The sequence below is a fragment of the Canis lupus genome, chromosome 24 (genome assembly GCF_048164855.1).
Source record: "Canis lupus baileyi chromosome 24, mCanLup2.hap1, whole genome shotgun sequence".
NCBI lineage: Eukaryota > Metazoa > Chordata > Mammalia > Carnivora > Canidae > Canis > Canis lupus.
Genome location: NC_132861.1, coordinates 13,519,199 through 13,584,065, shown reverse-complemented (window position 1 = coordinate 13,584,065; position 64,867 = coordinate 13,519,199). Strand labels below are relative to the sequence as shown.

Sequence of the window (64,867 nt, the reverse complement as noted above, 5' to 3'; positions counted from 1 at the left end):
GGAGTTGAAACTCAAAGGTCAAGTAGCTTTCTAAGGCCACATAGCAAAGAATGGCATGGAACCAGATCCGTGTGATTCCAAAGCCCACATTCTGAGGGGAATTTTGTGTAAGCTCCTCCCAATCACCAGGTCTGTGAATCTGCAGATGCGGCTGAGCATGTGGTACAAAAGCACAAGCACTCATTAGGGGTTATTGTTGTAGGATAAGAGATATTTTCCTGAGGCTAGCTTTTAAAATAGAATAAAAATACATCTCTGGGGGAAAGAGGTAAATAGTAGAAGTCATGAAGGTAGCCCAAGAAAGTGAACTGTTAACCCCATGCTCGCCCTCACAGAAATCACACCCGTGCCTCATGCCCCTTCTTCATGCTATCCCCAGAGAACGTTCCCTACGACTGGACAAAAGGGACTGGATGAGCCAAGAGGGGCATGATCATGGCCTCCATCCTGTTCCCTCACTCTGCCTGTTTAGCTCTGCTTACCTGAGAACTGTAGTCTCTTAATCCCCTCTTAGGACAAAAACCATATTGATACTTAACATCTCTGGAAAGTTACTGCCTGCCTTTATATTTTTCCCACAGATCCTATTTTTTCTTGAACAGTTTTGAGTTTTTCGTAGAATGAAGCTTAGAGAACACTGAGTCTTAGTTTATTGTTCTCCAGGGCAGTCTTAGGACCTTGTGCTTAAAAAAGGCAGTTTCTTCTCTTCCTGCAGCTGAAGGAAAACACAGAGAATCTCTGGATTTGTTGGCACCCTTTCTTGTTAATTGTTAATTCAAAAAACTCAGGGCTAGGACTATCTGGGACTATCTCCTCCTCAGGTTCAGAGGGGCCAGGCTACTGCCCTTGTCTGCCCCAAAGCAAGACCAGCCCAGTAGGCCTGGAGGATGCAGCATGGAGCCATACAGGATAGTTCTTGAGCCTTAAAATCTAATGGAGTTCACCCTGCTAGGTTTTGGGCTTACTTGGGAATGATGGCCTCTTTCTTTTTTCTGATGTTTCTCATTTGGAAAAGAAATATCCATCTCATGCCTATCCCCTACTGCATTGTGGAAGCAGGGAACTTATTGTCTGGTTTCACAGGTTCACAGATAGAAGGAATTTTACCTCGGAATGAATCATATTTCCAGGCTCACTCACACCTGATTTAGATGATACTGAGGTGAGATTTTGGACTTAGAGTTAATGCTGGAATGGGCTGACTTTTGAGATTGTCAGGACAGAGTGGACGTATCTTGCATATGAGAAAGACGGGAGTTTGGAGGGACTAGAGGGCGGAGTGTTCTAGACTAAATTGTGTCCCTCCCCCCAAACTCATATGTCAAAGTCTTAACCCCTAGTACTACAGAATATCACTGTATTTCAGATACAGGATCTTTTAAAAGATGATTTAGCTAAAATGAGGTCATTAGGATGGGCCCTAATCCAATATTATGGGTTTCCTTATAAGAAGGGGAAACTTGGACACAAACAGAAAAAATCATGTGAAGACACAGAGAGAAGATGGCCATCTACAAGTCAGGGAGAGGCACCAGAAGAGAACAACTCTGCCAAAACCTTGATCTCAGGCTTCCAGCCTCCATGACTGTGGGAAAATAAGTGTCGTTGTTTAAGCCACCCTGTCTGTGGCACTTTGTTATGGCTGCCCCAACAAACTAACACACTATATGGTTCCAACGTTGCAGGCCAATGTTAGCTTGTTTTGGTTTTATTGTTTTTGGCTGCCATAAAACACTGCAGACTCCCACTGAGAACCTGAAAACCCTAAGAACTTTTTACATAATGCATTTATACTGTAGTATAGAGAATTTGGTCTTTAACCCTGGTTCCTAGGAGATAGCCTCTAAATCTTAGAATTTCTTCAGTGACAGAAGTATCTTGTTCACGGTGGGCCCTCAACCGCACTTGAGTTGATGCTGATGAGGTGAGTCAGGATGGGACTGCTGCTGCCAGAAAGATCAGTCATATGACTAGAGGGTTACGATCTTGAGCCACCTGTGCCTCCTGGGGGAAGGAGCCTAGAGACTGAATTCATTTTGTAGTCAATGAGTCCATCAATCATGCCTCACATAATGAAATCCCAATGAAAACTGTGAACATTATAAAATCACTGGGCACTGCAACCTGGGTGAGTTTTTGTGGTTGGTGAACATCAGTGTGCTAGGAGGGTGATGTATGGTAATTCCACAGGGAAAGTACATGGAGGCTCTGTGTTCAGAACCCTCTAAGACTTCACTGTATTTAACTCTTCCTTTAACTGGACCTGACTTGTGTCTTTTATAAGAAAACTCTAATTGTAGGGCACTTGAGTGGCTCAGTGGTTGACCGTCTGCTTTTGGCTTAGGTCGTGATCCTGAGATCCAGCCCTGCATTGGGCTTCCTGCAGGAAATCCTCTTCTTCCTCTGCCTATTTTGCTGCCTCTTTCTGTGTCTCTCATGAATAAATAAATAAAATATTAAAAAAAAAACAAAAACTGTAATTGTAAGCATAGGACTTTCCTAAGTTCTGGGAGTTGTTTTTCTAGAGAATTTTCAAACCCGAGGAGATTGTGAGAAGCCCCAAATTGAAAGCCAGTTGTGGTCAGAAGTGTGGTTGGCCTGGGGACCTCCAAACTTGCAACTGGCATCTGAAACAAGGGTAGTCTTGTTGATGAACCCTTGAGTCTGCACTAACTCTCGGTGGTTAATGTTAGAATTACATTATAGTACTATAGCCTAAAAGGCAGGATATCCCCAACCAGTATTTATGCCGTTAATTTTTTTTAAATGTTGATAATTTATGGAATGCCTGGGTAGCTCAGCAATTGAGTGTCTGCATTTGGCTCAGGGCATGATCCCACAGTTCCAGGATCAGGTCCTACATCAGGCTCCCTGCATGGAGCCTGCTTCTCCCTCTGCCTATGGGTCTGCCTTTCTTTCTCTGTGTGTCTCTCATGAATAAATAAATAAATTAAAAATCTTAAAGAAAATATTAATAATTTACTCTGATCATAAAGTTATACATACTTTTTGCAGAAAATATTTTTAACATAGGAAAATATTTCAGAGAAAATAAAAATTGGCTATAATCAGGACGCCTGGGTGGCTCAGTGGTTGAGCGTCTGCCTTCGGCCCAGGGCCTGATCCTGGGGACCTGGAATCGAGTCCCGTATCGGGCTCCCTGTGGGGAGCCTGATCCTCCCTCTTCCTATGTCTCCGTCCCTCTCTCTCCCCATCTCTCATGAATAAATAAATAAAAATTTTAAAAAATTAGCTATAATCCCAGAACACTGAGCCACTGTTAAACTTCACTCTGAGTCCTCTCATCTATCTACCTACCTAACAAATAGGAATCATACCATAACTTGGATTTGTAAAGTGTCACTTTTCACTCAGCATTTTATTATAATGTTTTTCCACTTTGTTAAAAATTCAATAGAAACATCTTTCACGTAATCTCAAAACATTCTACAAAAAGGCAGATATTATTCATCTGGATGGACAAAGGAGCAGCCACTTGCTTATTTCCCTATAGTTTGTTAATGAGATATCATACGCAGGTTCCACTTCTGTGATCTGTTCCTCACTATGCTTATGTAGATTTACTGGATAAGTCACTGGGAGCTTTCAGATAGTTAGGAACAAGTTAACCCATTGTCAAGAGGAGAAAGGGAGAGGAAAAAGCCAGGGTTGCTCTCAGGGTGGTGGGCTGGGGGTTGGGGTGTCCTTAATGTCAAAGCCAGCTAGAATAAGCTTTCTATTCTTTATGGCCACAAGTACCCTAGTTAATAGCAAAACCTCATTCCGGAAGCTGCATGGCCCCTATCAGCTGATCCTTAGCTATGAACCTCTCTTAAAGTCTGGGAGGGGCACCCAGCTGGCTCACTCAGTACAGCATGCAACTCTTAATCTTGGGGTTATAAATTTGAGCCCCATGTTGGGTATAGAAATTACTTTAAAAAAATCTTATCTTCTGGGAGACTCCAGAGGTGATGTAAATGTGCTTGGGGCCACTTTTCTCCTTTTTCATCTTCCTGAAGGATGACTGTTTACTCATAAATCTTCAGAGGGAGTCATCCGCATGACCACCGTTGCTGGTGTCTTCAGCGACAAGGGGACCTCTGCCAAAGCCACTATGTTCTCAATGTATCCATTGCAAGACATGGCAATGGTCCCCTTCACTGTGAGCGATGCCAGGGCATGCATTTCATGCAGAAAGGGAGAGCATGTCTTCTTCCATATTCCCTGTTGTCAGCCTCTGGCCCAGACACCAAAGCACTCAATCTCTCAAGAATTACTACCCCTCCCCACCACATCAACTTGTACAAACTATATATGGGGAAAGATCAGGACACCAACTATAGCTAGATGTTCAGCAGAATCCCAGAATCTAAGCCACAATTTAGGATTATTTGGAACAGCCTTCTACATAAGTGAAAATTTTGTTTGCATCTCTGATTACCAGTTTTGCTGAAGACAGACTCCTAGAAATTAAATTAATAATACTCTTGGGGGGATCCCTGGGTAACTCAGCTGTTTAGCACTTGCCTTTGACCCAGGGTGTGATCCTGGAGTCCCAGGATCGAGTCCCACGTCGGGCTCCCTGCACGGAGCCTGCTTCTCCCTCTGCCTGTGTCTCTGCCTCTTTCTCTCTGTGTCTGTCGTGAATAAATTAATAAAATCTTTATGAATAAATAAATAAATAATAATTAAAACTAAAAATTCCAGTGTAACTAACCTATTCTGCTACCTTGGCCTCAAGTGTACAATATAGTGATCCAACAATTCTATACATTACTTAGCACTCATCACACTAAGTGTACTTTTAATCCTCTTTATCTATTTCACCCATCCCCCTACTCACTTTCTTTTTTATAAATAACATGATCATGCCTGCCACCTTAGGTGCATTATTTTATTAACTTTGATAGTTTTCAGTTCCTGCATTTGCTAAGTAGAAATTATACTATCTACATATAATAATTTTCCTTCTCCTTTCCAATAGTAGTTTTGTTTCCAAGGCTGCCATGAACAGGCACAATTACACAATTCCAAGAACGCCATTCACATAGACCAATACGAATAATTTTCCTTGGAGTTGTGTAATGTAGCATGTTGGCAGTTTCCAATTTTCCAACGTTGTTGGCCAGAAATTTCAAAACAGAGTTAAATAATAATAATATGCCTTTGCTTGTTATTCTTGGTTTTGATGGGAATGTCTCCAGTGTTTATCCAGTAAGGATACTGTTGATGGGGAGTTTGAGAGAACATGGAATAACTGACATTAATCTAGGGCTTTTCCATATGTCATGGCTTATATATCTTCCACTACTCAACCCAGTCATTCATGTCATTAGGTCTCCCTTCAGCTTTGGGTCATGTCCTATTTTCTTTTTTTTTTTTTTAAGATTGTATTTATTTATTCATGAGAGACACACAGAGAAAGGCAAAGACATAGGCAGAGGGAGAAGCACGCTCACTGCGGGGAGCCTGATGCAGGACTTGATCCCAGGACCCCAGAATCATTCTTTGTCCAGGGTGGATCCTGGAATATTAAAGCCATTATGTTTTATGTTGGGAACTTCAAAGGTTTCTGGCTACAAGACAGAATAAAACAAGTTGAGGGAGAAAGAGTAGAAACCAGCAGTGATTTGAAGAGGAAGTACAATTAATTAATATTATGAAGCTCAATAAATATTTATAGAAGGAAGAGTGAAAAAGAGGGAATAAGGCAAGAAAGATGGCTATATGGCAGATAGGCAGACAAAAAGAACTGAATGAAGAAAACATATATATTGAGGTTCAGGTCTGACGTTGAAACCAGTGCTTTCTGCTACACCATTCTGCTTCTTTTTTTTCCTATCTTTTTTGTTAAAGCTTCAAAACAATACACCCATAAGGTCATGCAACCTTATTTTATACATGAGAAAATGAAGGCCTGGACCAAAGAGTTAAGAGATATATTTAGGATGGGTTCCAATGGGTTCTAAGTCTTCAGCTTATCAGTATAAATTAAGAGGACCAATGGCCCCCACTACAGACCCCTATGAGAGGCCTTAGTCCCTTCAAGCTTCTATAGCAAAAATATCATAGACAAGGTGGCTCATAAACCACAGAGATTTATTTCTCATAGCTCTGGAGGCTTGAAGTCTAAGATCAGGGTGCCAACAAGGTAGGAATCTGGTGAAAGCTCTCTTCCCAGTTGCAGACCATCAATGTCTCATTATACCCTCACATGGCAGTGAACAGAAAGGAAGCAAGCTCTCTCGTAATTCCCATTCATGAGATCTCCACCCTGATGACCCCACCTAACACTAATTATGTCCCAAAGGCTTTACCTCCTAATACCATCCCACTTAGGGGGGTAGAGCTTCAACATATGAATTTGGAGGAGGACACAAGCATTCAGTCCACAGGAAAGCCCCAACTTAACAGATTATTTTTATTTGTTAAATAGTATGGAAAAAATTCAACAATGATTGGTAACAGGAAAAAAATGCCTTGTTTTGGGAGGAATGATAGATATAACACATATTGAATGCTAACAGAAAATTTGAGCAATTAAAAATATATCTCTTATTATCTTTTCTAGATATGATTATTCCCTCCTGAGATCCTTCATGATTTATGTTCTTCGTGGAGCAGAATGACAGACCCATCAGCATTACCAGCTGTCTGGAAGAGACTTGACACCAGCTCCATCCAGTTGGCCTAGGACTTAAAGCATATCTGCTGCTCATCTAGTATCTTGGCAAAGGTACACAAGAACCCCTAGTTCACTCTGGGCTCTAAATACCACCTCCACGACACTGAAATGCACCCACCACCTGGTATACGTGTGATAGCCTTCCTAGCTGATAAAACAAGCAAGCAAAACTTGACTTCTTTCTTTTATCCCTACCAAATATTCCTACCAATACTCAGTGTTATAACTGGAGAAGCATAAGGATAAAGAAACTCGAGGATGATGCCATCAACAAATATGACATCCCACTCATGTGAAGAAAACACTTTTGCCATAGTCAATGAGCTCTCCTTCAAACTTTATTCTGCTTCTCAGATACTGAGGATCCTATAAATAAAATTAGGGCTCAGGCAGTGGAGTTCCCTGGAGTAAAGCCCTGGAAGAGAGAAGTGGGCTGGAGTGTGTTTGCTTCTCTGTCTCTAGGCCCATCAAATGGGGATCCCAGTGAACTACCTGATTCTAGACAGCCTCCTAACAGCCATAAAGGGACAGAACCTGTAAGAGACAAGGTCAGTTCTTGCAAAGGCCACCACCTCCATTGTTTCTGCTAGATCAGGATACTTCTCATCTATCACTTACATGGTCTTCTTAAGGAATTTTATCAGCAACAGCACCTAACTTGCTTACTGTAGAACCACGTAAAACATCTGTGCTCCAGGGGGCTGGCCTTTCCAGGTCTTCAATTTACTAATAGAACAAATGATAACAACAAAAAAACTTGATTGCACTTTAGTGACCTAGTTCTCATATATTTTATGACCACAAAGCATGTCATCCTTCTACATCAATCACCACATTGGTCTGGTGCCCTTACTGCTCCTGGGGAAGAGAATCAGTTTGCCCATCTAAGTGGAGTTGATTTCTACAAGGATAAAGTGGCTCATGTTAAAGCCCTAGGGTCAAAAAAAAAAAAAAAAAAAAAAGCCTATTTAAAGGGACACCTGGGTGGCTCAGTAGTTGAGCATCTGCCTTCTGCCCAAGGCATGATCCTGGAGTCCTGGGATTGGGTCCCACATCAGGCTCCCTGCATGGATCCTGCTTCTCCCTCTGCCTATGTCTCTGCCTCTCTCTGTGTGTCTCTCATGAATAAATAAATAAATAAAAAATAAAAAAATAAAGCCCTAGGGTCATTTCCCATCTTTTCTTCTGCAAACTCTTGGCTTTTTGGGATTTGTGCTTCCTTGGAGACTCAGCCCATCTTCTGGCACACAGCAAAACACTGGACAAGCATGCTCTGCTGGCCCCTGCAGCTTTGGCAGAGAGGCACTGTTTGGCAGTTGGGACCCGGGGAATTCCCAATCTCTTAAGGGCAGCAGATGTTGCCTCAGTGCAGTAGCATCTGCCACCAAAGCCAGATGTGGGGATCTAATTGCTAAGTCATCAGCCTTGCATTTTTCTACAAGCTTGTAGAAATCTGTCTCCTTTTTCTTTACCTCCTTTTTCTCCTCCTCCTAGTCCTTCTCCAAAATTGGCATTAGTAACAGAAAGAGTTCAAGAGGTCTCCCTGTTTCTCATGTGGTCTGAGCCCCCCAACAGCTTTTCAATATAAATGATGTGCTGTTATTTGCTGCACCTGAGCCTATTTTGCCAGACTCACTGCTTTAAGCATCTTCTTCCCCTGACCTCAGCAGCTTCTTAACCCCAACATGCCTGTGGGTGTTTGGGTGCATTTTCATAACTATAATATGAAAGTCTCTGCTTCTCTCTGCATTGCCAAGGACCTTTTTGGAGTTGCTGGTCACTGGTGACTTTAAAGCACAGATGACTTGGAACTTTGTAAAGTTCACCAATGCAGAGACATGTTTTAGCCACAATTCAAATCCTCCTCTCTGGAGTTGTCCTCGCACTGGTTTCCACAAGAGCTGGGGACCTCTGCTGAGTAGTTGGACCTTTGCTCCCTTGTTCCAAAGGCCTCTGCCAGAGATGTGGGAGCTGGCTGCATCTGTCAGCAAACATTGTCAGTCTGAGTAGACCTTCTCTTCTTATTTGAAGAAAAATCCCACTTTCTTTAGAAATGTGTTATGTGAAGATGCATACAAAGTTGTATGGAGTATCTTTTAAAACTTCTAACATCTTCTTTGGGATGTTTCCACAATCTACCACTTGAAAAACATACACCACTCTTGTTCATACATGCTGGACTTTGTGTCTGATGCAACAAGAAATGAAAAATGGCTTCTGTCAGTGGTTCTAAAAGTAATTCCAACATTCTTTTCTACTTCAGGGTTGTGCTCCAGCCACATCACCTGCAGCCTGCCTAGGAAGTATCCTTTTTAAAAAGATTTATTTATTCATTCATTCATTCATTCATTCATGAGCAACACAGAGAAAGAGGCAGAGACATAGGCAGAGGGAGAAGCAGGCTCCCCGTGGAGAGCCCAATGCAGAACTCAATCCCAAGACCCCAGGATCACAACCTGAGCCAAAGGCAGAGACACTCAACCACTGAGCCACCCAGATGCTCCTCACTAGGAAGTATCTAGACCCCACTTAAGATACCATCTAGGTGGCTCACTAGGTAAGTGCAGGGCCAATGCAAAGTGAAGCACAGCGGAGCTCTAGGAAGGTACCTCAAATTTCCTTGGAAGAAGAGAGACACAGAGGAGATTGTAAAGTGCTACCAATGGTCCCTTCTTACTGTTATCTGGATATCTGGATGAGTCCTATCTCACCAGGATGCCTTCACTGATCAGCCTCAATGTCGAACCCAACTGGGACAATTTGATCCTTTGGAAGGCAGTGACTAAGTCTTCTTACCACTCCCCCATTTCTTGTTTTGTAGGCCAACAAGGAAAAGAATGTATCTCCAGCATCTCTTTCTCAAACTCTAGTTAGTTCCATCTTCTATACTCAGTCTCAGCACCCAATTCCAGCTGCTCCACCTGCCATTGCTTCCCGAAGGAAACCCCACTGCAGATTCGAGCAGAGGTAGAGGTTCCCTGTGGTGAACACACTGCCGTGCATTATGTCATTTACTCTTCACAAGAGCCCTGTGTGATAGTATTACTATCACTTTCATTTTATAGAAAACTGATGCTCACACAGGGTAAATTAATTTGCCCAAGGTCACTAACTATTTAATGAAAGTGGGATATAAAATCCAAATGACTGCCTACAAGTTCTGTATGCTTTTAACAACATGGCCACCACATTGGCCAACCCCTCAGCCAATGCTAACTTCACCATCTTTGTCAGCATCCTTTGTCAACACTACCACCAGGCACCTCTACGACTGAAAGCTGACAATCTTTCAAGTGTAAGAAAGACTTTCCCTACTTCAGGGTTCCTCAACCTTAGGATTACTCACATTTGGCCCAGATAATTTTTTGTTGTGGGAGCATGTCCTGGGCACTGCAGGATGTTTGGTAGCATCCCTGGCCTCCACACACTAGATCAGTAGCATTCCCCATCCCAGTGTGACATACAAAAAATATCGCCAGACATTGCCAAAGGCTCCTGCAGGGCTGTGAGGATGGGGAGGCAGGCAAAATCACTCCTGGTAGAGAGCAAATGCCTTAGGGTTCCCATTCTGTCAGCTTCCTCCTTGCTTTTGAGCTACAGTTCCTGAGGCATTAAAGTCTCTAATGCAAAACCTGTCTTTACCAAGACACTTTGAAATATTACTCTCTTTGAAACAAGTGCCTGCCCAGGCTCCCTCCAACCTACACTGTCCTCTGTGCTCTGTGGTATAAAGCTCATTCTTGGGGAACTCAGATGGCCCAAGGGAATTAGCTCAATCATTGGCCAGGTACCCTTTCAAGAGAGTAAGCACCTGAATTCCCCACCCCCTCCCCCCACCTCACCCTCCCTCCCCCAATCCAAGCTTTCCAGGAGGGAAATTCCTCCATCCCTTATAGGACAGCTCACTCTGCCTTTCCGATCTAGAATTCTAGGTTACTTATAGAACACATCCTCAGGAGGCAGGGAAGAGTAATTTTGGGGTATTTTTTCTTTTCTCCATTGACATTCAGTGGGTACCACTGCCCCACTAACTGTCTAAAGGAAGCTGGTTCCCAGTCTCTAAGGTCTGCCTGGACCCTTTCTCTGCGCCATTCTTGATAAATGAGAGTGAGGAGCAACATTTTCTCTTCTAGATTCTTTACAATCAATTGAGCCTCTATTTTCAACTAGTTATGATGCTCATTGTCTGCTAAGTAAAGGCTACCTTACAAATATTAACTCATTAACTCTGACAGCCATTTGACCTCATCCCTTCCCTAGATGGGGAGGTGAGTGCTTGCCCCAAAAGAGCTATTCAAGGTTCCCTTCCCTTGAATTTGGAATTAGAATCAAGAGATTGGGGTTCTTTCTGGGTATCTGGATCTGTAACATATCAACTTGGCATCCCTGTAGGCCATGTTCCACCCTGGACTCAAAACAACAGAAGAAGCCAGTGTGCAGAGTACAAGAGAAGAATGAAGAAATACCTAGGGAAGAGCAGTTGTGAGTGACAGAGAGAGGCCTCAAGTTCAAGTTCCAACTCCCAGCACATCCCCAAGAGCAGGATGCATCTTAGTCTCTGGGATGCCTGCCCACTCTGGGATCTTCACAAGAAACTCTCATAATTTACGTAAGATAGTTTAAGTTGGTTTATGTTTGAAAGACAATGGGATAATATTTGTTACTTAAAGCCAATCTACAGACATTCTTTTTAGTGAAGAGAGTGCCATTTATTGGCACTCGGGTAGAATAAATGTTTCTCATTGCCACTATACAGAAACCCTTATATTTACACCTAAGATAAAGATTTATACATAAATCAGGATGCGTTCCATGAGAGCTGAGGCCTGGTATTCTTTCTTGCCCTTTTAGGTAAGAGCAGAAGCAAAAAACTATGGAGTAAAGGTGACAAGCAAACCAGGCTTACCCTCTGCGGGAGACCAGGACTGGGGTCTTGCTATAAGCCTGGGAGTGAAGGTAGGGTGGAGGTGAAAAAGCAGGTGACCATGGAGGTCAGAGAAAGGTGAGAATCAGAGGGAAGGTGGTGAACCTAAAAGCCACCGAGCATATGGCTCTCAGTTCCCAGGAAAGAGCACCCAGGGCAGACAGTCCAAAATATAGAGTCAGTGAAACAAATGCCAGCACTGGCCATCAGACACTCTATTTCAGTTCATGCATTCAATATCCTCAAAGACACGACCTGTTAATTTATGTATCCTTTCTCTACTTGCTTTCAGGTCACAAGACCAGATCAGAACATGGGTAAGCCTTAGTTGATTCATTTGAGCTGAGGACTAAGGTAGCCATTCTTTGGAGAGAATTCCTGTGATTTGAGGGGAGTTTTGATACAGACTGATTCAAGGCGGGGCCAGAACTGGTAGGTGGATTCTGAAGGCATGGCTCCATGAAACAAATCCTTGGTTCCTTCCCTCTTCCCTGTTGTGTAATCCAAAGCATGTGCTTATTCTTTGACACTTGATGTTTCATGCATTTATTCAAGCAACATTTACTGGTTATCTGCTATGTACCAGGTGTCTATAGCCACCAAAATAAAATGGGGAGGGTATCATCTTTTATATCAACCCGTTTTGCATCTATCCAGGAGATATTTTTACTTAAAGACCTGAAGACAATGTCCATGTAACATAGACACTGAGAGCTGCCACTTATTCGGCTAGATTTACGTTCGTGGCCCTGGGCTAAGCACTTTCCATGCCTTACATTCATTTCAGTGCACAAGAACCCTATAGGGAGCTATTATTATCTCCATCTGACATCTGACAAAGCCCAGCTTTGGACACAGACAGCCTGATCCAACAGCCTGTACTCCCAAATCCCACATTTTCACAGAGCCATGAGGTATGAGTCTCACCTGATGGGAAGGAACCCCCCACCCCCACCCCTTTGGAAGGGACTTGGTGGAGACAAGTCCCTGCCAGAAGTCCCAACCTTCAAGACTCAGGCAAATACCCACGGAAATGCCAAGCAGGGCACCTCTATGGTCAATTGTTTGGGCTCTTTGCAGAAGATGAACTGCGTGGGCAATCCATCACAGGGAGACTGTGGCGCCAGCCGCTGGCTCCCTGGGCCTATGCTTGTCTCCATTAACATCATTTAGATTTTAGACTTTCCCTAATTAAGAAAGGTTCCCACCAGCAACAGCAAAAATCCTCACCACCTCTTTCATTATCTTGGCTTTTCTTCCTCTTAATTACTATTGAGCTCCTGGCTGATTAAATTAGTTATTGAGGTCCTTTCTGAAATCTTGGGGAAATTATCTAAAAATCATGAAATCAATTCCCTTACGCTGTTTTAATCTTTTATGCCCTAGGCTCAAAAAAGGATGGGCAGACAAGTGCAGGCCCTCTGAGAAGTGTGCAGCCCCACACTGCTTGCCAGCCTTCTAGAGTCTTTGTGGACCATCTGGGTCAATTTCCTTCCAAGTAAATGAAATGCAAATAAAAATTCCAGCAGTTTTTCAGCTGCCGGCTGCCCAGCTGATTAGCATGACAGAAGCTGGGAGATGAGGCCTGACCCGGTGCACTTCCCCTCATCTCATTAAGTTGTAACTCCACCACGGCTGCATTCATGGTGTTTATTGACGCTGAAAGGCGTCTTTATCCAAAACTAGCTAAATTCACATTCAGAGTTTTTACTTGGAAGTCTTGCCTGCTCCAGCATCCACATGAAAGTGAACCTATTGTGGCTGGCTCATGTGTCCCGCTGATTTTGAAACAATTTGGAGGTTGCCCAAAAATGTTTATTTCACAAGTGTGTATCCCTCCATCCTCCTCCCCCAGCCTCCAAATGCACAGGGGCACCCAGTGCAGGAAGAGGTAGGGGTGAGCGTGGGAGGAATTCCTAAAGTCAAGTTCTGCAGATGCTGGGAAGTAGGGTCTATGAGAAGGCTACTGGTCTGGAAGATTCCCAGATCTGGAGGTACCGTGTACCCTGCCACAGCTCACAAGGTCGGTGCAAAGCTTGCTCATCTGGGCACAGGCTTTGCACAGACCGCTGGCCTGGCGCACGGTTTCCCGATCTCACCTCCTCCTTTTTCAAAGCATTTGAAGTTCAGTGTCCCTCCTCTATCTGTATCCGTTAATCACATGTGAAAACATATGACAGTAGCCTTCATGTAACTGTGGGGTCTTCATGGGGCCGAATGATCTGCTCACTGTCAAGCTGGGAGGACTCAAGACTGTGTGACCCTCCTCCTTTATCATTTGAGAAAATGTCTGCAGAAGATATACCCTGCTTCACTGCAGATAAGGGGCATGGATCTTTGGAAATTGAGAATGAGGGAAGAGGAGATGAAATTCAAGAGGAGGGAAGAAGTCATTTTTTATTTGTGATTCTCTGGTTGCCCACCCGCCCCGGCCCCATGAAAAATCATGGTCAAAACCCTACCTCTTTGACCCTGTTGGGATTATAGCCAGGGAGAGGGCTTTGAAATCAAGCATAATAAATAATCAGGGTGATGAGTGATGTTTTTATATGAATGAAAAGGCTGAAGCTCTTTTTCCTTTTTTTTAAGATTCTGGTTAACATTTAGCCAGTGTACCGGTGTGCAAGGATTTCTATGTGGTAAATGGGTTGGTGTCCTTCAGTGCATGCTGGAGACCACTAGCACTCCAGAAAACATCTTCTAAACCAGTAAACAACGTTGGACCTGTTGCAGTGCTTTACCAGTCTACGAAACTAACTTAATTTTTTGCTCACAGTCTCTATGCTAAGTGTTCTAATATTCAATAATTTTCATTAAAATCTTTTCCTACATTCTGTTTTCTTTTAGGGCTAGGTTGGTTACTTTGTAGGTTGGCTTAGATTTCCCTGGTTGTTAATGAAAACGTTTTGTTTCCTCTTCTGCTGGCCAACAGGAGGGTATGGGTGGAACAGGGTTGAGTGACCATCCTTAAGGACTGTGCACAATGGCTGTCAGATCTGCTCAGCTTGCTATAGATGTAGATGTTCCTGACTCCCGTAAGGCTTGTAACTGTACAGGAGCAAGGAGACTTCAACAAGCCAGAAAGGGCTAGCCGGGCCCAAGCCACCTTCCTGTGGCCACAATATAGGACTGTTAGGTGTGAGAGCCAAGACAGTGTCTGATGAGTGACTGCAGATTATGATGGGATGGAAAACCCAAGTGAGCTTGCCTATCTCTCTGAGTGCATGCTGCCTTCCAGAAACTAGCCAGAACCCGTAACATTAAAGGTGCTATCTTAGGGGCACCTGGGTGGTAGGGTCAGTTAAGCATCACACTCTTGGTCTCGGCTCAGGTTGTGGTTTCAGGGTCATGAGATCAAGACCCCTGTAGGGCTCTGTGCTCAATGGAGAGTCTGCTTACGGCTCTCTCTCCCTCTCCCCCCACACCAGCATTCTCTCTCTCTCTCTCTAAAATAAATAAATAAATAAATCTTTTAAAAAAATAGTTTAGGGCAGCCTGGGTGGCTCAGTGGTTTAGCGCCGCCTTCCACCCAGGTGTGATCCTGGAGTCCCAGGATCGAGTCCCACGTCAGGCTCCCAGCATGGAGCCTGCTTCTCCCTCTGCCTGTGTCTCTGCCTCTCTCTCTCTCTCTCGCTCTCTCTCTCTGTCTCTCATGAATAAATAAATAAAATATTTAAAAATAAAAAATAAATTAAAAAATAGTTTAAAGGTGCCATTTTATTAAGGTGCCATCTAACAACACATCATCTCCTTGATTCCTCACAACAACCCTGCTAGTTATGTGTGGGCAGCCCCATTTCACAGATCAGAAAACTGAGGCTCAGATAATCACTGTGAGGTCTGTAGCCATGCAGGTATTCACTACCACAACACTGAGCCTGGAAGCAGCTTCTCACCGACCCTAGAGTCCATATTCCTTCCGATGCACTTTCCTATCTTCTCCATAACACATAGGCCACACCTTTCCTCTTTCTGGTTCAAATGTGGGGCAGTGATGTCCCTCAAAGAAGTAAAACCCGTGGGAGCTACACACAAGACATTTAGCAACCTTGTGGGCTTATCTCTTTGATGCCACCTGCCACAGCCTGTGCTGCCTCACATAATGTCCACCCCAGCAAAAAAGGAGAAGGTAAGTTGGCTAGAAGAAAGAATAAAGGCCTGTTAATGTTTTCTCCATTTCCACTGTGCCCTCAGTGGGGACATGGTCTCCCATGGTCTCATGGTATGAGACTTCAGAATTACATATCAGCTTCTCTGAGCTTCTCTGCAAGCCAGGCCATCCCAGGGACCCACCCAGCAGGCCAGGCCATAGCTCTGTTACTGTCATATACCTGACTGCCTCTCACCAGCAAGCCTGTGGAGGATGACCACGGCTGACTCTGAAGTGACCTGTCTCCCCACAGTAGCTCTGTGAGTGCCATCAATGATCACGTCCTCAATGGTGAGAATCGACTGTTGTCCCAGCTTGCATCATAGGAAATAAAACTATACTATATCAAGGATATATTTTCCCATTTATCCAAAGATGATAGACTGACCAAATGCCAGGCACTATATTAAATACTGTACAACTGTCCTATATACTGAACAAGTAGAGGATACACGTACTGGGTCTAGCACCAGTTGGTCCAATCACCTAGAAGCTTGTTAGAAAAGTAGAATCTTGTGCCCACCCCAATCCTACTAAATCTAAATCTGCATTTTAACAAGATTCAAATGTGCACTGTAGGATTTATCTCAAGCCATGAGATAGGCCACAGCCATCCTGTGAAGTGGGAATTTTTTTTGCTTTCTCTATTACAAGTTAAAGACAAACAAACAAAAAACAAACTAGGACTGAAGAAAACTAGACTCAGAGGCACTCAGTAGTAGTAGCAGATCTGAAATTCAAACCCATACATCCAAGGAAATGACAATTTATTCTTTCATAAATCACTTAAAGACCCTGATTTCACCATTTTGCTTAAATTCCAAGTTAGAAAGGTTCCCCATCTCTCTATTCCCTTTTTCCTAGTCACCTGATGCGCATGTCCTCTCCAGGTCCCAATACTTAGCTGGTGCTTCCAGGGAACAAAATATGCTCTTCCTCTTTCTCCTCATCCCATCTAAACTCCTGTTCAGCAGCAATGCGAATCTCAGTTAAATGTTGAAGAAAAATCAGGCTCACTAAAATAATTCAGTCTAAGATGTGAATGATTGATAGCCCCTAAGCCTCCCATAGTTATCTGCATTTTAAAGGATCTTAAGCATGCAACTAAATCTCTGTTTACATGCATTTGGAACTAGGGAAGCAGAGATTTTTTTATATTTTGTTTTTCTTTACCACATGATCGACTTGGAACCTGTCCTATAAAAGGTCAGGTCTTGTCATTTATAATCACTTCTTTGGATTAGTTAAAACCACTGGACTCACATTATTATTCTTATGGTCACATGCTTAATGCTATGCTGGGCCCTGCTTTGGGCAAAGCAACCTGTTGAGACGAAAAAGTCCTCATGCTTGACCCTGGCAAATCTAGATCTAGGTCCATTCTGCCTTGCTCCATCCTTGCCTGAACCAGAAGAGAAAATCTCCAAATAACTAGTTGGGCTACACGAGGCCGCTTTTTTGGTGGCATTTAGCAAAATGGGTAAGGAGATGAATTCTTGACTTTTATGACAGTCTTCCTGCTCCCTGCCCTCCCATTCCTCATAGATTCTGGAATGGCCCCATAACCCTCTGAACTGTGGATTCAGTTCCACTTCCACTTTTTAGGAAATAGAAGGAATCCCTGATGAGTTGCACTTTGAAGAACAATGCTCATTTGGAGTGTTTTATCATTGCTCTCATCCATTTACTGAGCATTTCCCAGTTGATGAGCACTATGTTAAGTATTTAATCTTTAAATCAAAACTACTGAGAAAGTATCATTTCCTCCCTTTTAATATGGTGAAAAATGAGACTCAGAGAAGTTAGGCAACATACCTGAGGCTCTACAGCCAGTATAGTATGGAGCCACAGTACAAATCTACATCTAACTCCCCAAGTCCCAGCCCTTAGGTGTGACCTCCAGTATGTGTAGTAAAAGGAATCTCATGTCTTAGAGTCCCTTCGTGGGCAGGGCCAACTTCTCCATTGGGCACAGCAGGTATAGTGTCTGGGAACACAGTAGTTTTAGGGACCCATGAAAATATTTTAATTGCTTTTAACATCAGAAGAAAAAATTAACTTCACAGTTGAAAAAAATATTTTACTATGTGTTAATATATTCACCTTTATAACAATACAGTCATAAAAATATAATTAAAATTTTTTTTCATGAAGGAAGAGGCCCACAAAAGTAAAAGTATCAAAGGCCGGTGAAAATCATAGTCTTGCTCAGAGGTGACCTCGCCAGCAGTTTCTGCTGCTCTGCTGCCCGTATCATTGGCCACAATGCCTCAGAAAGGATGGCATTATTATCTCTAGTGTCAGAGAGGAACAGATGACCAGAGAAGATAAGTAATTCTCTTCAAGTCCTGGGGTTGGAGGAGATAGGCTGGCCTATGTGGCAGACCATGATCCATGACCTTGCAGGTGGCTGGAGCAAGTAAGTCTTAGGGCTATCAGATTGATCTGCACATTATTCCTCTTGGGTGGAAGTTAGAAGAAGACCAGCACTTTTCACTCCTTCCTCATCCACCCACCCCAGACCAATAAGTTTTGCATTGTTCCATGATCACCCAGGCTGGCGGGGAGGAGGTCTCATTGTCCTGTGCCATCGAATTATAGACAATGGGACGTGTAGATGGCTCTTTGCCAGCACATCTGACCCAGTTGCAAGTCAGAAATGTTTCTGGCCCCTTCAAGATGCTGGTACAAGCAATGGTTTGTCATCCAAGCCAGATTCTCATCTGCTTGTCCCCTGGTGCCCAACCAAAGAGGCATCTCTTTAGGAATTCCACATGCTTTGGCCTTCTTCAGGGAATAAGTCCTTTGATGGTGCCAGCAGCCTGGCAGTTGCCTTTGAGAACTCTTGGCCAACATGAAGGGATTTTCATGTAAACAATAAACTTTGGCCTGGAAAAAGCCAACTTGAGCCCAAACCATTCATCTTGTATTCCTTTCTCTCTTCCTTTAACCTACAGAATGCTACTCAAAGTTAAAATGGCAATTTTCAGTGTTGTATAAGAAGAGAAGCTGAAATCAGGGTTATGTGGCCACACTGGTTCACTAACACTAACAGTGGCATAAAATATTTATGTGAGTACATCCCACTTCCCATGAACTTCACTTTAGATATCCTCAGGTGATTATGTCAAGGTTTTATAAATTGAATAATATGTTAGGTATATCAGTGGGTTGGTTTTTTACCAGAATTCATAGATGATTCCTTTTGCAAGTTCAGGACCTTTCAAGGTGCTCATAACCCTGTCTATAGGGTTTTTATAAACTTGTATTTTAGAATATCGAATTGATTGAACAAAGCTCTGAATTGAATACGAACTATTTGTTAGTTTCTTGAGTTCAAATCTGGACTGTAACCCAAGACATCAATATAAAGTACTAGGATGAGGTTCATGAAAATTAAAAAAAAAACAAAAAAAAGACAAAACTGTTTCAGGGAGAGAAACTGAAGCCTTTGAGGAGAAGATAATAGAATTCTGTTAAGTAACAAAGACAGACAAAAACAAAAACAAAAGCCAAAGCTAGCATCCTGTACTTGGGAAGGATAACAATGTTCTGGAATGTTCCCTGGAAGCTATCTTGTCCTTAAGTTGTTTGTCCATATGTGGCACAGATTCTTTTTTTTTTTAAGATTTTATTTATTTATTTATGACACAGAGAGAGAGAGAGAGAGAGAGACAGGCAGAGGTTGAGAAGCAGGCTCCTTGCAGGGAGCCCAACATGGGACTTGATCTGGGGTCTCCAGGATCACACCCTGGGCCAAAGGCGGCGCTAAACTGCTGAGCCACCTCGGCTGCCCTGTGGCACAGATTCAATGGAGAGCAGCCTGTGCTGTGGTAATGAAAACATTATTAATTGAAGAATAGAATCCCCTGTCAGATTGCCTGATTCATTGATTCATTCAACAAATTTTATTGGTTATCCATGAACTGTCAGGCACTCTGGAGGAAGACAGACTAGTTCCTGCCCTTCTGGAGATTACATTCTAGTGGGGGACAGAAGCAGATATAGCCAGGATAGTCACTGAGACAGTACCTCACACGCTTGGCCTACGTTAGCCATTAACTAGACAGATGCAAAAATCCATTCGCACAGGCTCTGGGCTGGCAAGAAGGGTGATGGACATATGGCCCTACCTGCAGACAGGGAAACAAAGTCTGTTCTCTACTTTGTAATATTTTCTGCCTGGCTCATAGTATGTGCTAGTGTTATAACTCTTTGAAACAACCATCATCCACGTGTTTTTATCAAGACAAAATGGAGACTTGATGGTATCAAGTTTGTGAAAAAGTCACACAGCTAGCATTGTGGAGCCAAATTCAAGTTCAGGTATGACTGACCTTAAAGGCTTGTGTTTATTTTTTTTCCTGTTAGCTTTAAATTTTTTCCACTTTTTATCAAAGTTATATATAGACACCATTTATTGAATCAATATATTTCTTCGAGGCTGAAGGCATATCCTATACCCCTCTGCCCCTTTCCCCTTCCATGTAACTATTTTAAATTATTTTAACTGATTTATCTTATACGTATATTTGTATCACTAAAAAAACATGTTCATAGTGCTACTTTAAAATTTTTCAGCTTTAGGCATTATCATTTGAACCTTAATTTGAAAATATAAAGATTTCAATCTCTTTTCTTCTACCCTCCCAATATAATGTCTTAGACGCTTTGGCTACAGAACTCAGTGTTTGTATTGTTATGACAAGGCCGAATGGTAGAGTAGGGAGTTTGGCAAGCCCTCTTCTCAACCAGCAGTGACAAAACTCAGCAAAAGAGCCAAAAGCATTTTCAGGATGCTGGAAATCAACCCAAGGCATATAAAACTTGAGAAATATTTCTTCAAGAAAGACTACCGAAACTCAGGTAAGAACCATGGACCGCTGTCATTTTAGCCTGGGATTAATCCCCGTTACCATCTGCCTGTGCTCTGTCCCCTGGCTCTAGTCTGGTAGTTCCACCAAGGCAGAGCAGGCCACAAAAACCCAGCAGCTTCACCAGACAAGGCTGACTTGATGAGGAGCAGAAGCAGAAAAACCTCATACCCTGGGCATTGTCAGAAATGGTAGCAATTGGGCAGTCCAGGTGGCTCAGTGGTTTAGCGCTGCCTTCAGCCCAGGGCGTGATCCTAGAGTCCCGGGATCGAGTCCCACGTCAGACTCCCTGCATGGAGCCTGTTTCTCCCTCTGCCTGTGTCTCTGCCTCTGTGTTTTTGTGTGTGTGTCATAAATAAATAAAATCTTAAAAAAAAAAAAAAAGAAAAAAAAAGAAATGGTAGCAATTGTAGTTACAAACAAATAGGAAAGACCAACATTGCAGCTAACCTCATATTGGGCCAAATAACAGAAATGTAGCAGGAAGACCCATGGAAGGAGATAGCCATAATGGTCTCAGTCATTTCTCACATGTCCCTGGCAGTCTGGAAAGCTACACACATTTCCAAGGCTATGTGCATGTACAGGAGAGATTAGAGTGTGGTCTAGCTATCCATCTGTCCCTGGCTGAATACAGGCCTTGCATGCACACAGAGAGACACACAGGGAGCTGGTGAAAAGCAAAATCCAAGGAAGACTTGTAAATGACCTGAACTTTGAGCGTGTTCCCCAACCCCATAGAGATCTATCAGCCAAGGTTGGAAATTCTTACTATCTTAAGTGTTTGAGCACAATCTTTGATCACTAAATCACACTGAGATAGAGATGATCTCTAGGAAACCAGTATTAAAAAATCAAAATGACACTTTAAATAAAATGGACAGGGGACATCAGGAGCTGTACACTGTAAGAGAAACAGAGCTCTTGAAATTAGTCTAGGCAAGTCACCAAAGAAACAGTCAGCAACAGCAATAACTTCCAAAAGGCCTACGTAGGGAGTGGAATCTCAGGCTAGAGTTGCTGTAATATATTATCCAGTTTCTAACAAAAACTTTAAAGATTTGGGTCAGTGGGAGCAAAGCAGTCAATAGACACTGTCTCTGAGGGGGTTCAGATGCTGAACTTTTCACAAAGATCTCAAAGCATTTATTATAAATATGTTCAAACAACTAAAGAAAATCAGGTTTAAAGAACTGAAGAAAAGTATAATGACAATGACTCATCAAAGATAGAATATCAACCTGGAGCTAGAACTCATAAAAAAAAAAAAAAGAGAGAGAAAAAGAAACAAGTGGAAAATCTTGGCATGAAAAGTAAGATAACTAAAACTGGAAAATGAAGGCCTCAACAGAAAATATAAGGGAGCAGAAGAAGGAATCAGTGAATTTGAAAATAAGATGACAGGGGATCCCTGCGTGGCTCAGCGGTTTAGCGCAAAATAAGATGACAGGGGATCCCTGGGTGGCTCAGTGGTTTAGCGCCTGCCTTTGGCCCAGGGCACGATCCTGGAGTCCCAGGATCGAGTCCCACGTCAGGCTCCCGGCATGGAGCCTGCTTCTCCCTCCTCCTGTCTCTGCCCCCCTCTCTCTCTCTATGTCTATCATAAATAAATAAATAAATCTTTAAAAAAAAAGAAAAGAAAAGAAAGAAGAAAAGAAAAGAAAGAAAAGAAAAAAAGAAAAGAAAAGAAAAGAAAAGAAAGAAAAGAAAAGAGAAAAGAAAAGAGGATGACAGAAATTATCCTATCTGGAAAACAGAAAGAATAAAGAAAATTGAACAGAGCCTTGGAGACCTGTGGGAAACCATCAAGCATAACTTGCACAGAATTCCAGAAGGAGGGGCACCTGAGTGGTTCAGTTGGTTAAGCGTTCAAATCTTGATTTCAGCTCAGGTCATGATCTTGGGGGTCATGAGATCAAGCCCCATGTGGGTCTCCATGCTCATCGGAGAGTCTGCTTGAGATTCTCTCTCCCTCTCTCATTGACCCTCCCCCCCTTGTTCTCACTCTCATAAACAAACAAACAAACAAACAAACAAACAAAAAAGAGTTCCAAAAGGAAAGAAAGGGGGAAAATGCTTTTGAATAAAGGATGGCTAAAATTTCCTAACTGAGGAAAAACATGAATCTACCCATCCAAGAAGCTTAAAAAACATTTTTATATCACGAAAGATCTACTCACATATATTTAAATGTATATGCTTAACATTTAAAGAAGCTGAAAAGCCCATTAGAACCTTTCAACATAAGATTGAGGGTTGTACAGTCTAAGTCTTCTTTGCTAGACTGTTTTGTTTGCAGGGCCACTAACATCAGTATCTTTATGTCTGTGTGTGTGTTGGAGTCCCTAGAAAAAATTTTTCAAATATCCTGCTAGAGGACCAAATCTTGGCTGCAAGTGCTCTGGCATCTCATCTCATGACTATCGGTCAAATTGCTGCCTCCAGTCCATACATGCTTCAGATAATAAGACTCCTATCTCCTCCAGGACTAGGGAGGAGAAGTCCTCTGGCTCATCAAGTGACAAGAGGTCCCTCAAGTGCTCTCCAAACATCAGCAAATCCTTATTTGTTTGTTTCCCTCATCATTTATTTAGACTTTTAAAAATTGTGTAGAATTGGTAATATATTTTCCTTAACTGCTTGCTAGAATTTACCAGTGAAGCCATCTGGGCCTAGAGTTTTCTTTGAGGGAAAATTTTAACTACAAACTTAATTGCTTTCATAGATATATTCAGGTAATCTGTTTCTTGTTGAGTGAGTTTTGGCAATTTGTACTTTCCAGAAACTGAACAATACTTAATCCGTCAAATTTATGGTAATACTGTTGTTCATAATATTCTCTTATTATCTTTTCTAATATTTGTAGACTCTGTAGTGGTGTCACCTATCTCATTTTTTAGAGTGGTAATTTGTGTATTTTCTTTTTTCTCTACCAATATGGTAGAAGTTTATCAATTTTATTGATTTCCCCACATACACACCAAATTAAATAAACCAATATAAAATTGATTTTCCTCTAGCAAATAAAATAAAACCAACTTCCGGTTTAATGAGTTTTCTCTATTGTTATTTTGTTTTCTGTTCCATTAATTTCCATTCTGATCCTTATTATTTCCTTTCTTCTGCTTACTTTAAGTTTAATTGGCTCATCCTTTTTTCATTTCCTAAGGTGAAAACTGAAGTTATTGATTTGAGACTTTTCTTTTTTCTAATATAGGTGTTTCATGTTACAAATTTCCCCAAGTACTGCTTTAACAATTATCTCACAAATTCTTTCGTGTTGCATTTTCTTTTTTTTTTTTACATTTTCATTTTTATTCATCTCAAAAGTACATTCAAATTTATCTGACTCATGTTTTTTAGAAGTGTAGTTTTTAGTTTCCAAGTATTTGGAAATTCTCCTGATATCTTCCTATAATTGATTTCTCATTTAATTCTATTGCAGTTCAAGAACATACTTTGTTTTACTTGAATGCTTTAAATTTTTTGACACTTGTTTATTGCTTCATAATATGATCTGTCTTGGTCATTATTTTACATGTACTTTAAAAGAATGTTTAATCTGCCTTTGTTTTATGAGTGTCCTATAAGCGTCAGTGAGATCAATCTGGGTGATAGTGGTGGTTAAGTCTTCTATAGTCTTTTTTTTTAAAAATAAGTTTATTTAAGTAATCTCTTCAGCCAACAAAGGCCTCAAACTCACAACTCCAAGATCAAGAGCTGCATACTCTACTGATTGAGCCTGCCAGGTGCCCCAAGGCTTCAATATTCTTACTGATTTTCTGTGTATTTGTTTCTATCTACAAACATAATTATAGATTTTTCTATTTCCCCTTGCACTCTATAATTTTTTGCACCATGTATTTTCAAGGTCTGCTATCAGATGCATTCATTTAGATTTGTGGATGAATGGATGAATCAGTTTCTATATGATTAGGTAGTTACTGTGTTTATCCTAGTACTATTCTTTGTTCTAAAATATACTGGGCATCCCTGGGTGGCTCAGCGATTTGGTGCCTGCCTTCAGCCCAGGCTGTGGTCCTGAGGTTTTGGGATTGAGTCCCACATCGGGCTCCCTGCATGGAGTCTGCTTCTCCTTCTGCCTGTCTCTGCCTCTCTCTCTCTCTCATTCTTTCTCTCTCTCTGTGTTTGTCTCTCATGAATAAATAAATAAAATCTTAAAAAAATAAAGAAACAATAGTATACTTCCATTTCTCCCCTCTCAGTCTTTTTTTTTTTAAGATTTTATTTATTTATTTGGGAGAGAGAGCATGCACATGAGCACAAGTAGGGGTGGAGGAGAGGTGAGAAGCAGAGGGAAAGGGAGAAGCAGACTCTCCACTGAACAGGGAGCCTAACATGGGGCCCCATAACCTGGACCTGAGACCCATGACCTGAGCTGAAAGCAGACACCTAACTAACTGAGCCACCCAGGTGCCCTACACATTTTATTTCTACCTATGTTATAAACCCCACAGCATGTTATTATTATTTGTTGAAAATGGTGGATTATTTTAAAGAGAGATTTAAATAAGAAGAAAGAGTTTTTATTTATTTATGTAGTTATCTTTTCCGGTTCTTTTTTTTAAGACTTTATTTATTCATCATAGACATAAAGAGAGAGAGAGAGGCAGAGACACAGGCAGAGGGAGAAGCAGGCTCCATGCAGGGAGCCCGATGTGGGACTTGATCCCGGGTCTCCAGGATCAGGCCCTGGGATGAAGGCGGTGCTAAACCGCTGAGCCACCCGGGCTGCCCAACTAATAGTTTATAATCAGGAGAATAATGACACCCAAACCAGAGTTAGGGACATGTGTGAAAACCAGGTGATGAGAAAGAATAAGTAGGTGTTCTGGAGATTGCAAGCAGATCAATTGGCTGGCACATAGTGGGCCAGGAGGCTGGGAGATGGTGGTGATATATGGGGCACAGCATATCATCAACAGAGGAAGAACCCTAATGGTGCTTCCTCAGAGGACAAAAATAGGCTGTGACAGCTACTGGGCTCATCTGTTTTATAATCTCAGTGTGTCAAGTTAGGAAATCTATTTCTTAAAATAAAACAGAAAGCACTCAGACTGTGTCCTCTCCCTCTTACTGCCCCAAAGGAGGAGAAAAACAATCATCAATGGCAAAAGGCGGTTGCAGAAACAATACCTAGGGCCAGCTTCATGCTCAGGAAAGAACATGGTGTCTCCTTCTCATGGTTTTGGGTACTTGACATGATTAGAGAAACATTCTCTAGTAACAAATTATAGAAATGATCCCTAAAAGTATAGTCTTAAGTCAGGGAATATTTTAACTGAGTCATTGCTAGTTTCACTCTAGTCTAGCAGTATCCATTTGTCTTCCTAGCAAACTCTTGGACATTCTTCAGTGTCCATCCTAAAACTAGAATAAAACCTACAGATGAATAATTCTGTGATCTTGCTAATGGAGAAAGCATGTCTAAGTGGAATAGCAAAGGTAAAAAATGTTAAATGAGAGGAGTGGCAGTTGATTTCACAAATGTTTAAAACTTCTGTATATGAAAAGTGCCTGAACCAGAATTAAAAAGTAAAAAGCCTAAAACAAATTTTTAGAAGAAATCTTGGAGTTTTTTAAAGATTGTATTTATTTATTTATTTATTTATTTATTCATTTATTCATTTATTCATTTATTCATTTATTCATTTATTTGAGAAAGAGGGCATGTGTAAGCTGCAGGAGGGGCAGAGGAAGAGGGATTCCAAGGGCAACTCCACTCGGAGCACAGAGCCCAAGCAGGGCTCAATCCCATGACGCTGAGATCATGACCTGAGCTAAAACCAAGAGTCAGATGCTTAACTGACTGAGCCACCCAGGTATTTTCTATTATAGTTTAAAATGTGTGACTCAGAGGCACCTGGGTGCCTCAGTCAGTTAAGTGTCTGTCTTCGGCTCAGGTCATGATCCCCAGGTCCTGAGAACAAGTCCCATGTCAGCTCTGTGCTCAGCAGGGAGTCTGTTTCTCTGGCTACCTCTGCCCCTCCTCTTCCTCCTCCTCTCTCTCTCTCTCTCAAATAAATAAATAAAATCTTTTTTTAAAATGTGTGACTCAGCAGTTGAACTTCTATTATTCTACAGAAATACACAAACTAGTGCACACGATACATGTATGAGGATTAGCAATAGGACTATTTGTGGTGGTAAAGAAAATTAAAACAACCTAAAAATTCTTCTGGAGAGAATTAGCTGAATAAAGTATGTTCCATTTAGATATTAGAATACCACACTGTTTATTGTTTTTAAGTTAGATAAATTTATATGCACAGACATAGAAAGATGTCATAGATGTAGATATAGATACATAGAGAGCTATAGATATCGATACATAAACATACACACAAATAGACCACATCTAAGATACACACATATACACACTCATATTTAGTAATATATGTAGAAGGAAAAAAAAATACAACCAATCTGCTTGAATAAATGTCTACCATTCTATTAGTTTCCTTTCACTGCTATAACAAATTACCACAAATTTAGTGGCTTATGATGACACAGATTTACTCTTTTAGTTCTGGAGATCAGAAGTCTGAACTCTCACTGGGGCTAACATCAAGGTGTTGGCAGGGCTGGTTCCTTCAGGAGATTCTAGGGGAAAAACCATTTCCTTATTTTTTCCAGTTTGTGGTGGCCACCTGCATTCCTGCATTCCTTCCATCTGTCACTCTAACTCCTTGCTTCCACTTTCACTTCTACTACTAACTCAGATTCTTGTCTCTCTCTTATAAGGACACTTGCAATCATATTGGGCTCACCTGTATAATCTAGAATAGTCTCTCCCCTCAAGATCTGTAATCAATCTGCAAAATTTCTTTTTGCCATACAAGGTACTAGGATGTGGATGTCTTTGTGGTGACATTAGTAAGCCTACCACAACCATTAATGGCACTTTTCTCTAGGAAGTGGCATTGAGATTATACCTGCTTTGTTTGGTAGGGCACAAAGTCAAGAGCTATCAGAAAGAAAACAACGTTGCTGTCAAACCAGTCTTGGCAGACATGGCATACAGAGGATGATGCAAACACATCTTTCTGTTTTCCTTCAGTCCATATGGAATTTATCTCAGTTGGACGTTTGACAGTCCCTCCTTCCTTTGTACTCTTGATCTCTGAACTCTTCCACACAACCTCCCCTTGATCCTTTCTACTTCTCCACCCATCCCAATTCTGGTAACTCAAGATTGGTCTTGTCTTCCTTCTGGATTTGCTAAAATTGACCACTTCTCAAAGCATAACTGTGATATGGTATATACCAAAATTACTGTGACCTTCACAGTAATGACCAAATGGGGGAAAAGAGGTGAAAAGGACACAACAACTCCATCCTTCCATATAGGGGATTTGCACTATCTATATTCTACATTTCTGTCTTTTTCTAATAATTTTTTTATTTTATTAAGTACTTTAGTGCAAATCAAAGTAGTAAAGATTTCCTGTAACAAATGGTTAAAGTTTTCAGTACCTAAAGGATGAATATCTATAATGAGTAAAGAAGAAAAATAATTATCAGTAAACACACAAAAGTATTCAATCACTATAGTAATCAAAGAAATCCAAAATCCATATAAATATCAGTATAGAATGAGGGAGAGAGCAAATAGGCATGCATACAGAGCTGGCAGAAATATACGCTGTTATGAGCTTTCTGGAAAGGAATATATATCAAATGTGCTAAAACGTAAGTATTCTTTTATCTAGAAACTCCATTTCTAGGCAGCCCCGGTGGCACAGTGGTTTAGTGCAGCCTGCAGCCTGGGGTGTGATCCTGGAGACCAGGGATCAAGTCCCACCCACATCGGTCTCCCTGCATGGAGCCTGCTTCTCCCTCTGCCTGTGTCTCTGCCTCTCTCTCTCTTTCTCTCTCTCTGTGTCTCTATGAATAAATAAATAAAATCTTAAAAAAAAAATAAAGAAAGAAAGAAACTCCATTTCTGTGAATGATATTCTTAAGAAAAATGATATCATTATAAGCTCAAAGAGTTAGAGCCAAGATGTTTCATTGCAGCTGTGTTTGTAATAGCAAACATATTGTCAACAATCTACATGATACCCAATAGGGTAAATCAGTGAATCATTTATGGTGTAGTATATAATGAAATATTTCTCAGACATGAAATGTTGTAAAAGTATATTCATTTATATGGAATGGGGTCTAAAAAAAAGAAGATTGTGAGTGTGTGTGTATGTGTGCAAAAGGGCTGGAGGAATACAAATACAATTTTTAACAGTGATTTTCTCTGAGACTGAAACCAGGGGTAGCAAAGTTAACTGCAACTTTATCTGTATTTTCTGAACTTCTCTAACAAAAATGCATTCAAGAATCTATTATTAAAATTATTAAGTTGGGACGCCTGGGTGGCTCAGTGGTTGAGCACCTGCCTTTGGCCCAGGGCGTGATCCTGGAGTCCCGGGATCAAGTCCCATACCAGGCTCCCTGCATGGAGCCTGCTTCTGCCTCTGCCTGTGTCTCTGCCTCTCTCTGTGTGTCTCTCATGAATAAATAAATAAAATATTTTTTAAAAACTATTAAGTCAATTAAAGAAAACAAAAATCAATACAGCATGATCCTACTTCTGTTTGAAAATATTTTGAAGAAAAAGAATATGAATAATGCACGTCTTTTTAAAATTTTTAATATTCTAGCCATAGAATAATATTTTCTATTATATTTATTACTTCCAGCAATTTAAAAATATTTTTGAAGGACTCAATCTGTCATCTCCCTTGTGAAGCACCAAGTACATATATATTTGAGCATGGATCACGTTCTATCGGAATGATGTCTAAAGGATGTGCTCCTTAAGGCCAGAGGCAGTCTTTCTTACTCCTCTTTGAATCCCCACAGCTTGGGACTGTTTCTGACATCCAGTAGGTACACGATGCTTATTTTTGAAGGGGAAAGCAAGAAGAATGAAAGTGGAGAGGGTAGACAGAAAGGAGTCTGTGTCCTGTTCTCCTTCTGGCAGTATTTTCTTGAAAGGAAACTGAGGACAGAGGGGAAAATCAGGAGGTCTTAGTTCAGTGATGAAAAAAAATCTCTGGATCTCAATTTCCTTACCTGTGAAGTGGGAAACAATGCTAACCACAGCACTGTTGTGAAGATTGCAGGAGCCCCGCACACGGTGGACACCCATTGGGCACCACAATTGCTGTTGTTCTCGGTGATGCTGACATAGGTCTGGAAGGGAGTGGAATATTGATCTGGCAGTGAGGTCGGGGAGAGGGTGATGGCTCCTTCCCACCTCTTCTGAAGGCCAGGTGTGGGAAATGTGGTTTCTTGGGTAACAGTGAATGACTCTATTGATAAAGCAGTTGGAAAAATAATTATGACTGAATCATTTTCGGGGTCTTGCTTCAGAAGTAACTGGAAGTTGAAACTCCACTGTTTTCTGGAATTTCTGACTAGTCATGATCTTAGGACCTGCCTGGCATCCTGGCTTGATGATGAGTTAACTTTTAATAATTTTTTAAAAACTACTTTCAGCCATGCTCTTGACTCTATTGGCTGGAGATGGGAGTCGGGGTGAGGCAGGAAAGCCCTGCCTGAACTCTCTTCCAATGCTATCTGCCACCTCTTGGGCAACTGATGTCAAAAACAGGTTCTCTGAAATTCATGGTCTAAAACAGGTGAGGCAGGGTGCTTTCCAACCAGAAGCCATCTCTCGATTCTCCTCACTGTGTGACACTGAGTGGGGCACGGGTGGAGAGGCCAGCAAGCTCTGAATTCACAGATGGACTTCCACCATGATACGGACAGACAAGGCAGCCTTTGGGTACCAAGCTCTCTAGATCACAGCCATCTTTCCCTGACCTGGGGGGTCCCCACAGGAAGTCTGATCAGGCAGAGGAGTGGGACATAACAGAGGGCTAGGGTGGCTGAGCGCTCTTTTTCTTCATCTCATAGATCCTGAAAATCCCAAAGTTGCATCTTTCTCCAGCCGTGTTGGTTCTCAGGCTAAAGGCCATTTGAGGACACGGTGGGGACTTGCGCCATGTGGGGGTATGGCACTGGGTAGAATTAACCCCAAGGCAAGCAGCTGCCATTTATTTTATCTTGGGAACTCCTTTTTTAAAAAAAGATTTTATTTAAATAAAAAAAATATTTATTTAAATAAATAAACCTCTCAGAGAGAGAGCACAAGCAGGGGGGAAGGGCAGAGGGAGAGGGAGAAGTAGACTCCCCACTGAGCAGGTAGTCCGACATGGGGCTCCACCCCAGGACCCTAGGATCATGGCCTGCGCCGAAGGCAGACGCTTAACCAGTTGAAGCCACCCAGGCATCCCTATCTTGGGAGCTCTTCTGTGTGGATTCCATGCATGTCAGTGCCTAGAGGACATGAAGCCTCATCAAGACATGAAATGGCTGTTTCACAGATGCTCCTAGGGCCATCTGTGCAGCATTAAGAGAAGAACATATGCTTCTATCCTTTAGCCATGAAAACAAAACAATGTGGACTCCATTTCTGGCTTCCTCTGTGAGGGAGTAAATTCAGACGCTGCATGGGAAAAATGAGTCAAGGCACACGCCCCTTCCATGGACCCTTGTGCTCCTCCAAGGGGAGGTGCGAAAGAGGACATCATCCCTGGGTGGGTGTGGGTTCCTGACCAGACATACTTTAAACAAGCTATCATAATTTCAAATTGCCTCTGGTTGTGTACATTGGAGTTTTGCACTATGGCCACATGGCCAGGGACCAGGAAATGTTCACTCTCCTTTCTTTTTTTTTTTTGTAATTATTTTATTGGAGTTTGATTTGCCAACATATAGCATAATACCCAGTGCTCATCCCATCAAATGCCCCCCTCAGTGCCTGTTACCCAGTCACCCCTACCCCCTGCCCACCTCCCTTTCCACCACCCCTTACCCCTTGTTCGTTTCCCAGAGTTAGGAGTCTCTCATGTTCTGTCTCCCTCACTGGTATTTCCCACTCATTTTCTCTCCTTTCCCCTTTATTCCCTTTCACTATTTTTTATATTCCCCAAATGAATGAGACCATATAAGGATTGTCCGTCTCTGACTGACTTACTTCACTCAGCACAATACCCTCCAGTTCCATCCACGTTGAAGCAAATGGTGGGTATTTGTCGTTTCTAATGGCTGAGTAATATTCCATTGTGTACATACACCACAGCTTCTTTATCCATTCATCTTTCGATGGACACCATCACTCTCCTCTCAATGGCTATGCCTGGAAGCTCAGGTGGCCCATTGTGGCTGGGCCCTGAGCTCTGAAGTCCCACACATGACAATGTTAATACTGCTTATTATTGTTGAATATTTACCCTAAGCGTCACTCACTGTCTAAGAGCCTCACAAGCATCACCTCACTTTATCAGTCAACAAAGATTGGTTGAGAGTTTCCTTAGGCCAGGAACTGGCACTTAATCCTCACGACAAAGGGATGAGGTAAAAATGAATACTCCCCGGAGAGGAAGCGGAGGTGTAGAGGTTAACTGATTTGCACAATGTCCCACAGCCAGCAGGTGGCAGAGCGGGGATTCAAACCACATCTCTCTCTAAAGTCAGTGCTTGTAACCACTTACCCTGGCACAGAATCTTTGACACAGTGATGTGGGTAACAGTGGCAAGTGGTCTTTCAAAGTCTGGGAAAGGCAACACAGGCCTGTCCCCAAAGCAAGCTGCTAGGGGGTGAGACTCAGGCAGAGAGAAGATCACCAGGAGGTCGCTATCTCACTGTGACCTGGCAAATAGATTTCTAAAAGACATCAGAGAACATTTACTTGGCCCATGAGGTTAACATTAGTTCTCCCTACATTTGCCAACATGACCCTCTTTCCAAACCTTTTTTGCTAGTCTTGGTGCCGTGCAGCTGAGTGTATCAGGCTCTCAGAGACCATAGGCAGGGCCCACCTCTTCCAGTCCCTGAACCAACCCAACCCAGTCCCCAACAGCATGGGGCACAGGCTTTGTGGCTCTCTCTGTAACTGGTGAGCCCTGGGGGGAAGACAGGAGAGCCAAGACCCTGCTGTCTGTCTTCTCCTCTCACTACCTGCCTCGGCCTGCTCAGGCTTCAGGACCAGGTTTCTGCCTTGCTTTCCTGGGTGAGTCATGTGGCTCTGCTGTACTGGAGGTCTGACCCATCTATTGGCCTGACCACCACCCTCATAATCAATTAGCTCTTTTCAGTGGCTAAGCCCTGAGCCCAGTGTCCACCAGCTGCAGGTGGGCATCTCACTCCAAGTTGGACAGACCTCCTGGAATCATTATACTCCACCCTCCAACCCCAGCCTGGTCTCCACCTGCCTCTCTTTTCAAAACATTTGGAAATAAGGAATAAGACTGCTCTGTAGAGGTAAACTGTGCAATTGACACAAAGTGGAGGCAGGCAGAGACCTGGAAAATCAATGGATCCTGGGCCCACAGGTCCCACTCTAACCTAACTGGATGTGAACCTTAGCTTAAAAAAAAAAAAAAAAAGGAAATGCCAATGAAAAGACAGATGGGTTGATAATGGAAGGTTAGAAAAAGTACAGTCCCAAGACCAATGCTGGCAGTGCCCGTCTGATGTCTGGAAATTGAGCAGTTTGACCAAGAACTTGACCCTGCCTTATTCCCTTGACTGGGCTATCTTGTAGCAAAAAGAACACATCTGTTCTAATATTATTACTGAATTCATCTAAGCAACTCCCTTTGCTCCATTTCCAAGCTGATCTGGTGATCTGATATGAATACTGTTAATTCTGACAATTCTGCTTTTTACATAGCCCATCTAATAGGAAACCATGAGTTGACCTGGTCAACTGGACCAGTATGTTTTCACTGTAACCCAGTACATGGGTATTCTAGCCTCATGCCTTAGCCTATTGTGAGCTTGGGAAGGTGAGTCTGAACTACTAAGTGTAATTAACTCTGAAGGAAAATATAAGTCCTGCAAGGCAGAGGACCAGCTCCTGGTCATTGGTAGGCCCACCCTGGGTGACAATCACCTCATGGGAGTTGGGTTGGTCAGCTTTCCCATCTTGACCTTGTACCACTTGCACTCACCAGCCTGCAGCCCTCTGGAGACCACTGACAGTTGGATGAAGTCCAAGTTGTCCAGACTCCTTGACTGTAGTGACCTGGATTTGCCTGAGGTCTCAAGAGGCTTGATATTGATGCATGGGCCATCAACCAGGGACAGGTGTGCCGCATGACCCAGATACAGTGCTCTGGGCACCGGCGTACCCATGGGGAGCCCCTACCAGGGCACAGCCCTCATGTGACATTCTCACAATCACCTCAGACTTCCTCCTCAGGGGTCCTGCGGGGCATTTTGAAAAGTCCCTCACAGAACAGATAATAATAATAGTACCACACATTGGCCCAGAGGTTTTGTTTACTAAGCACTTTTCACATCCTCTCATTTGTGTCTTACACCAGAAAAGCAACTAAGTATTTTTAGCTTTGTTTTGTCATTGAGAACACTCAGACTTAGGGAAGGTAAATGACTTGCTCAAGTTCACACTGTTCATAGTCCTGGAACATGCACCTGACCCTGACCCAAAGGACTGCAAGCTCTAGGTTTCTTCACACACAGAACTGCTGTTCAACCAGATGGGCTCTCAGAAATGTGTCCAAGTATCAGTAGGTCAGCCTGGAGGGTGTGACTACCCCTTAGAACAGACTGCAGATGCCCGTATGGGCTGAGGATGCACTAGGGACCCAGCTCTGCAAAGGGCTCCATGTTGCAGCTCCAGCTGAGGCAGATTTACAATTTGCTTCCTGCCTACGCTCACGCTCACGGGCACTTATGTAAATAGACCATCTCCAAGACTTCTCCGGACAGGATTTTGTATTCAGGAAGTTTCCTTGGTCTCTCATTTACCTTCAGTGTCTGGGGCACTCGTGTAGCACCAAGACCTGATTCGAACAATGCTTCCAACAAGCATGGTAATGATTGCTGATTCTACCCAACCCAAGGAGAGAACAAAGGAAGATGACCACACACATACCAAAGCAGCTTTCTGATCATCCAGAACATACTAACACCCACAAATATGCAAGTGTATTTACCATTCCAACACTTGGCTCTCTCCTTGAGACCTGCAGCCTCTCCAGCCTCTTCTAACCAGCCCCTCCCCCCCCCCCGCCCCCACACACACACACACACCCTGTAGCACTACCAACCCTGCTGAGACAAGACACCATCCTCTGGATGTCCTTGCGAGACAGAACAAGTCCTGAGTCATTTTCTCTGGTGATATGCAATTAACAAGGAGCTTTCATAGGCCTGACTTTATGAACATCACAATCGCCCTAGAGGAGGCAGCTATAATTATGCATGCTTGCAGAGAAGACTGAGGCTCACATATGCTGAGAAGCAGAGTCGGAAGCCTGGATTCTGGAAACAGGGAGAAAGGGCAGAGAGACTACTGGGAAAGGAAGAGAAAGAGAAGTAAAGAAAAGGAAAGATAGGGGAAGGGAAGAGAGGGGAAGAGTATTCCCTCTTATGGAGTGCCTACAAACAAGTGCCTAATGGCTGCACACTGGTCCCTTTCGTACCTCTCAGCCACCATTCACTAACTAAAAGGAGAAGGGGCAGCAAGGTTGCTGGACATGCATGGGAGCCTGTGGCAGAATGAGATGGCCCCAAATGCTCACTGGGTGGCAGCCATCTGTGGCTCTGTTCCAGGCTATTTTCCTATATTATTTTTCCATGTGCTTCTCCAAATAGACCTGTCAGGTGAGCTATCATGTCCATCTTGGAGATAAGGAAGGCAAGGCTCAAAGAAGGTGCACAGAACAAAGCCTAAGTGGCTAGGAAAACGCAGCTCCACATGTCCTGAGATTCTGGGATCTTTCTGTGCCCTAAGGAGAGGTGGGGTTGCACTGCCAACCTCCTGCCTGCCCACACTGGCTCCCACCTCGGAGCCCTTACCTGCAGCCCCAGGTACCCGAAGCCAGAAAGCCTCTGCCTGGACTAGGGGGACGGGGAGTTCTGCTATCCCAACACCAGAAAGTTTCTGCATGGAAAACAAAAAAAACACGTGGTTAAATCAGCCACATTTATTACAAGAAATGTTGCTTTGTAATGCTACTATTAGGTGCATTTCCCAAGAAATACGTGCATGTTCAACTTTTCCTCTTTTTCACACATACACACGTTTTTGCACGGTGTTCTATTTTGGGGCATTTCCTTTTGCCTGGTCTATTGCAGTTCTGTCCCAATTGGTTCTCCTTCCCACTCTAGCCAGAGATCTTTCTAGAACATAAAAGTAACCACGCTATTCTCTTCTTCAATGACCCCCCTCTTTGCTTGCTCTCAGGACAACATCCACTCCCCAGGCTACCCAATAGGCCCTTCACACAGATGAGCACCGTTCAGTACCGGCATCACTAGCCATGCGTGACTATGAAACTCTTACAATGCGGGTGAGTGTGAAATACCCACCAGATTCTGAGGATTTAGAAAAATAATATAAAATATCTCGTTAATATTAATTTTATACTGATTACATGTTAAAATGATAATATATATATATTATTAAAATGATTTTCACTTGTTTTTTTCCTTACTTTTTAAATATGGCTATAATGAAATTTAAAATCACATATGTGGCCCACGTAATATTTCAATGGGGCAGCACTGATCTAAACCCCATTTATCACTATGGTCTCACCTTTCCTCCAGCTTTAGCCCTGTACTCCAGTCCTATAAAACTCCCTGCGTCTCTCCCAGAGGCCAGGTTGTTTCTGCTCTGTGCCTTCACTCACATGCACCCTCTGCCTGAGACATATTTCCTCATTGTCCACCTGAACACCACCTTCTCATTGCTCAAACCTCAGCTCAAGAATCACCCACCCTGACAAATTCCCCATGTCCTCCCTGGGCCCCCACTGTTCTGTGTAGTGATGTCCCACCCTTCTTTCATATGTGCAGGTCTCCACGGCAGCACAGATGGTGTCTTAGACATGTCTATGTGACCTCAATTTCTAGCAGGTGCCTGTGACTGCCCTGCAGGACCCCTGAGGAAGAAGCCTGAGTGATTGTGAGAATGTCATATGAGGCCTGTGCCCTGGTAGGAGCTCCCCATGGGAGAATGAATGACCAACACAAGGGCATATGGATCTCAGCTTCCAGCCCCAGCTGCCATTCTGGTTCCACAATCTCCCCTGTTCCCTCTCTTTCCAAAGGGTCTCAAGCACCTGCACCCACATCCTTTGGGAGAGGCCTCTGGCTCCTGGGACTAAAAGACATCTCCCCTTCATCCCCCTCTCCAAATGACTACAATCTTGGATGATGCAGACATAGGTGATTTAGCCTAGAGGCGAGTCCCTCAGCTGAAGCTAGGGCTGTACAGCAAGACATGGAAGCGACAGCATTCAAGGTTGTACTTCAAACTACTCAAGATAAGTCCCAGCTGTCTTGGGGGAACCCATCCCAAAGGGAAGCAGCTTTACGTCCCCTCTTCATTTCAGAGCTCTACCAAATCCCTGATGGCTTGATTTTGAACATCCTCCAACTGCCTGGCTCTCCAAATTCAGTATGCTCGGACGTGGGGGTCTGTGTTCACCCAACACGCTATCAGCAGCAGCTCCCAGCTCAGCCTGTCATAGAAACAGCACAGGGTTTGACAGCCAACTGTGGCTGTTGAGAAAACTCGGCCCCCAACAGGCACAGCAGGAGTGTCTCATTCATGGCTGCTCAGACCTTCAAACTAGAACTCCATCCATCACTGCCTCCGGCCATGAGAGAGCCCAAACCTGAGCTCCAGGACTGGCATTTCCCGGAGTCACATGGACTACAATCAGCAGGTCCCTTTGTCCTCAGGCCTTTGCAGGAAATGTGCCTCATTCTAACATTCATTTTCAAATATGAGTCTAGACTAGGGGGAAAAAAACCTAAATCTCCATTGATTGTGCCTAATGGAGGGAGGTTAATTTAATTTGTGGTCTTTGCCCTTAGCTATTACTAAAGAAACTAGAATAGGTTCATTTTCGTATTTGTGATGGGGCAAAAAATTTTTTTAAAACATACAAAAAAAACCAACTTCAGCTTTTTTTCTCTCACTATTTTTTAAATAAATATGATTGTTGGGTCTTAGGAAATGAATGACCATAAAGTCCATTAAAATGGGTGATACTAATTAGTGCTCAGTTATGTATTTAGTTCACAATAAAAACAACAGTCGGGACACCTGAGTGGCTCAGTGGTTGAGCATCTGCCTTCAGCTCAGGGCATGATTTTAAAGTTCTGAAATTCAGTCCCACATCGGGCTCCTTGCACGGGGCCTGCTTCTCCTCCATCTGCCTGTGTCTCTGCCTCTTTCCGTCTCTCATGAATAAATAAAATCTTAAATAAAAAAAAAAAAGTTAAAAAAAACTTGATAAAAAAAGAAAACTTTGGGGCACCTGGGTGGCTCAGTTGGTTAAGTGTCCAACTCTTGATTTCAGCTCTGATCATGATCTCAGAGTCATGAGATCAAGTCTTATGTGGAGGTCCACATTGGGGTGTCGAGCCAGCTAAAGATTCTCTCTCTCTCCCTCTGGCCCTCCCCCCTCTATAAAAAAAAAAAAAAAAAGGAAAAGAAAAGAAAAATGTATCTCAAGGTGACAACATTGTTCTGAAAAGGCTTGAAAATTAGATTAAAAATGAAAAAAAGGTAAATCATCCTTCAGAAATCATTCTTTAAAAATGCAGACTCACCATTTTGAGAAAAATTTTTTCCTAAATACTGTTTAATTTCTTAGGCAAAAAGTTGATTAAAGTAAACACCAGCCAACTGAAATGAATGAAAGATATTTGCATACTCCTAGTTTTTTGATGAGTTGAAAAGAGAACATCACAAGCATGCAAGAGCCCAATGGTGCCATTGGAGAATAAAGGAGGAAGGATGGAGTTCAGCATGAGAGTCATTCTGCAGGGAGAAGGGGAGGGCTTCAGTGGAAGCAGTATGCAGGGATCCCCAGAAACTTTGGCAGGCACTGGCCTTCCCAGGGTTCCTGGGAGGGGATGGGCAGACAAGCTATTTCAATCAAATATGAAATGAAAAGGTGAGCCTGGCAGGTGGCAAAGTGTCAGGACCCTGAGGTGTCAAGTCTTGAGTCAATCTCACTTAAAAACCTACCCTACATGGGGCATCTAGGTGGCTTACTTAATTAAGTGTTCAACTCTTGGTTTCAGCTCAAATCATGATCTCAGGGTTGTAAGATTGAGCCCCACGTTGGGCTCCCCACTCATTGAGGAGTATGCTTGAGATTTTCCCACTCTCCCCCTCCCTTTTACCCTGCCCCTGCCACTCTCTCTCTCTAAAAATAAATAAATAAATCTTAAAAAAAAAAAAAAAAAAACCTGTCCCTCAATTCCCATCATCCCTTTCTGGACTGAATGTTTATGTCCCTCATCCCTCAAATTCATATGTTGGTTAGGATCCCTAACCTCTAAGGTGATAGTAATAGGAGGCGGGGCTTTGAGAGGTAATCAAGTCATGAGGGTGAGGCCCTCATGGTCAGATTTGTGCCCTTAAAAGAAAAGACAGGAGAGAGCTTGCTCTTTTTCCCTCTCTCTCCACTCAAGGGAGAGACATGCCATGTGAAGACATGTGAAGATACCCAGGAAGGGAGCACTTGCCAAGAACCCAACTTTGTTGGCACCCTGATCTTGGACTTCCAGCCTCCAGAACTGTGAGAAAATAAATGTGTATTGCTTAAGCTCCCCAGTGTATGGTGGTTGTTATAGCACCCCAAGCTGATCAAGACATCCCTGATCACAGTTTCCATGCCAGAGGTGCCCTCTAATTCTCTTTTGTGCGGTCATTGCTACTGGTACTTGTAGACACCATTGATTGGCTGACCTAATTCTCACCCTCTCCCCTTTTCCATGGCTCCCTTCCTTCCACTAGGGTGGCATGTAGCAGAAATTGACAGGGTTGGAGCTCCCAGGAAGCTGTGGTTCCTGATGAACAGGTAGTGGCCCACAACTTTGTCCATCTCTCTTCTACTGTTCCTGCCTGGAACATGGGAAGTTTGGAACATAGCAGCCTTCTATCTACCATGGAGGGACAAACAGAAAGACAAAAGACAATAGACTAGGGATGCCAGAGAGGAAAGATAAGAGAAGCCGGGGTCTCCTAGGAGTTTTGCTGCATAGCTGTTTGTTTTGTTGATTTTTTTTAAAAGTTTTGTAGGGGACGCCTGAGTGGCTCAATCGTTGAGCATCTGCCTTCAGCTCAGGTCATGATCCCGGGGCCTGGGATCGAGTTCCACATCGGACTCCCTGCATGGAGCCTGCTTCTCCCTCTGCTGTGTCTCTGCCTCTCTCTGTGTGTCTCTCATGAATAAATAAAATCTTTAAAAAAAATTTTTTTTAGGAAAGAAATCATGTCCTATGTATTTAAAGAACTGTTAGTCAAATGTTCTGTCATTTGCAGCTGGGAGAATTCCTAAGAGATACAGTGCCACCTTCTAAGAGCACTGGACAACATTCCTTAATTTATCAAATTCTTTTGATTCTTTCATGGATGAAAACCCAAAGGAAGACGGTCTTGCTCACTACAGTCTGTTTAATCTCTATAGGGACAGAGTGGGGCTGGCAGAGACCATGAATTGTGCTTTGATGCCCAGGTATAGATTCCAAAAAATAGAGTCTTAGGGCCTTAAGAGTGCCTCCTATATTTTACTTTAAGGTTCATGAGACCATTATGGTATCTGAGTCTTTGGGAATGGGAATGACGAAATCAGCTACAGTTGCTCTATATAGAGCCCAAAGCCAGACTTCTCTTCCCTTAGAGAGTTTGGAGACTGATGGAGACACATACTGACTTCCAGGGAGACTTGTACCTGAGAGTACCTTTTGCATCATCACGCCATTGGTGTGGGTAGAAATTGCACAATTGCTACGTAAATAGGACTCCTCTCAGACACACACTTCCATAAGGTCTGCCTGAGCAGGCAAAAGAGAATTCCAAGTGGAAATGCCAGGAGCCTGCTTGGGGCTGGGCTTCACAGACAAGAGGAAGGGACGTTGAGATCAATGGTGAGTAAATATAATCTGCCAAACCCAACCCTGCCTCGTTATCTGGGAAGAGGAAAGTGGAGGGGGGCCTGAAGACATGAGGTTCTTTACTTCCTGGGGACCACGTTAAATTCAGACCTAGTGCAGATCTTAGCAGGCCCAAATTTAAGCCTATTCTTTGAGAACTGGTTTCCAGTAGATAATTTTTAAAATGTTTCAGAATGGAGAGAAAAAGACTAGTATGTAGTCTCTAAAGCTGTTCAAAGAATCTTAGGCAAAGCGATTTCGTACTCGTCTCTCATGTTATACTCTAAAAAAGGATAAGGAGAAGTAGCCCTCCCCCACCTCGCCCCCGCAAACCTCCATTAAACCACAGCACATTTCAATCTATGCATCGATGACGAGGACGAATGCATTTTCAGCCACCTCGACGTAGTTAAATTTCTAGCTCTTATTTTTAACCCAGCACCATTTCAGAATCAATTTCTATGGAGAGAGAATACCTGGACATTTAAATCCATGAAAAAGGAGTAAATGAGCATTTCAGATACATCTATCAAGAAGAAATGCCCCTTCTCCCCATCATTGTGGGGCTTTGTCAGTCGCCTGTCAGATGAATGTCCGTGTAAGTGTTTATTAATCACTCTTGCGCTCGCTGATGGGCCTGAACACTTTGCTCCTCGACGTCTCTGACATGTACAAGGAATGCGGTAGGTTTCTTCTATCTGTCTCTGGAGCACGGTTGCTTACTTTGTTAAAGTTAATTTCCACTCATTTCTGGCTTTGATGGGAAGATTCCTTTATCAATTCAATTCATGTGTGTTGTCTGCAATCAAAGCAATATTGTCTGCTAATGTGAGCTACATTCCATGCTCTCTCTCCATTTTATGCTAACGCCTTCCTTCTGCTGGTCCTGCACTGGAGAATTTGGGCAAGAGGCTGCCTCCCTGGCCTTGGAGACAGCCGCAGTGGTGGCTGAACCGGCAGCCATTTTCCCTCCCAGAATTGCCGGGCTTAGGGAAATGGGGAGCTGCTCTCTGTCCCAGGAATCATCGGGGTTGAAAGACAAGTCGGTGGCAAAAAGAAGGTAATGGGAGACATGTAATGGCAATTTGGTATTTCTACCACTATCTGTAGGGATTAAGTCTTATTCTAAAACTCACTAGCCTTTATACCAGACCTTTACACTAGCCCTCTATCCCCCGCCCCCGAGATTCATTATCTTCCCGACGTGGACTTTTGTGCATTGTCCAATGCCCCCTTCCCAGCTTCTCTCTCTTCCTCATCTTATCCACCCATTTGCACCCCATTAACTTAGATCCTACACTTCCTGAAAGACCACATGAGCCTCCCCTCCTTCTCCCTGCCCCAGGTTAGTGAGAGCTCTTCTCTGAATGCTTCTGGAACAAAACTTTCACCAAGACTGCACCGGTACTTACCATCTGTGCTAGCTGGGCAGTGGAGTCAGGCAGACCCAAGTCTGAATCTGACTCAGACACTTAGAACTGTATGGTCCTGCACATCTCTGAATCCCTGTGGAAGTTTCTCCACAGAGAAAAGGAGTAAAATAATATCCATCTCGTAGAGCTGATGTGAGGATTCACAATAACTTTTGTAACTCACCCCCCACCACAGCTCCCAGATGATGTGGGAACCCAGTAAATGGTAGCTATTATTATAAATCCCAACTAGATGACAAGGCCCTAGAGAGAAGTGTGGTCCACATGGTGCTTTTCTGTGCTACAGAGTATGGAAAGTTAAACCCACATGATTCAGACTCCCTTGCAGCCAAGGTTCAGGTTATATATAAGGTTCCTGAGATTAAATGTACTTCTTTAATATTTGGAAGACAGAAGTGAGGGGAGACTTGTCAAGAAATCTGTGGGGTCTGAGAGTCTACTCTACATGCAAGCTAGTAAGTTAGTGCACCACAGTATCATAGATGCTGGGAGAAGGCAGGAGACTCCTGGGTCTGAGACAAAGGACTTATAATGACAGCGTAGCAGTAGCCAGAATGTCAGCATTTTCTTGTGCTGATTCCTTAAGACCCAGTTCCCCCAGGGCAATGTGAAGAGGGCCAGGTGACCCCCACAGACACAGGAGAACCCAAATCTCTTACAGCGGGTAGTAGACATGCCTGCACTTTGCTTTGGAAGAGGATGCTACCTCTATCTCCAAAGCTATTTTCTATGCAAGCAGCCTTGAAAAGACAGTCTAGAACAAAGCAGACAGTATATCTATAAGGTGTGCAGACACAAGAGACTCATGGAAAATTGTGTCCCCACAGCCCACCTCCCTCCTGCCAGCTGCTGCTCCTAGCAAGGATGGTCGTGGAGATTTGGGAGTTTTCTACACTAGCTTTCCAGTGTCTGATCACTAGCTTCATTGTCTCAAAAGGAAATTATAGAAACAGCAAGTCACTGACCCCAGACCACAGCTATGACTGTGACGTACATTGGTGCCCACTGTTCCTGTGGCAGCATCTTGGCTCTCTTCTTGATTGTGGCAGGCTAATTAGGCAATTTTTAACTTCCTAAAGGCCTAGCCTAGAATCTACTGCTCATCCCTTCTGTAAACATGTGCTAAATTCTCCCTAGACTTCATAAAATAGTTGGAGTGGTTTCTGCTTCATGCACTGATGAATATAAGTCTTGACTAAACCTCATTATTTTCTAAAGCTTCAATGCCTTCCACTAGAAACTTCTGATGATGGTAAAAATGATAATGATCACGATGATGGTGATGATGACAATTAGGGAAAGGAGAAGGGGGAGGTTGGGGAAAGGAGGAGTAAAGCAGGAAAAAAGAGAAGAAAAAGGGGAAAAAAATCTTCATTATTTTTCTCCTTCTTTCCCTGTGCATATTAGCCAAAGAGAAAGCAACCTCCTTGAGTCTATCTACTACAAATATTGAAAGAAGCATATATACTCATTACTGCAACCCTAGTATCACCAATTACAGCTCTTGTTTTGGTTTGGTTTTTTTAAATGTACACCCTCCTCTAATTTTTCCATGACACAGAGGAGTTTCTCACCTGCTCTCACAGGGGCTGCTCATATCCTTGGTTGGATCAGAGAGAAGCCAGATCTCAATGGAAGATTCCCCAGTCACAAAGCTGTTCTCATACCTGCCCCAGCATCTCACAGAGGATGGAAAGGAAAGGAAAATCTGTGTCTTTGGCCTAAATCATGGTCTAGGGTTTCTTCTTGGAATGGGAGTCCTGGCTGGCTGACTCTCTCTCAACAAGCTTTTGTTCAGTGTCTGGGGCCCTCTACTCTGTTCTGCCTCCTGGTGCTGATCCAGAATGCTCATCCTCAGTCCTGTGAAGTAACTTCTGGCAGGGCATCTCTCAGAACTGCCTTCTAACTTGTCCAGTCCTCTGGGTCTGGCACAGGCCTTTGCCTTTCCTATGCAGTACAGGTGGCTGGGCTCTGTTATTTCCATAAATCACCTGTATGATACATGCATATGATAATAACTAACATTTACTGAGTACTTACTATGTGACAGACACAGTGCCACCTGATCTGGAGGTCTTTTCATTCATTTCAGTTCCCCACAGTTCTACAAAGCAGGCACTGTTATGAGTCCTAATTCATAGAAATGGCAACGGGGGCTCAGAGAATTAAGCAACTTGCCCCAAATCATAGCCAGAATGTCTTCAAGAGGCCCCTCTCCTAACAACTGTGTTACCCTGCTCAAAGCAGAAACTCCGTGAACATTTGTTCAGTAGATAGAACAAGAGTCGCAGAAAATTGCTGGTTTCACCTATTCCCCACTCTTCCCTTCATCTTAGAAATAACCACCACTACCATCCAAGATTTTAGCTGAGGCCCTGCTTACTTGGCCAGTTACTTTATGCCTCAGTTTCCATATCTGTGAATTAGAAATAATAATAGTACTTATCTCAAGTATAGGAACTCCCAGTCATGCAGACTACTAACCAAAACCTGTCCCCATCTATAGTATCTGACCAGTAAAATACACATTTTAAATTCCTAACTTAAAATTCATGTTAATGACTGTGAGGCTTAAATAAGTTAGTACATGTGCTTAGCATATAAGTAGTAAATTCTGGCCAATTGATCTCATTAAACTGAATATCATTCTGTAAGTCTGTCTCAACAAAGAATTGAGGAACTCCAAAGAAATCTCCACCTTTTAGACTCTGTCCTAAAACAGAATTATAATATATGTTAACAATAAAATGATGCACTTGTCAGGAATATAAAATCTGTATTTTATTAGTCCCATGTTGTAGTCTGATATAATTTTGGTTACAAAGGTACTTGGCTTGGTTTTAAAAATCTTTTAGAAATTAACCTCTCATAAACCAAATGCCACCTAAAGGTGACATCTGTTTCCACCATTGTCTACCTGAAGTCCTTTGTGAAACAAATCAACAGGCCAGCTGGATGAAACTACTGCCCACAGAGCTTAGCCCTATTAGTGCTAAGTGTAGTACATATTTTTTGCACCCATCACAGGATCAAGAAATAAAGAAAAAGACACCTGAAAGTTGAGATAGATCATCTTAGAACCTGCCCCTTTAACGATGTCTTAGGTTGAGCTAGGAATGAATAAGGCAGTGTCTATACTCCACATGGGGACCACTTGCACTATGAATTGGAGGCACTGCCAGAGTACAGTCATGAGGAGTGAAGTTTCTGCAGGGTCAGGAGGCTTATCAAGGGGTCCTAAGACAAGATAATAAGTTGGAGAGACTCTCAGGTTGTTTCCAATTTGTGTTTTGATCTTTAATCAGTAACAAAGGCTTAGGGAAGTATTTGTGTCTGGGATACAAACTAGACAAGACAGAGGTAATATCTTCTTGCTGTCCTAGATTAGAGCCAGCTAAGACTAACTCTAAGACTTTAGCTGATATGAACTGCCCCATGGTATTAGCCTTTATTTAATGGCCTGGGAAGTAAAAGAAAGTGACTTTTTTTTTTAGGGATTCGGTTTATTCACTAATTCTACTTTGTTAGATGGAAATAGGACCTCTCTTTGACATACAAGGTCTACTCAGGGAATATTCACTATTAAACAATTCCCTATGGATTCTAAATTATTTTCTTTCCTTTTTACAGGGCCTCCTATACTGGAGACATTCACCTGGTACTCCCAAAAGACACAGAGATCTATACAGTTACACTTACTCAAGTAATTGATGACAGACACAATGTTCTTTGTGGGAATTAAGGTTCTCTGTGGGAATTAAGGTTCTTGAGGATGAAGAGTATCAAATGATGGACATTAACTTTTAGAATCATACATGACCTCAAGACATGGTGGTCCATTGGCGGCTCTATGCCTCTATCGTGTTCTCTCTCTCTTTTTTAAGATTTTATTTGTTTGACAAAGAGAGGAAGAGCACAAGCAAGGAGAGTAGCAGGCAGAGGGAGAGGGAGAAGCAGGTTCCTCGCAGAGCAGGGAGCCCAGTGTGGGGCTTGATCCCGGGACCCCCGGGGATCATGACCTGAGCGGAAGGCAGCTGCTTAAACATCTGAGCCACCCAGGTGCCCCTATCCTTCTCAATGTCAGAGTAGAAATGCTCAGCCTCCTGCCAGGGTTAAGGGTATCACTAAGACAATCTTAGAGCAGCTCCTACAAGAATTGAGGTATCTTGACAGGAGCTTCTCTGAGAACCCCTCCCTTCCTCTTGTTCCTTCCTATTATTCAAAGTATAACAAAGACACAGCCATTATCAATCACCTGCTTACTGTGGCTCTGTGAAATTGCTACCTCAAGTACTTTGCTGAACCAAACTGGGGTTGTGTTAGGGGTGGTGGAAGTGGGAGTGATGGCCACAGGAATCCACAGGGCTTTTTAAACCAATCTGCTCTGATCTCTATGACATACCACAGATTTTCAGCCCTAAACAAATTATCTACTCTTTCTCTTCTAGAAGCTTGTTTTTGCTTTGGGTGGGGGAGTGTTTTTGAGCCAAAGGCTTTCAGAGAATGGAAGGTTGGAAGCAAGGATATGTCCTGGGTTTGCTCTGGTAACAGTGGAGAAAGAGGAATGTGTGGAGAGAGAATGGAGTAGCCACAGAGGTCACTCGGGTCTGTGGGTTTTATTGCTTTATGCTGCCACCTGGCCGATCATTGAGCGGTAGTCTCTTCCTGCAGAGAAAGACAACATGGAACATTCACACTGAAAGATCTTGAAACCAAATTTCCTGATAGGAATCTTGCCCAAGGCCACATATTATCCAGTCCAGCCTCATGTCTCAAGAGTGTTTGTCATCCATAAGGGGGAAACAGGTACTAATTCTGAAGGCCAGGCTTAAAGGTCACATGTTCACTCATCAGTGGAAAACTCTTTAGGTAAGACTGGTTCTATTTCAAACCCACCACCTTTTCTTTTTAGATCTATAAAAACTTCCTACTGGAATTCTCAGTAAGATGTTCCACATTCATCTTCCTGGTCCCTGAGTTAGAGAATGCCCTCATCCTTGCAGAAATTATCTTTGCTTCCAGCAATGTCAAGGTCAAATAAAAGGAAAGGGTTTGTGGTGAATGACTTAGGCTGGACAATCCATGCTGAAAGAAGGCATCACCAACATTCCTGTAACCCATCACCCAGGAAAGAATACACACAGCTCACATTTACTGAGGGCATGCTCTGTCTTGAATAGCATGCTTAGGGCTTTAGCAATACATAGGGAATGAACAGTGTTCCCTGGAACAAGATGTGGATGGAAGCAGTAGATCTATCCTAGGCTGAGCACATGGATTAAGGAGAAAACTCTCTAGAGAGGAAGCACACGGTGGGTGGGTACCAACTAACAGACTGGCCTATGGCTTATGGCTAAGGCATGTGAGCCCACTTCCAGAAAACCTGATAGAAAGTGGGGCATCCTAAAAGTGAGGTCAGGTCCTGCAAAGTTCAACTAGAAGCTCTAGGCTATTGATATTAATTGCCTTCACCTATACCCACTAACCAGAAAACCATAACATTCAGGTTACATATACATCATCTTTAATTCTTTCAAAGGAGGTGAGTGATTATTCCACTTTGACTATAGAAAGCTAAAGTACTGAAAGCTTATGAAATTTTGTGATGCTCATCAATATGCAGCTATGATGTGGTCAATAGGTACAAAGAAAGGACAGCTTTCTTTACTTATTGCCATTAGTAGTAACATTAAACATTGATTAAACATACACAATGTACCAAAAATTCTAAGAAAGGTTGGTGACACCAATATAAATAAGTCTTTATCCCTGGGTTTGTAATATAGTTGGGAAGGAACAAGAGGATGTCCAAGAGGCTATGACATGATTACCATTGATTCCTTCATTTGATTTGATTCTTATCATCTGGATGGATCAGAAGTGGGGACCATGCTAGTTATGATGAGATATAGCTGCATGTAATAGTAAATTCAAATAATAATTAAAAGTGATAAATATTGGGCAGCCCCGGTGGCCCAGCGGTTTAGCGCCGCCTTCAGACCGGGGCGTGATCCTGGGGACCCGGGATCGAGTCCCACATGGGTCTCCCTGCATGGAGCCTGCTTCTCCCTCTGCCTGTGTCTGCCTCTCTCTCTGTGTCTCCCATGAATAAATAAAAAAAAATCTTAAAAAAAAAATTATAAAAAAAAAAGTGATAAATATTTATCTTTCACTCATAAAATAGGAGGCAGCTCCTTGACCTTCTGGCTCCTCCCATCTTTCTGCTCTCCTATTCCCAGCATGAAGCTTCTATCTTAAAGACCATCTAATGGTCTAAGACAGATGCTGAAAATGCTTCTCTGACTTGCAAGGAGACTTCCCTCTACCTGCCACTTTAAATATGGATGATTCCAGGGATATATCTATAATTCTAGTTTTTCCCTACACTCCACAGCCACAAGCTCATCCATCCTAAGTTTAAAGCTACCATGTTGAATATTACTCAGCCATTAGAAATGACAAATACCCGCCATTTGCTTCAACGTGGATGGAACTGGAGGGTATTATGCTGAGTGAAGTAAGTCAGTCGGAGAAGGACAAACATTATATGTTCTCATTCATTTGGGGAATATAAATAATAGTGAAAGGGAATAGAAGGGAAGGGAGAAGAAATAGGTAGGAAATACCAGAAAGGGAGACAGAACATAAAGACTCCTAACTCTGGGAAACGAACTAGGGGTGGTGGAAGAGGAGGAGGGCGGGGGGTGGGGGAGAATCGGTGATGGGCACTGAGGGGGGCACTTGATAGGATGAGCACTGAGTGTTATTCTGTATGTTGGCAAATTGAACACCAATAAAAAATAAATTTATTATTAAAAAATAAAAAAAAATAAAAATAAAGCTACCATGTTTGCATACTTAAGCTCCAAATCTCTCTCTCCATCTTTAATCTCTCTACTTAACTCTAGAATCACATTTTCATTATGGAACATCAGCTGAATGCTTTGAGGTTAAGGATTAAAATACAACACATCTCGGTTGTCTGGCTGGCTCAGTTGGTAGAGCATGTGACTCTTGATTTCAGGGTCTTGAGTTGAAGTCCACATTAGGGGTAGAGTTTACTTAAAAAAAAAAAGAAAAAAAATGTGGGGCACTTGGGTGGCTCAGTCAGTTAAGAGTCTGACTCTTGATCTCAACTCAGGTCTTGATTTCAGGGTCATGAGTTCAAACCCCACATTACTTACTACTTAAAAAAATAAAATAAATAAAAAATGAAAAATAAAATGCAACACATCCTGATATAACATTATGTTGCACCTTCACAAGCCAAAGTGGGTCCTGCTCTTGAGTTTCCTGTCTCTGCCTTTGATATCACTACCACTCATTCCCTCAAACAAGCAACCAGCAGTCATCCATGTGTTTGGTGCCCTCTTTCATGCCCTTCCCCTCCAGCACCGACACACACGTGCATGTGTGTGTTTGCATACACACAGACACACACATGCCTAATCGGTCTCATCCCTTTCCCCCCTTCAAATTCTCTCAAATATTTCCCCTTTCTGATCCTCCTATCTCCTCTCCAGATCTCAGGTCATCATTATCCATCACTTGAACTGATCTTTTCTTTGCTTGTTTCCCTAACTTTGTTCATCAAAAATTCAATAAATTGTTCATTTGCAAGCCAACTCTGTTGGATCCTGCTCTGGCCTGTCTCTGCCCCCATCTATAGGACCTCCTATGGCTTTCAGTTATATTTCTTAAGTTCCCTTGCTTAAAAACCTCTGAACAGGATCGAGTACAAACCTATTAGCATGGCTCTTTGTGGCTTAGCCTCCACTTCTGCTCACACCCATGTCTAGGCACTTCTCCTCCACTCCCCACCAGGCACCCTCCACTCCTGGCTCCCAGGTGCACTCACCATTCCCTGTCAGACCAGGTGTTCTCCTCCCCCACTGATCAAGTGAACAGGCTGCTCTCTCCTGGGGGAGTTGTCTGAGTCACTACTGGCCTGATTAAGTGAGCAGTCCCTTTCTTACAATGAGAATTTCCACTCCATTGCCTCAATCCAGAAAAGGCAGAATTGGTCACTGGTAATTCCAGGGCATATACCACATTGCCTCTCTTTCTAATCAACCCCATATGCTGTATACTATGAAAAGGCATAAATGATAAACCCTAGCCTTGAGCTATTAATAGGTTCATCCAAGTCTTGCCTAGCAGGACACTGCAACTGCCTTGAATAAGACCATCTTGACTCTGTGAAGGAACGTGAGAAACTCCTGAGGAGGGCTGGATGCCTACAGATCTGCCATTCACTCAAACACACTGAGCTCCTGTGCTGATTCAGCCACTGGGGAAAGAGTGGGCTGCAAGAGAGTCAGACAATTCCTACAGGTAAGTTGTCCCACACCATGCCCCTAAGTGCCTCTGTGTATTAAGCAGGCAAACCAGAAAGTCCTCTTACCCATGCCACCTCCTGAATCATGGGCCAGGATTCATTTATTCATCCAGCAAATACATACTGAGCACCTACTATGTGCCAGGAACTTTTCTGAGTTGGGATACAGTCATGCACAAGATACACAATAGAGACATGCTGATCCTCAATGGAGCTATGTTTCTGCAGGGTGGGAGGAGTGCTGAGAAAGAAAAACAAGTAAAAGACACAAAGTTAGAAGGTATTTGTAAAGCAAGGAACCACAGTGGGGAATGTGGGGGTAAAGGAGTGATATCTTTTAATAGGGTTAGCCTCCCTGAGAAGAAAAGTGACATTTGAAGACATAAAAGAACAAGGTAAAGGGACCCTCCTCCCAATTTCTGCAGCTTTTGCAGAAACTTATTTGCTGCAAATACCTCAGAGATACATTTCCAGAAGAAAAATGGCATGCTCTCTCTACCAACAGGAAAGGAGGCAGTATGAAAGAGAAGAAAAGAGCGGGACAAGAGAAATTATTCCATGTTGAACTGTCCCTGATGGACACTTGAAAACCAGCTCCAGGGGCAGAGCAGGGCCCACCGGGCCGAGGGGCTCCCCGGGGCCCCTCTCTCGGGCTGTCAGGCTAATCCCGCCGCCTCCTCCCACCCCGCCCCGCCCAAGAGGGTGTTTGCTCGGGGTAGTGAAGTTCAAACCCAGCCGAAGCCAGCCCCGGAAGGCGCGTCGGCCCGGCTGCAGCGCGGCGGCCAGAGAGTCCCCGGGCAGCGGTGCCCGGGGTTCGAGGGCAGCGGCGGGCGAGCTGGCTGCGGAGCTGAGAGGCACCGACCCCCGGGCGAGCTCGCGCCCCTCGCCGGGCGGCTCGGAACCCCCTGCCCGGCCTTCGCCGTGGGCACAGTGCTTTCCTGAAATCCCCCAATTCCTGGGGCGCGCCCCGCCTCCCGGGACCGCCGAGCCGGAGCCCCCTTTCCGGCCGCAGCCCCCCGGGTTTAGCGATGGCGGATTAAGTGTGCGTTCCTTCCAGGCCTCCCGAAACACTCTCAGGGATGCTATTTTGCTCGGGCCCGGGTCTCTCCCGCGCCGAGTTGCACAACAAACCATTTAAACATTTCAGCACAAAACCCGATCCATTGTGGGCCGCACATTAAAAAGTGTTATTCGCTTTGAAGTTTTTGTCTAATGGCTCTAAACTGAAAGAAAATGTTTTCCTATTACTTAATTCAATCATAGCGAAGAGACTTGGTAAAAAGCCCACGGATTTTGCCCCAAAGTGTGACAGAGTTCTCTTTGTGTTTGCTTATCCTCCGCTGTCACACACTTTAATTCGCCTCTCTTTATCTGGCATTCAAAACTTTCTTCAATGACATTCAATAAGGTCCAGAGGCTGGAGGGGGAAAAAAAACTGGTTATTTTTCCCCCCAGATATTCTTTCCCAGTAGCTTTGGCCTTGCTCGCAGGCAGGGTCTCTTAACCCCTTCCTCCCCGGGTGCGGGCTGCGGTTCCCAAGAGAGCTCTGCACGCGCCCTGCGCGGGCTGCCGGCTCCGGGGTGCAGCGGCCGCCCCTTTCACCCCGTAGAGCCCCGCGGGCACTCCGCGACTCTCCCACCCGCCATCGTCCGGGAGGGGGGGTGCCTCTGCGGCCCTGGTCACGGCTCTCGGCTCACTCTCAGCAGTCCTGGCCAGCCCAAAGTACTCAGAGAACCATTAGAACGGGCATTGGGCTGCACTGATGCACTCTGGCTAGCTTGCAAGCACCACTCTTAGGCGAGCAGCTTGGGGAGGACACTTCTGCCTTGGGGCAGCATTGGTCGCCAGACCCCCCCTCCCCATGCTAACCAATGAAGGAAGCGTTGAGCCCTACTCCTCCGGCTAAATGACATGCCCTTCCTCCAGGTTATTTTCCCTATTGCCTCCCTTCTTGTTACGGAATCAGTTTTTTTCTCTCCAACAAATTCTCCTTGCTTTCTGATCAGTTATAATTTGTTGCTATTGTTATTGTAAAGATGTTACCCAATGATGAAAAACCATGTAAATGCTTCAATTTGGGGGCAGTCTTACTCCCAAGCACTGATTTCTCCCCCCCCCCCCCCCTCTGAAAAGCTTCCCCCTTCATTTCTCACAATCCCACTCAGGGCTCAGAGCAGGTGACTGCAGTGATTTGGTTCCAATAAAATCGAAAGTAAACGTCTTCGGTGAAAAGTCCGGGGCTGTAAATTCTAAATATTTATGCTAATTTCCCATTGTATGGAAAAAGTTCCTGGGCGAAGCAGCTTTGAGCCCGGAGACTATTTAAAAGGCTGAAGCTGTGTACACAGAGCCAGGCGTTTGAAGTTGTTTAACCATTGTGTGACCAGAAAGAAGAGAGCAGGCGGCTGGAGAAGGTCTTGGGGACAGGGGAGGTCGTCCGGGTTAGGCAAAGGCAGCAGAAGCTTGGAATACAACTGCCCTTCGCGCCGCTCCTGTGGGACAAACTTCGGGAAGGCAGTGGTTCCGAGTGCACCGGAGTCTGTTGAGATGTGCGCGAGCGCAGAGGGCGCCGGAAGGGTCTGCGCCCGGCAGAGCACCTACACTCGCCTCTTCTGATGAGGTGCTCCGTCTTCACGGTGGAGGCTTTCATTCCCCATGCCTTGTCTCCGTCCGTGACTCTCAGAGACTGTTCTCCACTCTACATCCACAGCCCTGTCGTTTAAAGGAAAAGTCTGACTGACTAGCATGTACCGAACAAAGACGGGGCATTAAGGGCAGCATCAAAGTTAAGACTTTTGGGGGAAAAAAACGTAAAAGAGAAAGCGTTGGGGCCAGTGCTGGATAAGGGATCCTAAGCTCTTTGCCCCTCTCCGCAGCAGCGCATCCTCCCCGCACTAGCTCCAGTCCTCCCACGCAGGAAGAGGGGAAAGAATTCCACAGGTGGAAATCCGAGACCGGCTGTAGAGACACCTGCGGGGTGCAGAACGTAGAACTGAGCCAATTGATTGGAGAGAGCATGATCTTGGGGAGCAAGGGTAGATGAGGGAAGGGGACGAGGGCCACTGAGTGCGCAGAGAGATGGGGTGTGCGCCCATGGGAATCTGTGGAAGCGAGACAGCGGGGGTACAAAATCAATAAGATAAACCAGCCGATCGCCAATGCAAAGCCAAAGGGGAGTAAGGAATAAAGAGAAAGAAAAGAATATTAAATCGCAAGAGAATGAGAAAATAAACCCGCAAAAGGGAGAGGAGGGGGCGAGGGCGCCTGTTACGGCGTGGGTGGGGTTGACAAGAATAGAGTACATTATGCAGTTCATTTAGTTAACAAGTGAAATAATGAGGAAGCGTGCAGAGTGAATGCCAAGAGAAAAGGCACAAAAACCCTATTGAGAGGCCCCGGCCGCTCCTGGCGTAGCCCATCACATGGCAATAGTCCTATTTAAGCGGCGCCGTCGGCGCCTTTCAGCACCACTAGCGCTGGCCAGCACCCCGAGCTCTCCGGGCGGCGCCCGCGGCAGCAGCGGCAGCAGCGGCAGCAGCGGCAGCAGCTTCAGCCCCGGCCTCCGCGGCGCCTTTCGTCTCCCGGGAACAGGCAACAGCCCGCGGCCGCAGCCCGGGGAAGGGCGTGGGGAGCCCCGAAGTCCGCGGGGCGCGGGGAGCCGGCTGGCGGCGGGGCGACCGCGCACCGGGGCCATGCCGCGCTCCTTCCTGGTGGACTCGCTGGTGCTGCGCGAGGCAGGCGAGAAGAAGGCCCCGGAGGGCAGCCCGCCGCCGCTGTTTCCCTACGCCGTGCCCCCGCCACACGCACTGCACGGCCTCTCGCCCGGCGCCTGCCACGCGCGCAAGGCCGGGCTGCTGTGCGTGTGCCCGCTTTGCGTCACCGCCTCCCAGCTGCACGGGCCCCCAGGGCCGCCCGCGCTGCCTCTGCTCAAGGCATCCTTCCCGCCCTTCGGCTCACAGTACTGCCACGCGCCCCTAGGCCGCCAGCACTCGGCCGTGTCGCCCGGGGTCGCTCACGGCCCCGCCGCCGCCGCGGCAGCCGCCGCGCTCTACCAGACCTCGTATCCGCTGCCCGACCCCAGGCAGTTCCACTGCATCTCCGTGGGTAAGCCGAATCCGCTGCGCAATGGGGCAGGCACAGGCGATCTGATGAGGGTTGGCGAGCCAGGGATGGGGGGTGAGGGTCCCTGGGCATTCTGGAGGTGATGAAAGTGAAGCTGGGACCCCGAGAGGGGCGGTGGGGGGGGGGTGCCGAGGGAGGGCTGGGACAGAACCCAGGAGGGAGGGTGAGGGCAGAAGGTCCAAGTTTTGGAGGGGACGCGCAAGAGCGAGCGAAGGCTGAGGTTCGGGGCGCCCGGTAAAGCAGTGCCAAGAATGCGTGACTCCGAGTATTTGGGTCCCGAGACTCGGCACGGAGGCGCCGGCATTCACGCTGCTGTGCGTCTCGTTTGGGGCAAAGAGGTGGATGAAAGACCAAAGTCCCGGGATTCTACTGGTCTTGTACCAGAGGACCGGGCCCACAGCGCAGGAGTCTGATCGCTTCCCTCTCTGCACCCCCCGCCCCCCTCCAGACAGCAGCTCCAACCAGCTGCCCAGCAGCAAGAGGATGCGCACCGCGTTCACCAGCACGCAGCTGCTAGAGCTGGAGCGCGAGTTCGCCTCTAACATGTACCTGTCCCGCCTACGCCGCATTGAGATCGCTACCTACCTGAATCTGTCCGAGAAGCAGGTGAAGATCTGGTTCCAGAACCGCCGGGTGAAGCACAAGAAGGAGGGCAAAGGCAGCAACCACCGCGGCGGCGGCGGGAGCGCGGGTGCCGGCACTGGCGCGCCGCAAAGCTGCAAATGCGCGTCGCTCTCCTCAGCCAAGTGCTCCGAGGATGACGACGAATTGCCCATGTCTCCGTCCTCTTCGGGGAAAGACGACCGGGATCTCACGGTCACTCCCTAGGCGCATGCCTCCCCAGGTCGCCCAGCCCAGGCCCGCCCCGCGTCTCAGAGACTGGCCCTGGGACGCGCACACCTCCCCAGGTCGCCCAGCCCAGGCCCTCCCCGCGTCTCAGAGACTGGTCCTGGGACAAAGCACCTGTTCCCAGGCACCCGCTGCCCAACCGCGGCCACGCACGGGTTTGGCAAGGGTTTGCCGACGCCGTGGGCCCTGGGCAGCGCCAAGGGCTTTGCAGAGACCTGACGCTGGTATTGCCACCCCAGGGCCCTCGGCCGTCCAAAGTGAACTCCAAGCTGTGAATCCTGCAAGCGCTGGAGTCCTCAGCCATGCAGCACCGCGGCACTGGAGGGCATGCCGGCCGGCCCTGCGCCTTGCTGGCCGCGGGCGCCTCCTCGCCCGACCTCTCTGGACGGGTTCAGGCTTTCTCACGTCCTCTACCCCCACCCCCCGCCCCCACCCTGGGTCAAGCTGGGCCTCCTAACCCTCAGAGGCCCGCTCGCTAACCCCACCCAACCCCACCCTCTTTTTTCTTTTTTTTACTTCTTTCTCTGCGTCCCTACTTCTTCACCGCCGTCGTTTATCCACCGCGCACCCCCCCACACATGCAATTTATGAACTCTTGTTACTGCTTTTCTTTTCCTTTCTGTTCCCCTCCTCGAGGGGCCCATTGGAAGGTCAGTGGGCCCATTTAACACGCAATCAGGCCTTGCTGTCCCTGCAGTTCCTCTCCCACGAGAGAAATTGTCGCCCGTAGTATCCGTGTCGGGGAAACTGACTCGCTTTGTTTCGGAGACGCTTCGCATTTCCCCAAATGAGACTCCAGCTCTCCGCCTCTGGCGACCTTTCTCCTCCCTAGACCCCAGACTCCCACCCCGTCCTGGTCTAGTTTGTCGTTGTATGGTTTCTGTAATACCAGAAGATATTTATTTATTTATTTATGTACAAAATTTTAAATAAACTTTTTTTTTTCTTAGAAATCCACGTGGCTCTGGACCCCAGGCCTCCACTCTGGACTGGACAGGCGTAGGCCTGGGTTGGGGCTTCTTGCTGGGGCCGAGCAGGAATGGGGTAGCAGGTGGGAGCTCCAGCTCAGCTCCTCACTTGCTGCTCCACCAGCCCCGTCTGCACCCTCAGCGCCGCGAGGATTCTAACTCCTGTGCCCCACTGGCCCCGGGGGTTCCCTAGTCTGGGTTCCCAGGTGCACCAGTGCGGGGGGAGAGCCCAGAGCCCAGTCGGAAGGAAAGGAAGGAACGCACCCACACTGTGCTTCTGGTGCAGACCCCTGCAGCGCCCCCTTCCTTCCTGGGACCCGGCCCCGCCAGCATCCCTGCGGGTTTGGTAGTCCAGACCGCCCTCCCCAAGGGCGGCGACTAACTCCCTAGTGAGCCGGAGAACTCAGTGCTTTGCTGCGCTCTGATATGTTTATCAATTGTTTTTTATTCACCCTGTTTGTTAGGGATAAGTTCCCAACAAGATAGCACCGCCTTCTCTGGAATGGCCCCCTCGGCTTGCTTTGAGGCAAATTCTATCAGACTGTGCGGCAACGGTTCCCAGGGCCCAGAGCGTTCCGCGGGAGTCCCGGGCGAGCGGCCCTATGTAGCAGGCGCCGGTGCCCCCGGGACCTATGTTCTCACCCATTCTTATTACACGCCCCCCCCCAGTCCATTGGAACTAAAAATCCACACCCCAACCTTCCTTGGGGAGATCTGCGAGGTTTTTGTGAATTATGTGGACAAGGAGAAGGAATTACTGGGGTTTCCGCCCAGACGGAGAGCACACATCCGCGGAGTGGGGTGTTTCTGCTGCTCAGGAAATCGGATCCGGGAGACAGAGGATCTGGGTTCCTTCGACCTCCAGAAATCTGGAGACTTCTGCCTCCAGAAGTCTGCCTCCTGGAAAACTGGGCCACTTCTTTTTCTGCCAGACATCTATCTCCCCCCAACACACATCCATATGTGTATGGGTAGCGGGGGCTTCCAAAGTCTAGGCAAAGCAAATATATGCCTCTTTCATGAAAGGTGCTCCAGTTTGATTGCTCAACACAAGCGGGGTTCATTTCTAAAATGATCTTTTCCTTCCGTCGAGCTCAGTGGGAGGTGCTTTCTCCAGCTCTCCTAGAATAAAGACAGCGCAATCTGGCTTTCCAGGATAGGGCATTCCTGGTTCTTCTGGAGTGAGATGCCTGGGTTGTGCCTGAGACAGATGAGAGCTGGTCTGACCCGCCTCTCTGCACCCTCCCTGGTTCCTCCTCTGTCTTCATCAGTCTGAACCCCAGTCTCACCCAGACCCGTTGCCAGACCCCCGGGAGGGGGGAATTGTACCAATATAAAAGAAACCGAGGCGCTTTGAGGCATAACATGAATTGAATCCCAACTAATGCTTTCTTATCAATGATTCGGATGCTTTCTCAGTTTTCCAGCTCACACGCCGCTCTAAGAACCCTTGGGTGAGTGAAGTTTCATATCCTTTGGCCATTTGCAATCCACCAGTCTGCCTTTGACTGAGGTTTGGGGCCCCTGGGCAGCACAGCCTTCGGGAAACAGGTCTATGGTAAATGCAAAGGGCGGAGGGCTCACTTTGAATCAGTTCCTTCCCTGGATACAGGGACAGGCTCTTTCCAACTTTCAGTGACAGACCCCTCGTCAGAAAGGCATCTTTGGAGATAGGCCTACTAGGGCCTTGGGTTTGGGACAGGGTGGTGACTATTAGAAGATGGAAATGGAGCTTGGAGAAATGTGTAGAGGCTGGACAGCGCCCCTCTCCCCCAACCTCCTGCGTACTCCCCAGGCCGAACGCTGCAGTTTTGCCACCCTATGCCGAGGTCCCTCCTGTTCCCAGCTGCTCGCAGAAACTGCAGAGCCACTGCTGCCGGCAGGGTCCACACGCACCCAGTTCTCCTGGGAGCGTGCCTTTCTTCCTCTCAGCTTTCCCTACCCAAGGCTTTATTTCGCCGTCCCGCTCCCATAAGGGCAGCCCTTGCGCTTTCTGACAGGGTGTCCTGGAGAGCGCTTGGAGAAAGCGCAGCCTCCTTGCGGCGGCCACAGTGGTTGCCAAGGCGGTGGCAGGAGCGCAGCGCTGGGGAGCACGCAGGCGGCTGCGGCGCGCAAGGGCTTTCAGCGTCCAGCCGCCGCCTGGCGGAGCGGCGACCGGCTCCGGAGTGCCAACACGCTCGGGTTCAAACACTTCTCCCCCTGCCTCCGTCCGGACCGAAGTCCTTCCTCCGCTGCAAGGTTTGGAAAAGGGCAAGGCACGCCTACCATTGGGGAGCCACCCGAAATCGGGGCTTCTCACTTAGGGACACAGAATCCGTTCTTTGAGCCCACAGTGTTTTGAGCCGGAATTTGGGGCTTCCAAGTCAAAATATGAAATAAAAAATATATATATGAAATTAAAATCAAACTGAGTTAGAATGAAATTTCCTGGAAATCCCCATTTAGTCTGGCAAATCCACATGCAGGCGGCCGATTCTATATCAAGGACAGCTTCTTTCTGTTCTCTGTGCAATTCAGTGGTTGAGTGTGGACCCTAGAATCCAAGTGCCTGACTTGGCAATGCGTTTCCACCATTTCCTTACAATCTTGAGCAAGCCACTGGTTCTTACTCAACCTCAATTTCTCCTTCTGTAAATGGGGATTATGTTAATAGTTCCTTTACAGGGCTGTTGTGCAATATTAAAGGATAGAATTCACATAAAATGCTAAGCACAAGTCTGCCAAGTTTCAATAAATGGTTACTCATCTTGTAGGTGGTGATGTTACTTGTGCCTACAACTGTGCCTCCGACAGAGTTGGTGTTGATTGATTTACAGAATGATAGAAGTGGCCACTCACAGTCTCAGATCTGAATCCATCACAGAGCAGCTGGAGAACTCACACAAGTGCTAACATTTCCAGGAGTCCCAGGAGTTACTCATTCAGAGAGAATAAGTACCAGCTCCCCTCTGAAGCATTTCCCAGGTGTTGGAAGTCACGGAAGTCCAAATTGGAGTCTTCTTTACACATTCACTTAGACCAGTTCCTTGACCTCTATACTAATGACATTTTGGGCCAAATAATTCTTCCTTATGGAAGCCTGTCTGGGCATTGCAGGATGTTTTGCAGCATCTGTGGCCTCCACGTACTAGACACCAGGGCCCCCTTTCCTCCCTAGTGTGACAACTAAAGATGTCTCCAGATATTGTCAAATGTCTTCTGGAGGGCAAAAACACTGAAGGTTAAGAACGACTGATGTATACCCATGTGTTTTCTGCTGACTATTTTTGTGCCATATCTTTTTTGCCAGTCCACAGGGGCCAGGATTTGGTAGCCTAACTCTGAGCACACCTTTCTACCTTTCCTTTAATTATCCTTCACTGAATATGTGCTCCTTATACGTCCGGGATACTGGTCCATGCACTGAGGTGTGGCGTGAGAGGAGGAAAGGGAAAGAGAAAAGGTTGGGGTGGGGGGGACGCTAGGGGAGATACCAAAAATGCCTGCACAATGGAAGCATGTCAGCTAGTCTCTACAGCATTGGGCATGTGGATTGAAAGGGTGAATGGGTCACAGTCTTAACTGGGTGAGCAGAGTTTACAAAGCCACTGAAGCCTTTGCAATAATATTCTATCCATTTGTCTCATGACCTGTAGACAATTGGGATCCCACTTCAGTCATGTCCATGGGAGCCCAACAGGAGCTTGAGGTGGCATCCCACCAAGTCATACACACACAAACACACACACACACACCACCACCATCACCACCACCACCACCACCACCACTATTATGGTTCTTCCTGAAGCATACTCCTTATCTGTTTTGTCAATGCCTGTAAGTTTGAAACTAGAAATCAATTCTTTTTTGCTAAGGCCCCTCATATTTGATTCAACACAAGTACCCCTGAGAGTAGTAACCATTGAATACATAATTTTTTCTGAGAGAAGACTCTGGAACAATAAAGGAGCAGAAGATCCCTGAGAACTAAGGGATGTGGAAGAGGTACAGGGGCAAGAAAAGGGGTCTATGTAAGGGGGATGGTACAGAAGTCTCACCAGTATGGACCATTGTTGCCTGAGGCTATCTGCCTCTAACCCAGAACCACAGACGAGGGTAAGTAACTATCTTACCGATTATTTCAGAACTAAGCTCACCCACAAAGTAAGGAATACGATGATTCTAGTGAGGCAAGAATCTCATGAATCCAGTCTTATATATGGCAACCCATAGGTGAGTTTCAAATACTAATATATTAACAGAAACATGTGTGTGTTGAGAGGCTCAAACAAAAGGAAGGTAAAAAAAAAAAAAGTTGATGATTCTAGGAGAGGGAAATTATCTTGAAGTTAAATGCTCTGCTTTAGATTATCCTGTCACGATGAATCCAAGCCCTGGTTCTAGAAGGCTTCTTTGAAACCACCAAAGAAATCCCAGGTGCTAACCCTGATGCCTCCTAGCCTGGCATACAAGCCGCTGTGTGTGGGACTTCCCAGCTCAAGGGAGGAAGTGCCCAGTGAAGTATGTGAGGGAGCCATTTGACTTGTCATTCACTTCAGGCAGTGGTGGCTAAGGAAGGAGTTCACTCAGGAGTTCTGTCCTGTGCCACCACAGTCAGGGGGCAACTGATGAGACTGGATATGAATTGAGCAAGTGGGGGTCACTCAGGCAATCCTGCAGTGAGGAGCTTCCCTTGCTAGTCCCACTGAGCTTTAGGCTGTTGGGATCCTGGGAGGCAGAAGCTACCTCCATTGGCTCATTGTTCACCAAAAGGTATCAGGTGGAAGTAGTTGTCTGTTTCCTTGATTCCATGATGTTAGGAATTTCTAGAGTGTCTCTGTTGCAGACCAAATTGTGTCTCCCTGCCCCAAATTTATATGATGAAGGCCAAACATCTAGTGTCTTATACTGTAACTGTATTTGGAAACAGGGTCTTTGAAGAGGTAATTAAATTAGGTAATATGGGTGAACCCTAATCCAATATGACTGGTGTCTGTAAGAGAGACTCCAGATATAGGTACACACAAAGGGACAACCATGTAAAAACAAAGGGAGAAGGCATCCACCTGCAAGCCAAGGAGAGAGATCTCATAAGAAACTAAGCCTGCAGACACATTGATCTCAAACTTTTGGCCCTCATAGTAGAGAAAATAAATTTTTGTTGTTTAAGCCACCCAATCTGTGGTATTTTGTATGGCAGCCTTAGCAAATGAATACAAACTCTGACCTGGATGAGAGCTCTCTGAGCCCTTCCATGCTCATGCAAGAATATAAGATTGCAGAGGAAAGTCTACTGGAGTAGGAGTCAAGAATTTGAGGTCCAGACCCAACTATGCCTCTAATCCTATAACTTTGGACAAATGATGACGTTCCTGGATCTTGGTTTCCCCTTCTCTAAAGTCAGGGATGTAACTGACATCAGGGTTTTTTTTCCCCTTGTTCTGACCAGCACTTTCTCTTTTTTTGATCATCATCTAGATTTTATTTTGTCAAATATAAATTAGTCAGCTCTGGAATAAAGCAAGCATCCACTGAGTAGACATTTGAAGGGTCCCACTTTGCACTAGAAGATCCAATGGGGACTAGATATTTACTTCTGCCACCTTCCCAGCAGATCAGGCATGTGCACAGACCTAAGGTCCAACATTTCCCCTGGGAGTCTGACTCTAGAGAAGAGTGACACAGAGATGCATGTCAGACAGTATTTCCTATGGCCAGAAAGTTAAGAACCCCCGAGTGATGGCAGATGACCTATGATAATGGTGGGATATGGGGATAGTCCAGGGTGGGAGCCCTAGAGGTGGCATCTAACTAGACTGCTCAGTGGTGAGACTTTGGCTACATCTCCTCTTTCTGCCTGCCTGGTTTCCAGGCATTTCACCAGTACTTCCCATTGATTCTGTGAACTATCAGGTGACCTTCCATTCAATACCTGTTCTGCTTAAGTAGCTAGAATTCATTGCGATTGTCTGCAACCAAGAATTTAGAGTGATGCAGTAATCTATGCCATATATGAGCAATATAGAACCTGCATGGGATTGTGAACAGACCTGGGACAGGTATGACTGTCCCTGAAACAGAATCAGTTCTGACCAGGTGACCAGTACAACTTAATAGGATTCCCTGGACCGCTGCTCTTTTGCATCACTATTGTTACCCATACATTCCCTTTGGCCAAACCGGAGCATTTAGACTTGGGTGGATGTTTCTTAATTCATCATCCAGTTGTTATAGCATGAGTCACAACTGGAGCATGAGCTGGCTTATCCTAGAACAGCACTGGGCTTCCTGAGGACAGTAGGAATGGTGCTTCCACACCTACAGGGAAGCCATGCTCCGGCCTACATGGAGACTCAAGATACAACATCCATTTGTCCTCTCTGACTGATTGCCTAGCCATGCCTCTTTGAGGTGGTTGACACACATTCACAGAACTGTGCAGTCTGTGATACTTCGCTCTGACTCACCAGGGAGAAAACATTCTCTGAAATTCTCCTTCACCCTGAAGACTCTCTGAGTTGTTAAGAATGTCCTCATGGTGCTTGCTAACTCTTCTAATCACAGCTCTCTACGGAGTGTTAGACACTGAATTCAAACTACTTTAAGCTAAAGGGTATCTATTGGTTCACAGAACCAATTACGTTCCAAATGGAATTGTCCTCAGGATCTCCAGGGACATGACAATGTGGTGAGATAGCTTGCCCTCTCTCCCTAACCTTTGACTTTGCTCCTCTCTGTGCATTGGCATTATCCTTTCATGCTGTACAGGCTTTCTCCTTGCAGGGTGGGAGTGTGGGGCTAGGAGGTAGGCAAAAAGGGGAGATGGTAACAATCAGCTCAGGCTTACTTCATCCCAGCTAAACACCCTGACAAAAGAGCAAGAGTATCTCTCTCTTGCCCAGATTCCCTTAGTGATGGCAAGTGGTATGTGGTAGTGGTCACAGAGTGGTGGCAGAGGTTGTCCATGGTGGTAACCATTCTAGCCACAGATCGACCCTGCCTGGGTCATATGCCAATCCTGTGACTGTGGCCAAGGGTGGCACTCGAGTGGATACTATGACTGGATGCTCCAGTTGAACACAATAAGTGGGGGCTATGTCTCTGGAAGGAAAGAAGGGATGTGGAGCAGACAAAATGACAGATGTCCACTCTGGATACCAATCACTACCCCATGTTATAGTTCAGTCATTCACAGAGTATGAGCCATGAATCCCTGGGCTCCTCTGAGACCCTTGAAGGGGGTCCAAGAAGCCAAAAACTATTTCCCTAATGATACTGAGATCTCAATTCTCTTTTTCACTGTGTGGCATCTACACTAGTGGTGCAAAAGCAAAGGTGGGCAAAACTGCCTGCACCTTAGACAAACCAAGGCAGTGGTCACTGTATTCTTGACCTCTTCACACCCAGGGGAAAAAAAAAAGTATCTAGTTGCACCTAAGAATGTTCTTGATAAAGTGGTTGAAATGATAATTTGATTAAAGCTCAACTTTAAAGACTTGACTTTCAACTTTGAAGATATGCCTTTTTAATATTCTCTAAGATGAAATGTTAAGTTTTTGCCTACTGTAAATGAAGGTATGAAAAACAGTAGTCCTGACAAAAAACACTCAAGTGATTGGTTAAGTAGGAAGCTGAACTAGCTAGGGTTTTTTTTCATGGAAAACCATTTTACATGAAAGAAGAACTGACAGGCAAACTAATTATTCAGACTTGGGTATTTGGTAGACATTTCCTTGAAAACAAAGTAATCCTGTTACTTTAAAAAAATGAACTGACAATATTTGCTGCTGATGATAAAATTTGAGGTTTTGTTTTGTTTTGCTTAAGATTTTATTTATTTATTCATGAAAGAGAGAGAGAGAGAGAAAGGCAGAGACACAGGCAGAGGGAGGAGAAGGCTCCATGCAGGGAGCAAAGAGGGACTTAATCCTGGGACTCCAGGGTCACACCCTGGGCCTAAGGCAGGCCCTAAACCTCTGAGCCACCCAGGGATCCCCAAAATTTGAGGTTTTAAGCAAAAATTGAAATGTTGGAATATATGTACCCATCACTACAAAATTAACATCTTTTCAATACTTGGATTTTTCTAATGAGATGCTGACATTAACAAATATGAATTTTTAAATATTATATAATGAAATGTATCAGCATGTGTATAACACATTAATTCAGTGAATCAACATTTTCCAGATGATCCATGTGTGGCTCTACAAAATCAGGCACAGGTAAAAGATCCATTCAAAGTATAAGGTAAATCAGCAGATTGAAATGTAACAGAGCACATAAATTTTATTGATATAATTTCAGACTCCACATTGTAACTAATATTCAAGAAACTATCCCTTTTCATGTTTTGGTGCACTATCAAGAAAACTGCCTGTAATTAAATGGAAAGGTTATCAAAATACCCCTCCATCATCAACATCAGATATGTATCTGCCTGAGGCTGAGTTTCTTGATCTATTTCAAGGAAAACATATCAAAAAACACTGAATGCAGAAAGAGATATAAGAATTCATCTGTCTCCT

At 44.8% G+C, this 64,867-nt stretch overlaps 1 protein-coding gene, 1 long non-coding RNA gene and 1 other non-coding gene across 3 annotated transcripts; 1 reads left to right on the top strand and 2 right to left on the bottom strand.

The window, feature by feature from the left end:
- Positions 1 to 4,512: 4,512 nt before the first annotated feature.
- On the bottom strand, positions 4,513 to 36,489 carry LOC140615780 (uncharacterized). Its single transcript, XR_012016262.1, has 4 exons — positions 36,290 to 36,489; positions 35,548 to 35,632; positions 29,727 to 29,965; positions 4,513 to 4,637 (listed from the first exon to the last, which is right to left on the bottom strand). It is a non-coding gene; the product is annotated as an uncharacterized lncRNA (long non-coding RNA).
- LOC140616658 (small nucleolar RNA U3) lies at positions 25,702 to 25,916 on the bottom strand. Its single transcript, XR_012017072.1, has one exon. It is a non-coding gene; the product is annotated as a small nucleolar RNA U3 (small nucleolar RNA).
- Positions 36,490 to 54,113: 17,624 nt separating the features above from the next.
- Positions 54,114 to 55,656, top strand: GSX1 (GS homeobox 1). The gene is made up of 2 exons (XM_072797120.1): positions 54,114 to 54,525; positions 54,992 to 55,656. The coding sequence occupies exons 1-2, from the start codon at positions 54,114 to 54,116 to the stop codon at positions 55,369 to 55,371; spliced, it is 792 nt and encodes a 263-aa protein (XP_072653221.1). The 3' UTR covers positions 55,372 to 55,656.
- The last annotated feature ends 9,211 nt before the right edge of the window (positions 55,657 to 64,867 follow it).

Coding starts and splice junctions, on each gene's coding strand:
- GSX1 (XM_072797120.1), top strand. CDS start 54,114: ATGCCGCGCTCCTTCCTGGTGGACTCGCTGGTGCTGCGCGAGGCAGGC. Junction 54,526..54,991: donor GTTCCACTGCATCTCCGTGG/GTAAGCCGAATC, acceptor GCCCCCCTCCAG/ACAGCAGCTCCAACCAGCTG.